The sequence below is a fragment of the Rhinichthys klamathensis genome, unplaced genomic scaffold (genome assembly GCF_029890125.1).
Source record: "Rhinichthys klamathensis goyatoka isolate OS25496 unplaced genomic scaffold, OSU_Roscu_1.1 h1tg000161l_1, whole genome shotgun sequence".
Classification (NCBI taxonomy): domain Eukaryota; kingdom Metazoa; phylum Chordata; class Actinopteri; order Cypriniformes; family Leuciscidae; genus Rhinichthys; species Rhinichthys klamathensis.
Window position 1 is genome coordinate 714,690 of NW_026606695.1, and position 72,089 is coordinate 786,778.

The following is a 72,089-nucleotide window of genomic DNA, read 5'->3' on the forward strand; positions in this document are numbered from 1 at the left end:
ACGCGCCCTCCTTATGCGCGAGCAGGAGCCGCCACGAGCGATGGCGATGAGGAAGAAGATCGGCGAGGAAGAAGATCGGCGAAGCAGGCGAGCCGTCACGCAACCACGGCGATCGGCGAAGCGCTGATCTGATGATCCGAAATGATCACGGCACCAAGTGTAACTGGTCTCTTTTCTGCGTTGTGTTTATTTGCTTGGTTGGAGAAGAACAAGACAGCATTCGGCAGTTTCGCTGATCTTTTATTCCTGATATATACACAAACACATGTAATCAGCCTCTTTAGTGAGAGTCGCCCTCGTTAAATCTCTCACTGCAATCATCAATGCAAAGAGGAAGATTCACAAAATGCATAACAGAAAACATACCTGATATATACACAAACACATGTAATTAGCCTCTTTAGTGAGAGTCGCCCTCGTTAAATCTATAAAACAAATGTGATGTACACTTATCACGTGTGCTCTCATTTCACATTAGGCCCAGATGCAAAAATATAACTTAATCGGGATGAAATGACAAAAATAACCGCACATATAGGTAAAATAATATTATACACATGAATTAGAGTGAAAATATAGACATAAAAGCAACAATTCAAATAGAGATTAATTAAGATTATCGGGAGCCCAAAATAACCTCACCTCTCACTGCAATCATCAATGCAAAGAGGAAGAGGAGGGGACAGAACAGGAAATTATATTGACTCATGACATCACATTAATTAAAGGGGAAGGTACTCATTCCACTTAGGCACTCATATCAGGACATGTAAACGAACAATTTTGTGTGAATTCTTATAAACCATACATACATTTGACAGTACACTTTATGTACCTGTTACATTTGTGCTCCAAACTTACTTTATAGCGCAAGTCGAGTGTTTTAAATTACTTTCTGTAATCTGATTTGGCTTCAGATAAAAAAATCAGATAGAAAATATATTATTTTATTGTATTCTGCACAATTTGAAAGTCTATCTCGATTAGCATTACATTATACATATAATCTATTATTATGAAAATACCTGACATGACTCGAAGAACACAGGTAAATCAAATATCATTGCAATCATGTTTATTGTCTTCAAAACATCTTTATCTGCACTTTACAGCGATCTCGGATAGCTTTGTTGTGTCAGGACTTCCTGAATGTCACATGATTATGGCTCTTCTTCATGTGATCCATATATGGACTTTACTGTGCAAACAGCGCCCCAGACTGTTAGTATGAATTGATAACACAGTACATCAGAGTATACAGCGCTCAAAATGATTACATTGACGCATTTGGGTATAAATTCAATAAATATTATTCCTGTCTATAGAAGTCTGATGCAAACCTATGAGAATCTATCAATATTTCTCCAAATCTGCACATGTTTGAGCTAAAAGCCCTGAGGGACGTTGTTTTGTCAAGCGCTGTCATGACGATCGCACGGGAGTTTTTTTCTGAATGAGACCGGCTGACGCTCATAATTCATATTAAAGGTAACGACTCATTTTTTAATTTCATAACTCCTGACACAAATTAAGACATAACTGTCACTATAAGTTTCACAGAAAACAATAGTGGTCAAATACTGAAACTTGAGTCTTATATCGTTTTAATGATGTATAGTTTGTCAAGTTAATAACATTAAATATGATAGTAACTTTGAACTATTTAAAAAAAAAAAACGCTTCAGAGCGCCCACGCACTGGTGAAGGTTAACAGGATATACTGTATATATAACGTTTTATTCTTAGTTTTATTTTAAATCAATTTTATTTCTTAAGCTATATATTACTATTATCTTATGATTATTTGATTATTTTCAAATCATTTTTAAGTATTGCAATTTGAATTACCATTGTGTATGAAATGTGCTTAATAAATAAACTTGCCTTGTCTTGTCTTGCCTTTGCAGTTGTAACTAAATAAATAAAGTAATTCAGATATTATGATGCAAATTTTAGTGCCATACTAATTAATTCTTCCATGAAAAAGGCATGTTACCTTACAGATTATTAACAATCTGTTAAGTGTCTGAACTTACCCAAAAGTCAGCTGATTTTAAAACAAAGAACTCCATAATTCAGTTGTATCTCTCCCTCTGTAATTCACTAGGCTACTGTTCAATCTCTCTTTTTCCCATAGGGTGTCAGTGACACATGCTCCTCAAGTATTTCCCTAAGGAACTATTTATACTTCATTAAGGTTCATCAGGATTGGAACTAGGCACAATTCCATAAGGAGCATCCAGAAAACCTAGACAAATGGATACATTTTAGATTCTGAGAGGGGGAAAAAACGAAAACAAAGAAGTTGAAAAGAAAGAAAAGGTTAATTAACTGACTTATGCTTGGATATTTTCTGTGCCTTGAACTTCAGAGGCAATTACATTATGTCCTGCAGTGTATTTTAAGAGGTTTGCAAAAGTGGCCAAACTCTAGTACGTGATCAAGTTTCTTTAAAACCAATTTAATAAATCAAAGTAAGCGCTTTCTGATACCATGGTGACACAAGTGAAGAAGCTGCCTGCCACACCAGGCCCTAAGAATTGTGTGCTTCTGAATGTATTTACTCCATTATCACTACAACAACAAGCTGAAGCAGTGCTAGATGACATCTGCCTGTTCTGATGTTCTCTTGGGCTCTCTTTTTCCAATAATAAAATATATCTGATATGCTCAAATGTGACCTTGGACCACAAAACCAGTCACATGGGTCAATTGTTTTTTTATTTATTTATTGAGATGTATGCATCATATGAAAGCTGAATAAAAATCAATACAGGGGGCGTAAGTCAGGACACCCCTCTGTTAAATTCCCATAGAGGCAGGCAGATTTTTATTTTTAAAGGCCAGTTATTTCATGGATCCAGGATACTATGCATCCTGATAAAGTTACCTTGGCCTTTGGAATTAAAATAGCCCCACATCAAGCAAAACATGCCCTTCACCATACCTAGAGATTGGCATGGTTTTATTTCAGTTAGCCATACATCAAACCACACATCAATTTCCATTGATGTATGGTTTGTTATGATATGATAATATTTGGCTGAGATACAACTATTTGAAAATCTGGAATCTGAGGGTTCAAAAAAATCGAAACATTGAGAAAATCGCCTTTAAAGTTGTCCATTTATGTTCGTGATTGTGCTGCATTCACTCACAAAAATAAATGTTTTATATATTTGCGGTAGGAAATTTACAAAATATCTTCATGGATACTGATCTTTACTTAATATCCTAATGATTTTTGGCATAAAAGAAAAATCGATAATTTTGACCCATACAATGTTTTGTTGGATATTGCCACAAATATACCCGTGGTACTCCTGACTGCCTTTGTGCCTTTGTGCCCTCGATGCGGACTTCGGCGAAGCCCGCACTTTCGCACCCTCCACACGAGTGACCTACCCAGGAATCATTGCGAACGCCCAATCAGATAAATGAGGGGAGGAGTTTCGTGGCTGTTTGACTTTCAGTGGCATGATGTCATCAAGCCTGTCCCAAAATACACTCTTGTATGGACTCGAGGCCAGCACTCCTTAGGTCTGCACTTCCTGACGTCACCAAGTGTGAACTCGAAGGAGGTCCACAAGGCCGGAGTGTGCCATTTGGGATCCAGCCACAGTCACGTGTGTACCTTACTTCATCTCACCGCTGATTCCTGATGGTTAGGATAATTACTCCACGTATCCCTCTGTCGTTTCAAAGAATAGTACAACAGTGAGCGCGTCAAATATAAACACCTCATCCATTGGGGGAGGAGTGCGCAGAGTCAGCGGAGGCTTGCGCTGCACTGCCAGGTGAAAGTATAAACAAGGCTTGATGTTTTCAGTCAACAACAGTTTATTCGGCAAATTTTGTGGGCATTGTTTTTGGAATGTACTTGTAATGCAGACTTTTTTAAAACATTCTAAAGGAAGAGGGAGAGGAAACTATTCAGGACTTTGTTACTGAAATACTTAAATGCATTCAAAAAAAAAAAAAAAAAAACTGTGACTGTATGGGAGGAAAAACTAAATTAGAAAAGTTTGACTCATGTGCACCAAAAATGTCTGTTTATCAAAAATGGCCTGTTTATTAAAAACAGCATTTAATCAAATGAATTTTGAAACGACATTAGGATTTTATCAAATAAATTGCTTCAGTACAGAGCTTCACAGCATAATCCAAAACAAACCACATCACTGTTATTTTGTTAAAAAGAAAGTGGTGCAATACAGGACCTCATAGTATAAATGGAAATTTGTACAAAAGAACTGTTGTAGCAATTGAAAAAAAAACTAGTGGAATAGCTTGAACACATAGCTGTGTGTGTCCATCTCTTCAAACGGGCAGGTGAATATGGCCCACATCTGTTTTTTTTTTGTTTTTTGTTTTTTTAAATGTTTTGCTCACATGTGACTGAAGGGGAATTGGGGTCTCGCCTGGGAGCCCAATCACCTCCATGTGGTTACAGAATGAGCCAATAAATATTAGCTAGTGAGATTTGCATGCCAAGTCATACCGCACATTACCTGTTTGTACCCAACACATGGGAAGAGACCAGCTCTGCAGATGTACTGGTCCGTCCAGCATGCTTGTCGTGCAGAAGTGGTCAGAACTGGCGCTGGGCAAGAAGTCCTGCTAGCAACTCGAGGTAATTGATATGCCACTGCAGTCGAGGTCCTGTCCAGGAACCCAAGGCAGCATGCCCGTTGCATACAGCACCCCAGCCGTTGGTGGAGGCATCTGTCGTGACAACAGCATGCCTAGACACTTGTTCTAGGGGGACACCAGCCCGTAGAAAGGCAAGGTCCGACCACGGGCTGAATGTTTGGTGACAGCTCGGTGTGATGGCCATCTCGGGACTCGGCTGTGTAGCCAGTGCTGAAGCGGTCTCGTATGCATCAATCCGAGCGGCGTAATCACAGCTGCAGATGCCATATGTCTCAGGAGCCTCTGAAATTGCTTCAGTTTAACCGCTGTGTTCTGCTTGAACGTATTCAGGCAGTTCAGCACCGACTGTGCTCGCGCGCTGGTGTGGCTCCTAAGCTCTGTACGAGTGGGACCAAAGGGATAACAGAGGGGCCTAACCCGGGAGGCGGTGAGTGTGGTGCACTTACCTGGCTCCTTGGGTTCTTTGAGGGACTGGACAGGGAGGTGTGAGGAGGCAGTGCGTCCTCAAAACGCATACTCCCCACCCAGGATGCATGAAGGTGTGGCCAAGAGTGAGAAAGCAAAGTGTCGCTCACTGTCAGCACAGAGCCAGTATGGCCCAGAGCGAGGTGGCGGGGATAAGGGCACCGCAATTGCACGCTCCACCTGTGGAATGTCTGGCGGCCCCACCATGGAGAGTAGTGAGAGTGAAGGAGGAAGTAGAGTGGCTTCAGGCAGTGAAAGGTGCCTTCCACGACTTCTGAACCTCCTCTTGCACCTCCGGGAAGAAAGGGAGCGGCACGCGTACCCAGGAAGCAATCATCCAACCATGAATGAGAGCTCGGGACACGGTGGAGTGTTCCACTCAAACCCGACGGAAATACATCTCGAAAAAGACGCTGACCGCCCGTGCTTGCTCTTTTAGGGAACAGCTCTTTTAACCGAAAGCTGAATGCAAACTCAGCTGGAATGCACCTTTACTTCGGCAGAGATCCCACGACTAGCTGCAGGCAAAGAAGCAATTCAAATTGAGATGTTGAAGTATTTTTCAGGATAACAGTTAAAATTGGTGTTATTTGCTCTTAGAAATCTCTCTTTCAGTAGAGGTAAATTGGAAAGACCGAAAGGGAGCAATGCCAGTCCTATTTATACCTGTATGTCTGGGTGGGTGTGACTCGGCATGAATTCTCACTGGCCAATGTTCATTGGCGCATTCATGCATGTTTTGCAATGCGACCTCAGTCTGAACAGTCATATCGGAATTCATGCGACTTTTACGTCTCTCTAGAGCAACATTCGTCACAACTCTGCACTCATGGGAGGTCACTTCAAAGACTGTACACCCCCGAAATTATCAAGACAGTTGCGAAGGGTAGTCAGTGGAAGGACAGTGATTAGTGAGTAAGTATTACAGTGACAGCTCTATATACAAGCAAAACATGAGGGCTCGTATCATAAATGTTTAAAAACTCTGCTCTCTTTTTTCGTATCCTCTTCTTTGTTTTTTATATTGCCTGTGCATAAATTTGGTTTCGCTGGCTTCGGTGTCAGATCACACAATAAATAAACTATCACTTACTTTAATGTCCTCTGTGTTTACTTCCGTATAACAGCTTGCTGCCTGACGTCTTTTTATCGTTCTTTTGCGCATGCGGGTCAGTCCAGGACCATGATCCATTCACACTGGAAGTTGATATTGACCACATTTTAAAACAACAAAAATTTGATCTGAGCAATAAATCAGAATTGAGCACTGTGAATTTAGCCTTAGAGCCATGTATGCTACATCTGCAACCCTTGGAAATCTCTCACTCAAGCCCTTTTTTTTGTTGGATGTGTGTCCCGATGCTTTGAGAGGGCCAGGTGGAATGCTTCATGGAGATGGTCAAGCACCTCCCTGGATTCTCATCTGTCTCTGTCTCATGATCGGAATTGACATCAAAACCACTTGACAGTATGAGCCTTCTCCTTCTCCTCCGGCAGGTGGAGGTTGTTTGTGACTGTCTGGGGTGATGAATCATCTAGCAACAAGAACTCTTTGTGGTAAATGACATGTTCTGCATTGCACTTAACAGCCTCAAACTTGCTTTGAGGGGAGAGCGGGCCAGCAGTCTATCCTTTAAAATGAGGATGCTCACATGTTTTTTTTTCTTTTTTTTTCTTTTTCTAGCAGGTTTCTTGAAGACAAAACTCAGCCAGATCAGCAGTAATGTAGCCTCAGTGAATTCAGTTACTGACAGTAGACATGGTAGAGGCAGGTCATATACACACAGTTGGTCATTCACCTTTCTCGTGCTTTTAGGCGGTAGGATGCATTATTTGTGACCACTGCCACAGTACAGATCCCAGTATTGCCTGGAAAAAAAAAGTTTAGTAGTTTACTATGGGATAATTTTTGTGCCTTTAATATTGAACGTAACTTTTCAAGAAACGAATGAGAATATAAATCGACACTGAATAAAATGTCTTTGAAACCAGAAAAAAATATTCACTGACAAATATTTTAGCTGTGTTTTTAATACACTGCATGTTTTGCTAACTGTTTTCTCCTCTTTCTTTCGCTGATCTGTACTTACAAAAGTTTCCAGAGTTTTCGTTTATGCTCCCGGAGTTTTTGTTCGCCATTCTGGCACATTTCCTTCGTGGGGGCGGGCCTAGCAGCGGTGTGTTCTCATTGGCTACTGAGTTTTTGATTGACAGATTATTGACCTGGAAGTGAAGTGAATAGAGATTGGCATGGGGTACTTTCCATAAGATCATCTCTCACTGCAAATCAAACCAGCTATTAGGCTAACTGAAATAAAACCATGCCAATCTCTAGGTATGGTGAAGGGCATGTTTTGCTTGATGTGGGGCTATTTTAATTCCAAAGGCCAAGGGAACTTTATCAGGATGCATAGTATCCTGGATCCATGAAATAACTGGCCTTTAAAAATAAAAATCTGCCTGCCTCTATGGGAATTTAACATAGGGGTGTCCTGACTTACGCCCCCTGTATTTTAAGGAATAGCATTTATTTATGTACGATACATTATTCATTCACAAAGAAAATTGGTGTCCTTAAAGGTTGGATTTTTCCTCATTTTTTTTAATTAAGGCATTAAGATCAATTTCTAAAAAGATGATTTTTTATTCCTCTTTTTAGTCAACTTTAGCATGGGTGTATTCACTTATGATAAGCACTGTATATTGTAGCCCATGTTTATATGACAGGTGCACATTGAATGGTTAAAACAATTTAAATTATTAGTATTTTTATTATCTGTTGTTTTACTTCAGAAGACATTGATTCATCCACTGGGTTTATATGAATAACCCATCACAGTCACAGTGTGTGGGTTTTAAAGGGTCAACTTTTAAATACCCATTAATTTGCATTACTGTATGGACTCACAGATGGATTCTCTTCATTCATGTTTATCTGAAGAAAGAAAGTCATATGCATCTGGGATGTAATGAGGGTGGATAAAAGATGAGAGAATTATTATTTTTGGGTGGACTATCCCCTTAACATTCATATGCTGTCGTTATGCTAATCCGAGATCAGCATAGATTTATAAGAATAAAGTGCAACCTATTGTGTACTTGTGAATTGTGTCTGTCTTAATCTAACACTCCAAATAAATTAAAATATTTGCATAATATCAGGTGTCTAAAGATCAAGATCCTAGTCATTCAAAACAATATGTGTTATGTGTCTGAAGAAAGTAAGATTCCTGTCTGATGGGGACAGTGGATCTCTGGTAATACACCACTCCATCCTCTGGGTCAGCATCAGAATTTTGCTATAGAAAAGTTGCTCAACTCCCTGCAAATGAGAAGTTTTACTAGTCCAACAATACAAACTGTACATAACAAATTGAAGACTTAAACGATTCATTTCAAACAAATTAATTAATCTATCAATTGTTTGAAAAGGATTAAGGCTACTAAATAAAAGTTGCTAAAAATGTCACACATGATGAGAATTCGGTAACACTTTATTTTGATGGTCCCTTTTGAACATTCTGTTGACTATAAGTAACTTTGTAACTACATGTCAACTAACGCCCGTTTCACACATACTCCGTTTGCAGTGCGTATGCGGTGCGTATTTTTTTCCGTACCCATGTTAACAGGTTAGAGCTTTCACACTGCACGCGGGTACGGTCCGTCGATCCGTTCCAGTTGCGGTGCGTATACAGCAGTGCAGAGATCGTTTCCGCACCGAGTCTATTTTTGCTGTGCTGCAAACGCTGAATTAAAGTGACAGCGCACGGTTCGTGGTCAAAATGAACACAGACTGACCTGAATATGTAGTAATTTCACCATAAATCCATTTAATTCAATAAAATGTAGTAATCTCACCATAAATGTATTTAATTAAATAAAATGTAACCATAAATGCATTAAATTAAATACTACTATTTTTCATAGTCATCTTACTTTAAGACCGGGATAAAGCAAGGAAAGCTACAATTTACTTCAACAAGGCCACATAATGAACGACACTCGTCTCATTCGTTGAGGTGGAAAAACAAGTTCTTTGTGACATGCAAGATTTATTGTATTAAGATTTAAATTATGCAAAAGAAAAGGTATGAGTCTGCTGTTTTTGTCAATTTTAAGTTTTAATTTAAAATGTTTGCAATTTTAATATAAGTACATGGTTAAATATGTTACCACTTGCTTGAGCAACTTAATATATAATCTATATAAAAGTAATGCATTGAATAATACGTTGTTTAAAATGTGTTTAAACGTGAATACGTCTATTAAAGAGTGTATATGTGTAGCTTACAAAGAGAATCGCACTGGAGGCAAAGACTTTTTTTAAATAAAAGTTGCTGATGACTTGATTTGATTGATGATTTTTTGAAATACAAATAGTGAGTAAATGTGTTTGTGGTACAGCTGCGGATCAGTTGCGCACTGCAAACACACGCAGCATATGTGAAAGCACTATAGCGCGTGCTGCTCCTGTACCGCATACACACCGCAACACGCACCGCATACGCACTGCACACGGAGTATGTGTGAAACGGGCGTAACTCTCATTAGAGTATTAGTAGACTGTCTGCTTAATATCTGCTAACTCTTTATTGTGTTGGTCCTCCAACAGACTTTCTACTGACTAAAAGTAACTTCGCAAGTACATGTCAACTTATTCTAACCCTAACCTTACCAGTCTACTAATAGTCTACTAACACCCTAAAGAGAGTTAGTAGACATGTAGGTGCAACGTTACTTATAGTCAACAGAATGTGTTAAAGGGACCATCAAAATAAAGTGAGATTGAGAATTCTATTATTAATTACTGAACCTCCTTATGTTCTTAGGTTTTGCACCTATGAAAAAGCAAACGTGATGCAATCGAAGAAAGACTGTGCAATTGTATGCATAGAGGTTGTGTAATTATTCGGCTAAATAAAGACAACACTGCTATATAATGGTGTGGGCTCTCAATGAGCTCTAAAATACCTCTCCACCTTTCTTACTAAAAAAATAAGTCTCAAGCATCTCCATTATACTGATAACGACGGTTGATGATGATGATGATGATGATATTATTCGTCTGAGCTATAGTAACTCATCTCAACAATGTAGTGTAGCAGCAGATAAATACAGAAAAACAAAAAACAAAAAAAAAAACTCCTAACTTTATATCACTAAAATAAAATAGGAAGCCGCTTACAGACGCTCACATCCACAAATGTAAACACAACACTGATGTCTTCACTTCCAGGTCAAGAATATGTCAATCAAAAACTCAGTAGCCAATGAGAACACACCACTGTTAGCCCCGCCCCGAAAAGAGAAATGTGCAAGAATGGCAAACGAAAACTCAGGGAGTGTAAAAGAAAACTTCAGAAGCGTAAATGAAAACTTTGGAAGCGCATTTGTAAGTACAGATCAGCTAAAGAAAGAGGAGAAAACAGTTAGCAAAACATGCAGTTTATTAAAAACACAGTCAAATTTCGCCTGGGATAAATTTTTTTCGGTTTCACAGACATTTTATTCAGTATCCATTGATATTTTCATTCGTTTCTTGAAAAATTACGTTGAATATTAAAGGCACAAAAATAATCCCATAGTATTCCATGAAAAATAATTTTGTGAGAAATTAGTGGTAACCTGCAATGCAATCCAAGAAAAAATTACAATTAATGGCACAAATCTCATCATTTTTTTATACTATACAAAATATAATATCCAACGATGCATCCGGTGATAACTTTTGCATACAAACATATTAAAAGATAATATTCCAGCTTAATATATTGGTACTATTACAATATTACTTTAATATTAATTTAATTTATGATTTAGATAGTTTGACTCACTCACCCAATGTTTAAACTGCAATCTCAGTGGTGCAATCAAGTGGAACAGAAAGTTTCTTCCCAAGGATCCTGTGGAGGACTGTTTCTACAGTATATTTGTTTTGATGAAGGCTGATTTAGTCAGAGGTGCTTTGCTTTTGCAATGCTTAACTAGAAACAGACATAACTTCAGACTCAAGTGTGCAAACTCAACAATCATACGCCTTGCAGTGTGCTTACTTTGATAAGCTCTTAGTGTATAACCTTTTTTTTAAAGTGGATTTTAAGTGGTCATCTCAGGTATTCTTTCCACAGTGTGTTGGCAGAACTTACTGTCCAGATTCCTAGTAATCAATACTGCTCTTCTATGAATTTAGAAGTTAGTGCCAATTTTCTGAGTTTTTAACTGACTTAGTCATCTCAGATGGCCACTCCAAATTTTAATTTTTTTTTGGAATGTAGTCACTTAACAAACCCACACAATCCCCTGACAAAAACAAAAACGGGAAATAAAAGTTTCTCTGCTCATCCTTTTATTTGACAATTAAATGAAACCATAGCAGAGAACTGGTATTTCATATGTTCACACTTACAAATAGTCAGAGAGTAAAAGAGTATGCGTAATTGGCGTGCTGTCCGGGGGAGGGCTCTGAGCTCGGAATGTGCCCCGAACCCAGAGTACTCCTCCGTATCCCTGGCTGGGATAGGAACCAGCCGAGAGTGAGGAGTCAGGGTGTAGGAGGAATGCAGAAAAAAAAAAAACTGTCAAGGACCATAGGTGAGTAAGCTATATATATGGACTCCCCTTGTGCTGATTGGGTAGATCATTTGATCATCCTCCCAAACTTTGCTAACATAATTTAGAATGGCTTTTGATTAATTTCATCCAAAATTTGTGCATTTTTATCAATTACAATAACTGCATTCAGTGATACCAATCTGAGTTATTAAGAAGGTTGGGTCTCTGGCGCTCACAAAGAATACGAAAACCTACCCGAACTGAATAGTTTTTGGCACGTAATTGTATATGCTTAGACAGCATATCATCAAAAATGGAAATGGATATCCAATCTCATCCTCGCCCTTAGATGAACTCTGTTTATCCTGCAAAGGCTGCGCAAACCAAGCTCAGCTGTAAACAGAGACATTGCCAGAGAACTATATTTTTCATCGAACTTTTGGCACTGATTGGGCGGCTCTCCACAAATGGTGCAACTGGGGGCTGTATTAGAGCAAGCTGGTGTAACAGACACACACATGAATAATTGAACATTGTGGGCCTTCTCTGATAGTGCTTGATTCATCTGCTGCCTCAGACCGGGATGAGGTAGTGCCAATTATTTTAAAACCATTGACCATTCTTTCGCTGGGAAAAGTCCTCCCCCAGCCTCTCCCTCCACTATCATCTCTGTTCTGTTTTTGCTGTTCCACGCTCAGGCTCTCTCCGGGCTCACTGCAGTATTGATCACACCACGAAAGCCTTGCTAACAGACCCTAGGCCCAGTGTTAAGGCTAACAAGGTGAGAAATGATAATGGAAGAGAACGGAGGCACGATGCGTGAGGGGGTCCATTCTGACCTCAGCCCGCTATTAGTATTCTCTATATAAGATCATCCAATTTATTGTTCTTCTGGGGATTCGGGAGAAAGACCTTTCTCTCTTCATCCCAGCTTAACTTCAATGTTTAGCTCATCCTTTTCCTCACAATGCCACACTCTTTTTATTTCTGCAAAGGATGTGAGATGATGAAAATATGTAACCGCTCAGTAATCCCTAGCATTTGACTATGGAAGGGTTAAAGACAATGGTATGAAGATGGGCAGCATCAGGAGATTTGTGGATAGACCGACTTCGATGAATGCAAAGATTTATATTCAGGCTTTCTACGAGCACATATTTATTCACTTGGCATCCGTAGAGCTGATCCGACCCACTGTCTTAAAGGGATTAGATCAGCGGCAAGGTGAACAAGAGGTCGCTTATTGTTGACAGCTAATCAAGAACACAGCGATCAAATGTGTATCAAAAATAAGAGAGGAGCCCAATAAATTCCTAGCACCTTATACTATTGTATTATTATTGTTCAAGGTTTTATTTTGCACTTGTTTTAAATGTTTTAAGTACTAGTTTGTATTCCACACACACACACTTTCCACAGGAGGGGGCACTATGACAAATTTAGTGTCAATTAATAAATAATTAAAAAGAAAAAATAACAAAACAAATATGTTTTCAAATGTGTCCCTGGACCACAAAACCAGTCACATGGGTCAATTTTATGAAATTGATATTTATACATCATCTGAAAGCTGAATAATTAAGCTTTCCATTGATGTATTGTTTGTTAGGATAGGATAATATTTGGCCTATATACAACTATTTGAAAATCTGAGGGTGCAAAAAAATCGAAACATTAAGAATATTGCCTTTACATTTGTCCATTTATGTTCGCGATTGTGCTGCATTCACTCATTCAAATAAATGTTTTATACATGTACGGTAGGAAATTAAAAAATTTATCTTCATGGAACATGATATTTACTTAATATCCTAGTGATTTTTGGCATAAAAGAAAAATCAATCATTTTGACCAATACAATGTTTTGTTGGCTATTGCCACAGATATGCCTGTGCTACTTGTGACTGGTTTTGTGAACCAGGTCCACAAATAAGCCTTAATTTTAGATAATAGAAGCAGAAGCCTGTGGGACCTTCAAGTGATGATGTGTCTCATTGGATGGATTAAACAGATGCATTCTCTGCAGGGTTGTTATTGGCTTTTCATCTGAAAATACTTAAGGCCAAAAAGACAGCAGATAGCACAAAGTTTTAACCTTGTGGCTTGGCTTTCAGAATAGTGAATTTAAAGTTGGTGTTAGTGTTGTGCCAAGTAAGAAATCATGTAAATGTTTGCTGACACAGTAAAGTAAGTTCAAAATCAAACCTTAAAACTCAGTTAAAGCAACTGGTTCTGCAAACACATTCATCTTGAGATCTTTATGACCACAAATTAACACATTTGTTGGCATAGCCCAGATATATACATTTATTGCCCACGATTAATGTTTATTTAGATGTTATCACATTGCCAAATGTGCCAAAAGAAAGTGAATGCCAAAAGAAAGTGAAAGTAAGTTGAGAATGATAATCAATCACAATGGAATTAAAAATAAAAACTATTGGAGAGATGCCATATTTTTCATTTGGGGATATTTACAGTACAGCAGTTGACAATCTTGAAGATGGATTAAGCACAGAACGGAGGAGACTAGAAGAATCTGCCAATAATCCATCAAGTCATCCAACAAATAAATGAGTACAGTGAGCCTGTCCTCACTCTCTATGAAAAGGGAATCTTTCAAAAGATTGAACCATTTTGTCCAGTGAAACTCAATGGCTTCTTTGGCCTTACTCCACCAGAGGAGATGAACTCATTGTGTATTGTCATGAAACATTAATTAGTAGGTTTCAGGCTAATGAGATTAATATCATGAGGGAGACGTTCTTTAATGCAAGAGGAAACCCTCACTGTGAAAGGGCACAATTGCCCTGTCATTACAATATGACAAGATGTGAAGGGAACTTGGTTTTTGCACTCTTTATCAAGCAATGGTTAGAAATAAAAGTGGATGAAAGAAAGTTAAATACATGCACAAACGGGCTTAAAGACACCTGGGTATTGGCACGACAAGTCTGAAAGGAGTTAAAATGACTGTAAACCTCTTCGGAAATCCCCCGAAGAAATCAATTACAACATCCCAGACCCATATTCCACAAATGTCCACAATACACACACAGACACAAACTCACGTTTCCAACTCAGAGTAAACAAGGTTAAAACTATGGCTGATACATTAAGTGAGAACATGAGACCAGTATAGAAAAGAAAGACACTCAAAGACTGCTCTTGGCTACAGAATAATCTTTGACTCTGATGGTTGCTATGGTTATCATATCTCACCTGACTGACCTAAAATGGTATGAAAAAGTGAGGCAAGAAATAAGGTGTCTTGTGAAATGGACATAAACGCATTCCACAGCCAGAATTACAATTGATTTTTACCCCTCGTAAAATTCAATTATCAGAGTATACGATCAATATGGGTATAATTGTTCCTGTCTCTGATACCAGCATATCAAGGGCCAGTTCATCTTGTTGCTCTCTTCCATCTTATTTGATTGTGTGATAATTGTTGCACTAATAGAATTTAATTTTAGACCAAAGCAGTGCTGCTCGGCAAGGTAGTGAATCATCCATATGCAATTAGGGGATAACCTGATTTTATCAATTTTTGTCCTAAATTTGTTAATGGCAAATTAGATTTTAGCATAATTACAATTTAATCAAGATTAACCAATCTAAAACAAGTATTCAGGCCTAAAAGTGCTAGCAATGTAAACATCCTTCAAGTTCTAAAAAACCTTGTGCCATTCTATTGATGCTGTATAAGATGCTGGTTTGTAGCATGAACAAGATGAAATCAGTCTTTGCATTTAACAATCAGATTCCAAACAGCTCTAGTCAGACTCACGTTGGCGGCAGGGTGCCCAATTCAGCGTGTTGAATTGGAGAGAGAGAGAGAGAGATCGCTCTGGGGTGAGTTTCCCAAAAACATCTATGGTCGCAAGTTCCATTGAATTTTGTTGGTATCGAATGAACTTGCGAACATATTTGGCTTTTGGGAAACACACCCCAGATTGGCTGTTCAGTTTAGTGAACGAGTTAGTGCATGAGAATAAAAATGAAAGCAAGCAAAGAAGTCAAGACAGCTGTACAGCTGTTCTTATTTACGTCATCTTACCTGGGCATTCCAATGCGCAAATATGTTCATTAGCACCTGGAATGAAGAAATTTATCAGCATGGTTGATATTCAAAATGGCATACGGTTTGTATATTTGCAGTCCTAGTTTCGATTTCCCTTTTTTGAATGACGGACATAGACTATTGATATCTGCTGATTTAGTAGCTTTCGCACTTGGGGGACCTTTTCATAGTTCCTAGAATTAATGGCGAAAGTACCCACTTTTTGGCGTGTTCGCACCGCAGGAACTGGGAACAAATTAATTTCTAGGAATGTCTTTTGGGGGGACTAACTTAGCTTTTACTTCAGAGTAGTAGACTTCTATCCCAGCACAATAAAAGTGATGTAAGTGTATTGACTGATCGAAGACAAGCCATACGAAACATCCCCCGCAAATTTTTATAAACCGTGCACACATGCAGAAAGGTAATCTTAACTGCATTTACCTGTCGTGTTCTTTTCTCAACCTCGATGATATGTAGCACTGCACATTGTCGTAAGAGATTTCGGCTCTTAGCCCTCCATTTTGCTCACTCCATCACATAACTTATACATCTACATTCCATCTCTGTTATAACGAATCCCACGGCTCCGATCACGGCATCCTCCATTCTCCAGATGTGGAATGCTGTGCCTAAATGATGTTGCTGTCGGCCGGCTTACATCACTTTAGAGATCCTACTGGCAGTGCGAATGGAACCAGGAAAAAGGCCCTAGGGGAACATTTAGTTCTCTGAGAACCGCACTTGTGGCTAGTTCCTATAACTAAGTTCCTGTGCGAAAGCTCCTATAGACAGTTATTTCCTTGCACACTTGCAGGCACAGAACACACATGCTAGTTGGCAGTCACCTGTAGTCATTTTAGTGTGTTCTAGCACAGCTTTTTGGCCCAGACACAGCCAACGCAAGGTGACAACAGAGTCATGTCTTGATATCGGCTTGGTGTGTCACGGACAGGAGATTTCAAACTTTATGATAAAGTGCACAGACCCCAAAATATTAGGGAGAGAATAGGAGAGAAATATCTCTAGGAATGAGGTTTCCCCTTGCAAGAAACCCCCTTCCTAAAAATAAAATGCACATTTAAATAAAGACCCAATTCATGCTGTGAAAAATACATTTTCTGAAAAAGTTTTGGCTTCAATTGAGCTTCTATTTAAACTGTTATTAAGACATTATATTTTTTTTCTGTTAAATATATAAATCTGAAGAACTATTCATAGAAAAATAGAAATAAATAAATGGGTTTAATCTGATTTCCGACCAGTCTTTAGAAAGCAGAATGAAATAGTAATATTGTCAAAATCTGTACATCCAGTTTATTTTATTATCATTTTACTTTTTTTTTTTTTTTTTTTTTTTGCACACTATTTTTTCCTTTAAACTTTTCCACCCCCTAGTAGCCTACTCCCTAGACCACAGTCTAAAAACCCATGAACCGAAAAATCCCACTATTTATTAGTGGCATACTCTCCACAATTTCAACCCAGCAGAACTCTTCTTAAACCCAGAGTAACTGAGCATTAAAAATTAATGCATTTTCCCTACTCCCTTCTCTTGAAAACACATTAAATAACACTTAACCGTCCGATTAAACTAAATGATTAAACAGTAACATGCTGGGAAATGGAAATCCTCCTGCCCAGTGTCTATAGAACAGTACCAATTTTTTTTTTTTTTTTTTTTTTTTTTTAAAACAGCTTGACTATATACACTCACCGGCCACTTTATTAGGTACACCTGTCCAACTGCTCGTTAACACTTAATTTCTAAGCAGCCAATCACATGGCGGCAACTCAGTGCATTTAGGCATGTAGACATGGTCAAGACAATCTCCTGCAGTTCAAACCGAGCATCAGTATGGGGAAGAAAGTTGATTTGAGTGACTTTGAACGTGGCATGATTGTTGGTGCCAGAAGGGCTGGTCTGAGTATTTCAGAAACTGCTAATCTACTGGGATTTTCACGCACAACCATCTCTAGGGTTTACAGAGAATGGTCCGAAAAAGAAAAAACATCCAGTGAGCGGCAGTTCTGTGGGCGGAAATGCCTTGTTGATGCCTGAGGTCAGAGGAGAATGGCCAGACTGGTTCGAGCTGATAGAAGGGCAACAGTGACTGAAATAACCACTCGTTACAACCGAGGTATGCAGCAAAGCATTTGTGAAGCCACAACACGCACAACCTTGAGGCGGATGGGCTACAACAGCAGAAGACTCCACCGGGTACCACTCATCTCCACTACAAATAGGAAAAAGAGGCTACAATTTGCAAGAGCTCACCAAAATTGAACAGTTGAAGACTGGAAAAATGTTGCCTGGTCTGATGAGTCTCGATTTCTGTTGAGACATTCAGATGTTAGAGTCAGAATTTGGCGTAAACAGAATGAGAACATGGAACCATCATGCCTTGTTACCACTGTGCAGGCTGGTGGTGGTGGTGTAATGGTGTGGGGGATGTTTTCCTGGCACACTTTAGGCCCCTTAGTGCCAATTGGGCATCGTTTAAATGCCACGGCCTACCTGAGCATTGTTTCTGACCATGTCCATCCCTTTATGGCCACCATGTACCCATCCTCTGATGGCTACTTCCACCATGTCACAAAGCTCTAATCATTTCAAATTGGTTTCTTGAACATGACAATGAGTTCACTGTACTAAAATGGCCTCCACAGTCACCAGATCTCAACCCAATAGAGCATCTTTGGGATGTGGTGGAACGGGAGATTCGCATCATGGATGTGCAGCCGACAAATCTGCGGCAACTGTGTGATGCCATCATGTCAATATGGACCAAACTCCCTGAGGAATGCTTCAAGCACCTTGTTGAATCTATGCCACGAAGAATTGAGGCAGTTCTGAAGGCAAAAGGGGGTCCAACCCGTTACTAGCATGGGGTACCTAATAAAGTGGCCGGTGAGTGTATTTTGTTTACAATATTTAAGTTAAGACACTTGTACTACAGTCTGCTTATTTAGAGGTTAAATCAGGGCATTGCCACAAAACTATATCTGGCTTATAAAATAAATTAACCTCTGGAGGCTATTTTCTGCCACATCACTCTAAAAACAAAACCCTCCTCTTTCCTAGCTGGGTTGAGAGTAAAGAGAGGTTTTTTTTTTGGTTGGAGATGCCATGGTGTGTTTATCACAGAGCTTGCATTGCGGTGCTAAATAAAACATACACACGCTACCAAAGGCAACGCAGGCCCCTGTGCTTTGCTCTAAACCGTGGGTGGGCTTTTAATCCTCCTTAACATGTTATGACAACAATGTAAATTGAAAAAAAATAAAAAGGTGAATTTGAAGTTACATTAATTAAATTAATAGGATCACTATATAATTATATATCATATCCAGAGGTGTCAAAAGTATTCACATTCGTTACTCAAGTAGAAGTATAGATACTAGGGTTTAAAAAGAGTTGAAGTATCAACTCAAGCTTTTTACTCAAGTAAAAGTGTAAAAGTGACTGGTTTCAAAACTACTTAATTCCAACATACTCTCTTGATTCAGCTACATGCAAAGCATGCTGGGAACAAACAAGCACCGCCCAGTTTCAGTTAATACAACACAAATCATTCATGTAATCCCAACAAAAACAGATTAAGTACACTTCAATTTGACATATTTATGTGATTGTCTTCCTCCAGTGTAAAGCATTTAGTTTCCCCATGTTCATAGTCTAGTGTAATGTTAATATTAGTTCATTCTTTGTCACCCATCTCTCATTGGATTATCTACATGAACCCCTAACAATAAGCAGTTCCTCTTATGTTTTAAAACAAACTTTACTCAATTATAAGTTAGTTACACATAATATTACCGCCCCTTAATCTACACATTTCCACCCACGGCGCCTCAGAACACTCACGACAAAAGTATAACCAGTTCTAACACAATGGCAAACGTTCGAGCAAAGCATGCAAACTGTTCTGTTGTTGGCTGCACAGACGAGCACAGAACACTATTTAGAGTCCCAGCCTCAGTTGAGACAAGAGATCAGTGGATTCATTTTATTTTCAATGGAAATTACGGTGGCCGAGAAGTGCAAAACAAACCACAATTCCGAAAACAAAAAATTATAAATGCAATGGAAGGACTAAAAACAAATTAAAAAGTTAGAAAACACAACGACAAATCTGAAAACAAAATAAGAAATCAGAAAACACAACAACAAATTTGAAAACCGATTAACAAGTCAGAAAACACAACGACAAGTCAGACAAAACGGAAAAGGTAGGTATATGTGGTGAAATGTTTGGAATACTGACCGCTGATTGGACGAGACATCTGTCAATCAAGACTTGCAGAAAGTACAGCAGACTGCGGCAGGAGAAAGTCGATTAATCAAGCCAATTCAACATTTGCGTGCGTGATTACACACTCCACCCCGCAGCGTGGGTTTAAACACAGAAGTGGACGTACGCACCAGTTGCTTTTTCGCTGAGGAGCCGTTCAGCCCCCGGAGTCAGCGGTGGTCCAGCAGTAGTGGCGAAGGGACTACGTCCTCTGTTCTCTCCTTCGGGGAACGGTGGGTTGCATACGAAACCAGGACATGCACACACAAGACAGGAGCACTGCTCAACACTAGGGCTGCGTTCCAGTCCAAAATTGTCATGCCCTTCACTTGCTAACTTCCCTCCGTCTTGTTCACTCGGATGTACGTCATTGCTTACGTTGCACGAGTGCCCACTACTGGCGGAAACTGCAATTGGCTGAATTGGAACGTCCTAAGCCCTTGATCACTTGGAATCAGCCATGGAGTTGATTTATCATTTACTTTTTTTTTTTTCCTTTAAGAATTTGTTTAATGCAGCATCCAAATGTATATAGGTGTGTTTGGGTTGTTTTAAATTAAATATATATATAATTTATATATCAGAGTTGTTTGTGGTGGTGGTGGTGATTAGACAAGATCTGCGGTGACGTCACAATCGTGTTGCATTGTGGTATATGGAGCTGCCTGAAGTGTACATATGAAGTAGACTCGCTCCCTCGGACAAAATCGAGGGAACAAGTGTCTGTCCATATAAACTTCCCTTGTCCACTTCACGAGTTGGAACGCACTTCAAAATGGCGGCAGGGATTCCCCCGAGGGGAAGTGCTTAGGGAAGTTCGCAAGTGCGTGTCTAAAAGTGGACTGGAACGCAGCCCAAGTGTGAAGAAATCACTGAGCTTCAGAAGCATCACTGCTCAACACCTGAGTGTGATGAAAATCACTGAGCTTGAGAGGGAGCCAAGCGACAATGAATCGCATAGCCGCTTTTTTAGAAGGCTCACTGGGGAACGCATTTCTGCTGGGCCCCGGGGCTAGCTGAGAGCCAGTGTCTGTCCAAGGGTTGTCCGCTCGGACAGAAAAATACAACTGGCTGAGGAACGAATCCGGAGAGTTAAATAGATGCAACTGTGCGGCCCCGAAGTGGTCCCTGCCCAGCTGGACCACCAGGGGATGGAGTCTCCACTCTCCCTGGCCATAGACTGTCATGAGGCTCGTCGGCGGCACAATTGAGCAGACCGGAAGAATAGTGGAATGAAGCGATCTCAGAAGCTTTACAACCTCACCCTAAGTCTCTCCGTAAAGGTGCACTCCGCTACTGGTCATTTCTGAGATTTTGGATGATTGAGATTTTGTTTTGTTATTGTATCCGAACTTTGTGTAAAGGATCGGCCCTCTTCTGAACGGAGGTGAGGAGCAGCAGCACATTTGCATTTAAAGGGACACACAAAAACTGAGCGTTTTTGCTCACACCCAAAAAGGGGCAAATTTGACAAGCTATAATAAATTATCTTGGGGATATTTTGAGCTGAAAATTTACATAAACATTCTGGGGACACCATTGATTTATATTACAGCTTGCGAAAAGGGGCATAATATTTCACCTTTAACTGTTTTTAGACTTTTGTTTATCATCATTACAAATGAATTGTTTGTGTTTTGAAGATGAACAAAAATCTTAAAGGGTTTGGAATGACATGAGTATTGTCACAGACAGAGGCTAATGTTCTTGTCAGCAATTGGGTTTGATATTATGGTGATCCAATTAATCTATAAAACCAACACATTTAGCAAGAAATCATGATAAATAGCTTACTTTTATTTATCAGCTTGCTGCCACAAAACTATCTGTATAATAATCGTATTTAATGATTTAAATAATAAGCCATTTAAAGGTGACTATCGTCTTAATAATTTCTACCAAATTACAAAGTTTTGTAGAAATGCACTAGATCATCTTTTATTTGATTGTCTAATGAATTAATAAACATCACCCACGCACAGGTACAATGGGGTTAATTGAAGGGTGTGTGTGCCGAATCCGATAATTTTTCTTTGGTTTATTATTATTCTTGTTCCTTTGGGATAGCGGATTCCGAAATATTTTTTTGTTTACCCGTGTCTGCTCTGGAGAGAATATAGGCTACCATAGAGTTTGGAGGACTATGCTTAACTGCTTTCTGGAAAACGCTTTAAAGAGGCATTTGGATCGTCTAAAAGAAACAGATGGAGTTTGCCTGTGGAGATCATTGATTCAGGTCGCACGTCATTGAGGTAGGTCTATGCTTTATTTATCATCTTGGCTAAGTTTGTGATGATCTTTTCTGTTTTCACTGCCAACATGCACAAAAGCAACAGGACTGCAACCTGTGTGTTTTCCCACTAACGTTACAGTTAAAGGGGAACTTGGCAACTATCTCAACTTAATAAAACCATTCAGAAATCATTTGGATGGTTAAATAACCTGTTCTGGTGAGAATGGTGACTTTCCCCGCTCCCCCCAGTGTTCCCAGGCGGAAAACCAACCTTGCAACATGGGGACTTACGTCCTGGTAAGTTGGAAATAGGAAGTCTCGTGAGAAGCGAGAACGAGAGAGAAACACAAACTGCTTTATGGCAATTCGACATTAACACACACGACATGATAGGGGAGAGCGGGGCACAACCTAACGCATTTTGGTTTTGGCTCAATTATTAAAAAGATTATTAAGTTAGATTCAACTTTTTTTTACAAAAGCAACATACACATCTCTGCTACAAATGAACACTTAAAGTTTTTTTCTAGGACCTACCATTTTCGTACTGTTGCACTAAAAGTGACAGAAGTGCAAATGTTACAATTTACCCCATATGCGGGGTTAATTGTAACAGACAGAGGGGTTAGTTGTAACACTTGTGTGTAACACACATAATTCAGTACTATTTTATTTGTGTAATTTGATATTGTTTGTGCATCTGTATAGATAGATATCCATACATCCATCCCTCATCCAATCATCCTTCTATTATGGATCAATATCATGGATAGAGACATAGAAAAGGGCAGCACAGTTTTGCAATAAATAAATAAATACAATCATCAAATATTGTAATTGCAATTGAATTATATTTGTGTGTGGCAGTTGTATGTAAAATTATTATTAATAACAGTAATAATAATACAAATGAGCTTAAAATCAAAATTTAAAGGGTTTATTGCATTAAAAACAGGCCATATTTTTAATAAATAAACAAGTGATCAATGCATAGTAAACTAAATTTTAAACATTTTAAATTCCAACATTGTTTGTGAAAGTCCAACAAAGTTAAATATATAAATAAATACTCAAACCTGAAAAGTTGTGTGGCTCCCTGTTTTCATTTGATTATCATTGTACACTTGGCGGCTTAGTTGTAACACTGTGCTACAACTAACCCCGCTGTGTAAAGCATATTTTAAGCCTAGCTAACAGTTGCTAGGAGTTGCTGACATGTTTCAAAACGGTGCTATGTTTTAGCAAACAAGACAGTGATTAAGGCAATATAAAGTTAGATTTGAAAACGTACACACCCAACTCAGAAACCGAAAAAAACCTATGATGAAAAAATTTACTTGCATGGTGTCAAAACACTCTATGTCCAGTATCTTCACGAAATATTATCAAAACTTTCCACAAATTCGCGGGAGACCGTCTTCTGGCAGCGAGAGAAAAAGAGCGGAAACACAACCTGCTTGATCCTGACTAACTATGTAAAAGGTCCGCGTTACATTTAACCCCGCGTTAGGTTGTGCCCGCGCTCCCCTACTGTGTATGATGTATTACCCACTTTGGTAGACCTAGCTCCACACGATAAAGTTGGCCGGCTCAGATAACAACAAATGCACATGAGCAGCGGTAGAAAGGGGGAGGAGGGTGCAGCATGTGAGTTTTTTTTACGACAGTGTTGTGAAATATAAGCCGAACAGACAACAAAAGTGAAAATCAGTGAAGAAATGGCTAGAGTTTCCAAGTTCCCCTTTGAAAGTATTGGTTTCAGTTCTGTTCCAACCCGTTTTAAACAGTGAAAGTTCTGTGAAAGTTTGGTTTTGTTCTAATACTTTCCGTTATATTTAATACTTTTGCAATTTAAGTAATATCACCAGCTGTAGAGACAAGGCCACAAACATATTATATTTTACACAACAGATAATTAAATAGCAAGTTAAGCAGCTTATTTTAGACATTATATTGCCAGTTACTTTGTTTGTTTTTTTTTCTCCGCAAATGAAAATAATTCAAAGCAAAGTCTAAGCAGAATCAGCCAATAAGTCTCAATTCAGAGGATGCATACTTCGAAGCACACGGATTGCGCAGTAATGTTTGTACTGGACTTTTTTGAAAGCTACTGTATTTAACTGTCTGAAACCCAAACATGGATCACAACTTGTCTAAATATGTTCACCTTCCGTTTATGTACATAATAAAGACTATAAACTGAGAAAAATTGCATCCTAGTATGTCAACATTTGAACTGCTTCAAAGTTTTTTTTGTTTTGTTGTTTGTATCATTAGATATTGGAGTAAGCTGAAACCCAAAACTTGCAGTGTGCAATGAATTCAGGGCTAGGCTGCTAAAGATCTATTGGTTGTACCCGGGAAATGAAGGACCCATTTCAAGGCCGCATTTGAAGGAGCCTTTGAATTGGGCAACCTTCGTTGTACTGCTGTGAAGCAATCAACCTTTGAAGGATGCAGCTACAGTAGCGATGTTTTGTTTATCAATGTATTCGAACGAATCTGTTGAATGCATAATTTAATGGCTCACTTGATTCAATACTACTAGCCTACTATTTCTGCAACATTGTTAAATGGCAGTCTTATTCTATTCTGAATTCAGCCCGTTGTTTCGTTCCTTAATGAATCATTGTTTTGAATGGATCGGCTGAATGAATGATTCAATGACTACCTCATAAAGAGTTTTTGCCGCCTACTGGCGTACGATTTAACCAGCAGAAAGAACAGGATACACTATTGATGCATAATGTAGAATATGCAGCAGAATATGGAAAACACTTAATGTGCAATTTAGTGTTTTGTATTCATATTCTGGGCTAATCTGCTTGCCTTTTTTATGTCTCATCAATACGTTGTATACTGAGTCTTACAGTTGAAAAACGTATATTAAATTGCTTACAGTCTAAAGACCAATTTGGACACTAATTGTTTTTCATGTAGAAATCTGTAAAAATAATTTTGAAATAAATAATGCAGCCGAGCTCTTATTTACTTGAGGTAAACATAAAGCTGCTTGTTTATATTTGTAATGCATATACTATTTTAAAATAGTTTTGCATTGGCTACCTTTAACAGCCCATTTCAAATGTTTGATTGCTTTTCTTCTTTCCACTCGCTGAGGTGCAGCGGTGATGAAATATTGTTCTTGTAAATACTTTCCAGCATTTCAGTAATAAAAGTGCACATCTTTAAAATCCATACAAAATTTAGCAAAAGTGCAGCGGTTATCGTACAGTGCTCTGCAGTGATCAAAAAAGATATAAACAGAATTTTGAATTGATCTCTTCTAAACTCAGAGATGTGGATTCAAACGGCAATTAAATTAGCACACAATCTTTGTGTTTGTCAATAAAACCCCTGAAAGCACATTATCTGCTTTACACTCAGTTTGCAATTGTAAAATAACGTTTTGCAAAATGTTAGACCGTTTTCTATGTGTCATTTAGAACTAACAGCTCTTGTTTCACCTCATACCACTCTACAGATAAAGCGTTGTGGAAATTCGGTTTGCGTACCTACCCCGAAGTGATAAAATAAAATAACATTCTGTATCAAAATTTATAAGCAAGACAAGTAGTTTGTTTAGGCATGGTTTGTAGGGAATTACAAACCTGCACACATATATTCAAACGCACATAACTATAGAATCAATTCTTAATGTGCATGTGAACGCCATCAGCGTTTATCACAGGTTCGCGTTTAAAGTCTATTTAGAGAGAACGGTGTCATCTTAGCGGCCCCTAATTTAATAACAAATGATCATTTCGACGGAAGTGAATCAATCAAAACTAACTTTAGCTGGAAAATAACATTATTCAAGAACCGCTATAAAACCAAACCAATCTCTGTTAACTTAAATTATATGTTTATCTCTGTAAAGCTGCTTTGAAACAATCTACATTGTTAAAAGCGCTATATAAATGAGGATGACTTGACTGACTTGACTTGTTTCAATTGGAAAACACTGCCATTTAAATGCCACAATCATTTACTGATTACCTACTACACCCAATGTGTGAAAACACGTATACATTTACACATACAGCAGGTATACAAAACTCTGTTTTGAGAAAAACAAATCCATTATTTTTACCCCCTTGCATCTGTTTTTGTAAATATATACTGAATAAAATATGCAAGTCAAGTCACCTTTATTTCTGTAGTGCTTTATACAGCAACACATTTTCAAAGCAGCTTCACAATAGTAACACTGCTGCAAATCAGCTCTAACAAGCAAAATAGTGTCATTATACAGCTCAAGTTAGTTCAGTGTAGATTCAGTTCAATAACTGTAAAGTTATCAGTTGTGCATACATGCTGTATATACAATGCATTATGTGTGAGTGATATGACAAACTCATGTACACTCCACTGTACCCTGAAGAAGCACGATTATTGTTTTACGTTTGTCATATCAATGTGTAGTTTGGCGTGTATTGTATTTACTGTAGCTAATCATTTAATGGGTTTGTATGTAGAAAAGGAGCTATAGTTTCAGTAATTGTGTACAAGGAAAAAAAAACGTATATAAGCTACATTGTTATTTTTTGGAACATTGCAGTGCTTATTGTAACCAATTTATCCGTGTGCAACAGCCTTCATGTTACACATGAATGTTTTTTTTTTTTATGTGCCCGTGTAATCTTTAATCAAAATAACTTACCATCACATGAGATTGCTGTAATTAGCAAGTGACAGCGATCCAATCAATACCCAATGGACAAAATCAATTCCCCTCCAACATTTTCTTGATACTAATTTTTTTCTTTAAGCAATTCCACTCACGTCACGATGGGGAAGAAAAATGATCCTTTTCATGTTTCTTTTAAGCGTTTTAAAATGTCCCAATTCACACTTCGCCAGGAGTTTGATTGACAGGTGATCTGACCAATCATAATCTGACATAATCTGACAAAGCAGTCAGGAGAGTTAGTAGATTAATGTCGGTGGACTTGAACTTGAAAAACGGTGTGTACTGACGTCTTTCCGCTGTTGAAACAACATTCCTTCTAATGTTCATTCATGTTTATTTGATGCTATAAATGAACAAGAAGGAAGAGATGATCGGTTCACGAGCAGCTTTAACTGAGGTGCTACAGCGATCTGTCACCAAACATTAAAGAGACACAAAACGGTATTTGTTTAAATTAAAAAAATATATATTTAAAAAAAAGACAAAATTTGAAAGTTGAGACTTTGTTTCATATCAAAAGTAACCTGCTCTGTCCTGTCTGTCAGCTCGTTGTCAGTGTCCTCTCTGCTCCGCGTATTTTTCACTGCGTGAGAACCTGATGTGTGGCGTGAGAGCGCCATGGCTGTTTGGACGTGGCAACAGTAAGTAAAGAGAGCAGGGCCCGGTTCCCCAAAACGTTCTTATCGCTAAGTAGTTCTTAACCTATTCCTTAACCTCTCTCTTAACTTTATGGCACGATTCCCAACACACTCGTACACTAAGTATATCTTCTGTAAGTCACACTTTCGTAAGGTTGGTCTGGACCGTAAGCTCTTTCTTAGCGTTGTTTGAGCTCAAGACGCTAGTCGCCGCCACTGTGCAGCAGTCTTTAGAAATCAGCGTAGCGCAGTACAAGTCAAACTATGGTATTGTTGTGCTTTCTCGTGTTTGGTTAGATTCAGTGTCCGTGGAGGCGTGAAGAGAAGCACACAACAAAGAGAGTCCGTTTCAGGAACTTTACTTTACTTATCAAGACACAACTTTACATCAACGGGGGTTTTATGCTCTTGCCCAGCGCTGATGGGTTAATATACAACCATCCGCACTGGAGCCTGCGAGCATACTGACGCTAAACGTAAACAAGCAGTGAACTAATCCCTACGTAATGACGTAACCACATCTGATTGGCTAATAAGAACGTATACATGTATACATGTACGTATACATGTGAAATGACTGTAACAAACAATGTATTTACTTAACTAACACTATAACACCACCCCCCTTTTTTAGCTCTGCAGAGTCCCTTCTGCACCTCTTGAGGGTGAACAGTTAACTTTTTGTTGTCTTCTATTTTCTTCGTTAGTCCATATAACGACTTGGGGCTCGAACAAGTCGCCCCCTTTTTGTCTTCGTCCCCTCTTTTCCACAGGGATTAGGGTCACAGTTAGAGTCCGTTACAAGAAGGGTCCGAGGATGACGGGTTTGGTGCTTCTGCCCCTGTGGCAACAGGTACCTGAGCAGTTATTGTAACCAGGGAGCCTTTCTCGATGCAGGTGTATTTGTGTCGCAGACGCTGCATCCAGGCAGGTATGTGGTCACTTAGATAGGGTTGTAAGCGATCATGATGCAGTACTTTCTAACTTCGTCTGTCCCTGACTCGGTAGAGCACTGGTCCAAGGCGTGCTGTGACGACCAATGGCCCTTGCCATGGGGGTTGGAGTTTTGGACTGTAGCCCTTTCTCCTGCCACTGACCCTCACTGACACAAGATCACCTACTTGATAGGACTTCTCTCTGGCTCGTAAGTCATAGACCTTTTTCTGGCGAGTCTGAGCGGAGCGCAAGTTCTGGCGCGCTACCTGATGAGCCTGCTGCAGATTAGCTTGCAGTTCTTGGACAAACTCAGGTGTACCTTTAGCTTCCCTGGTAACCTCAGCCATCCTTAGCCAGATGTCATGTGGCTGGAAAACATCTCGCCCCAGCATCAGCTGATTTGGTGTGAAACCTGTCGCTGAATCCACAGTGCTCCTGTATGCTGCAGTGAGTAAGTGAAGATGTTCATCCCAATTCCACTGACTTTGGTCCACATAACACCGTATCATCTGCAAGAGCGTTCTATTGAATCTTTCCACTTGCCCGTTCGAAGCCGGATGATATGGTGTGGTCCGGGTCTTGGTTACTTGTAACAGGCGACAAACCTCCTTGAACAGCGAACTCTCAAAGTTCCGTCCTTGGTCAGTGTGAATCTCAAGGGGAGCCCCAAAACGTGAGATGAAGTCAAACACCAACCTCTTTGCTGTTGTCTCAGCTCCTTGTTCGGGGACAGGGAATGCCTCTACCCAGCGAGTAAACTGGTCAATTATAACGAGGATGTACCTGTTGCCTGACTTGGATTCTGGAAATGGTCCTAGGATATCAAGGTGGAGTCGGTCCATAGGTGCTCCAGCCTGGTAGCTCTGGAGCTTGGCCCTCCCCATGGGACTGGTTGTCCTACAGGAACTACACTGTAGGCACTTCTTGACGAAGTATATTGTACCATTGGTAACGCCTGCGGAGTCGCATAAGCGTCTTTTCCTCGCCTGCATGACCCGCTTGTGCTGGATTGTAACAGGATTGGAGAATCTCATTCTTCAGGGAAACAGGAACAAGTAAGCGCAGAGATGACATACCTCCATTTAAATCATCCCACCGGTAATAGAGGACCCCATCTCGCATCTCTACTTGAGACCAACACAGCCAGTACTTGCGAACTGCTGGGCTCTGCATCATGACCTCTTCCTTAGCAGGCAAAGAACCATCAGACATCCATTTATGGAGAACTGAAAGGTCTGGGTCAGCTAACTGTTCTTCCCTGAGACTTTCGGGACTCAGCGGTTGCAGCCAGTTTGAGGAAGGACCTACGTTGTCATCACCTACTTCATTAACATCACTGGGAGTGTTAGTGCAACTTCCCTCATTCTGACGGTCAAGAGAGTGTGTGCGTCTTACCGCCAAGGGAATGACATCATCGACATCTTCCTCGAATCTGGCCCATTGATGGTGGAGCTTTCGGCAGAAGCGACAGCCCTTGCATGGCAAGCTATCTAGCTCTCTTCCTGCTTGATAACAGTCACAAGGTTCTTCATTCAGAGTCATTCGGGACAGAGCATCAGCGTTGGAATGATATGTACCTGACCTCAATGACAAAATTGTACTGACTGAGTTCTTCAAGCCACCTAGCCAGTTGGCCTTCTGGTCTCTTAAACCTGTATAGCCACGTTAGACTGCTGTGATCCGACCTGAGTAAGAAGTTAGACCCCAGCAAATAGTGGCGGAACTGTCTTGTGAACCTGACAACTGCTAGGAGTTCCTTACGTGTGACACAGTACCTCTGGTGAGCTGGTGTGAGGAGACAGCTGGCAAATGAGATAACTTTCTCTTCCCCCCACTGTAACTGTGAGAGGACTGCTCCAATGCTCTGGTTGGACGCATCAGTGTCCAGGACAAACTGTCCAGGTGTAATTGGGAACACCAAAATGGGTGCAGTTGTGAGGCTCCTTTTAAGATATTCAAAGGCCTTTTTCTGCTCCTCTTTCCAGGAGAAGGAACTCCCTTTCTTGAGTAGCATTGTCAAGGGTGTGGTGATTTCAGCAAACTTGGCAACAAACCTCCTGTAATAGTTGCACAGACCGAGGAAAGACTAGAGTTCCTGGATGCTGGTTGGGGTCTTCCAGTTCCTAACGTCATTAATGAGGGCTGGATTGGTCTTAATTCCTTCGCCACTCACGACGTGACCAAGAAACAGGACCTCGTCTCTTAGCAGGTGGTATTTTGAGGGTTTCAGCTTTAGTCCATATTCCTGCAACCTCTGAAAAACCTCTGCGAGGCGCTCCATACACTGTTCCACATCTTCACCAAAAATTATTATGTCATCAAGGTATATCAGTAAAGTGTCCCACTGCAACCCTCATAGAACCAGCTCCATGACCCTCTGGAATGTGCTGGGTGCGTTACACAAACCAAATGGTATTCTGGTGTACTCATATAGTCCATACCTCGTCACAAAAGCAGTCTTGGATCTGTCTTTTTTATTCATTTCAATCTGCCAATATCCTGACTGAAGGTCAAGTGTTGATAATGTCTTTGCACCACCCAGCACATCCAGGCATTCCTCTATTTTTGGTAGGGGATATGCATCCTTTATGGTAAGATCATTAAGCTGGCGATAATCCACGCACCAGCGGATGCCCCTCCTCCCCACACTGGAAACATGGCCAGATAGAAGTTCTGGTGGGGCTGGTATTTTGCTGTCTGTATCTGCTTGACTTGAAAGAGGTCTGAGCTGCACGTCCTCTTTCTGACTGAACTGCCATACTGGAATTTATTTGTTGAGTGGGTCTTACGGTAGAAGGAAGAGCAACAGAAGAGGAAGGAGGCAGGCGAGCTATGGCTAATTGGAGCTTATCAACTGGAGCAAACATAACCAGGCTGTGACTGCACTCTATGTGACTGCAAGGCCGGTGCCTCCTCATCAGAGTCCATGTCTTGATCAGCCCAGGATACTCGACGTGTCCTCCCCTTCAGATCAAAGTCTCGTCCGAGTGTGGCTTTGAAATTGTGTTCATAAGATGATACTAGCCGTTGTGCCTCATCCAGTGATACAGGGTCACGGTTCATAACCTCGTATGCCACTTTCTGGTTGCGCAGCCCTTTGAGAAAAGCATCAGCAGCAATTTGCTCCCTGAGCTCAGTGTCAACTCCAGGATAAGCTAAAATGACCAGCCTGTGAACCTCCTCGGCAAACTCTGAAACAGTTTCTTTAGACTGGCGCAGTTCTCCAAGTCTCCTCCGTGCTGTGGTGGGAGGTTCTTTCTGGCCAAATCGGAAAGCCAGCTGTTCTTTCAGAAGAAAGTAATCTTCACGTATGTGTTCGGGTAATGAGCACAGATATCTGACAGCAGCTCCCCGTAGACATTCATGGAGCTTATCCACTCTCTCTACTGTACTCCATCTGTAAATGACAGCTCTGCGCTCAAAAGGAATGATGAAGGAGTCCCAGTCATCCTTACCATCGTAAGTGTCAAGTTTAGCTTTAGGTCCATCTGAAGCTCTACCACGAGGGGTTGTGAGGTGATGGGTGGGTGCTGCAGCAGTTAAAGGTGTGTGCATGTTTTGACCCAAGTTGAAAGAGCCATTAAAATGGCTGGGTCCCTGTGCACGGCTTCTAGGGCCAGGTGTGGAGGAAGTTGGACTAATTGGGCTCCGTACGTGTCTATCAATGACCGCGAGCTCAGCAGCAAAAAGCTGTTCAGCATCTGAAGGCCCTGTAGCATCTCCATCTGTCATAAGGGTTCTATCAGGGGTAGCTGCAAGTGAGGAAGAGTCGTCATGTTGGTGGGGACCACGTGTTACCTTACTGGCATGGGGCTGCTGCGTAAGGGCAAACAAACTAGCCTCTGTTGCTTCCAATCTTTGGAGCAGAGGTGAAATGGCATGTTGGAGTTGCTTATTTTGTTGTGACAGTACAGCCTGTAGCCATTGTGGGGGGTCTGGAGCAGCTGATGCTCCGAGGTGGACCTCTGGCTCACTCACATCCATGTTGTATTACAATTTAGCTTTCATTTTTTTTTATTTTATTTTTTTTTACTCACTGATGATACCAAGTTTCTGTAGTTTGCAGAGGCTCAGCTTTATGCAGAAGCTTATATTCCATGAATGTTTTTTTTTTTTTTTTTTTTGATCCAGTATAGTTCTAATACTGAAATTTTGTGGTTTGTGAACTTCAATATAGATTTGCAGAGCTGTTTAGTAGTATCTGTGAAAGTTGGCAGGCAGCCAACAGCAGCGCTAGCTTTGGCAGACTGCCAGCGCCACGCCTCTCCGATGGGGGAAGGGAAACTCCGTGCAGCACTAATTTTCGTGAGTTTATGGTCAATGCGACGACCAAACGTGGTCAAAAAGTCTTTAATACTACTTCACAACAGCTTTCGGCAGTGATTATAATGTCCATCGATTCACAAAGGATGTCCCAGCAGTTCACAACACTCACAATTCGCTGATGACTGTCAATCACTCTCGGCTTCTGACACCACTTGTTGTGCTTTCTCGTGTTTGGTTGGATTCAGTGTCCGTGGAGGCGTGAAGAGAAGCACACAACAAAGAGAGTCCGTTTCAGGAACTTTACTTTACTTATCAAGACACAACTTTACATCAACGGGGGTTTTATGCTCTTGCCCAGCGCTGATGGGTTAATATACAACCATCCGCACCGGAGCCTGCGAGCATACTGACGCTAAACGTAAACAAGCAGTGAACTAATCCCTACGTAATGACGTAACCACATCTGATTGGCTAATAAGAACACATTACGTATACATGTGAAATAACTGTAACAAACAATGCATTTACTTAACTAACACTATAACAGTATGTTGACAATGTTGTGGCTCAACAATGATTTTATGTTATGGACATTTTAAGACTAATAATAAAATATGTTCGCAATGGATACAGGCCTATTTATGAAGTTGACTTTATTTGGTATCAGAACTAATATGGTGGTAATTAGCCTAGGCTATTTCGTAATGTAATTAAAGCTTTTAAATTGGCAATCACTTTTGATAATTAAAATCTGGCAAACAATTTGGCTCTAAATGGCTAAGATCTATAAATGGGTAAGCATGGTGGTGTCCAGTAAGGGACCAACTATGGCAGCGATCCAACGTGTCCTTGTATTGAATCAAAGACGGAGCCGGCCGCGGAGCCGTTTAGTCGATGTCAATTTTTTTATTCGGCAAAACTTAAGCCCTTTTGACATTTTGCCTGACGTGGCTATATTAAAAAAGTTTCGCCTCCCAAGACAACTCATTATGGAGCTGCTGGACCATCAGACCTGCGCTTGCCAGGCTAACGCGGCGGAATTTTGCTTTAAGCCCTGAAGCCTTTAACCAATGGCAATCAATACCGCATTAAACAGAAGTAACTGCAGCTGCTTGCCAATCAATTCTGATTGTAAAGTGCAATAATATAAAAGTACATATTTTTTAGAAGTCGTTAAACCCATGCCAAGAAGCGGCACAAGTGGCACAACGGGATAAGGAGAGTGGATGATTAGCGAGGGATACCCGGTTCGCCCACCCGTCACAACATATTGTGTGAACATATTACTGACAATTTGATAATTTAATTAATAGTCTATATTTTACTGATAACTTAAACTATGTTAACATACATGTTACTCGAATAATTTGAGGAATGTTTCATTTGCATAGAACGTGTTGTCTGTCTTAACGCCGTAATGCACCTTCGTGTGAAGTGGAAAATCGATTCCTGAGCAATCGATGCCAACTAATTCAGCACCTTCACTTGGGACAGCGCCTTTGTAACGTCAAACGTAAGAGGCAGCCTGTTAAGAAGCTTCCTAAGGGACACTTCAGGGAACACACTTAGGAACATAAACAACTTTGGTAAGATATATCTTTCGAGTCTTCTTAGCGCGCTAAGAGTGAGCGTTATCGGAGAACCGGGCCCTGGTCTTTGCGAATGGTAATTTTTTTTTTTTTTACAATTTTCATTGTCCCATAAACGCATTTGTCCAAAGTCATGACTTTTATGTGTCTCAAATCAACTCCTTAGGAGGTTTGAGTGATCAGATTGTTATTCATCCTAAATGTGTCATGTAGCCTAGGCTACCAGTACGTCTTTTACGTTATGAAAAACACATGACGTGACCAAGTGACATCTAATGACTTGCGTAGCGGACTATTTTTAAGATTTCTTAAATTAGCTTAAACATGGAAACCAAATTTGCCATTTAGTCGTGGTGTAACTAACTACTTTCCTGTTGTTAACATGTAGCTATTGGTAGATGTGATTAGTCTCCTTTCTCTCTCATCCAGCTTGGAGGGAGGATCTATGGGATACATAAAGCCTTTGAAATGTTTCTACACCCATCTGCTGACTTGTACCATTCCTCAACTTTATCTCTAATTTATTTGATATCGCCTCTCTGCCTGTTGTGGATTATTTGCTTTGAAATGTACGTTAAAGTAGTGAAATCTTCAAGAAACATCTGCTTTTATTTTGAGCTAAAAAAAAAGAAGCACATCATATCAAAGGTGGAAGCTGTTTACTTGTATGATCATTAATTTGAATGATTATATTTATACTTATACATTTTAACTAAGGGCCTGTACAAGTACAGTCTTGGCCATTGAACACATGCACACAACAGAAATTAAATGCATTAGACTGTTCCAACTCTGAAAAATGCCAAAGCTCACTGCGCTTATTCTCCACTTTGTTTAATTGGATATTGCATTCAATTTGGTACTAAAACAAAAAGTAGAGTTCCTCAAATCAGGCCCTGGAGGGCCACTGTCCTGCAGAGTTTAGTTCAGACCCTGATTAAACTCACTTACCTGCATTTTTTTAGTAACTCTCTCAGAAGACCTTGATTTAGCCTGTTCATGTGTTTTTGATTAGAGTTGGAACTAATCTCTACAGGGCAGTGACCTTTTAGGACCGAATTTGAGGAACCCTGGCATCAAGTATTACCTGTATTGGGGCAGAGATGAGTATGTGTTTTGTAAAGCATTTTCAACTAGGCCTAGTCTTTATTTTTACTAGTCTTAATTGTTGTGTCTGTTATAGGGACTAATGATCAGACATTTAGAAGTGCGAATGTAGTGATGTGTAAAACATCACAATCAGTAAATGAGCTATGGGTAAATGTAGCTCCGCTACAGTATATTATGTTTTATAGTATGTTCTGCTTCTGTATCGCAGTATTATTTAGCCGGTCCTTACTTATGGGGCCATTTGTTTTTTGCATATGCTTAGTTACCAACAAGAACAAATTCTTAAAGATAACTCATTTAGCAAGTACAATTATTGGTATCCCTACCCCCAATTTATCGGATAGTATCTCGACATTCACGTTGCGAAAGGAACAAAAAATCTTAAATGACTCAGAACACCCACTTTACAAATATTTTATCCTTCTGACTTCTGGCCGCAGGTATAGGTTACCGATGTGTAGGAAGGCCAAGTTTAGTAAGAGTTTTGTTCCTGTATCTATACGAGCTCTAAATACATAGGAAATCGGCCTTTGATACGTCAGGTATGTTCTCTTGTTGTTGTTTTTTGTAGATGTTTATATGTTCATGTTCTTAATATGTTATACATGTGTGTTTGTATTATGTACGCATCTATGGTGGAAACAAATTTCCTCTCGAGGACAAATAAAATCATCATTATATAGGCTACTGTAGCGGAGCGATAGGTCATTTACTGATTGTGATGTTTTACACATATCACAAATCACAAATCACTACACAAAGTATTGAAATAAAAATGTCAAATCATCTCGGTAAAAACTTTACTTGCATTAAAAAAGGCTAATGAGACAAGTTTGCAAAATGCACTGTGGTTGTATTATTCTCCCATCGTTTGTAACTGCATTCTCAAGAGTCATTCTAAAGTCACCATGAAATCAAAATGGACCATTCTTGTTTTTTTTATGGAATATTGCGGTGTTTATAATAAATTTATCTGTGCACATTTATTTTTATTATTCATGTGCCCTCATAATCTTTAATCAAAATAACTTCCCCTCCTATTTACAACGAGATCTCTTCTCTTCTTTGATGACCTGTTTCTCAGCTTGAGGTCGGGGCAACCTATCACTCCATCGATGCTATTACATGTGATCCATCGCAACTTTGGTTTCATATGTACAGAGGTGGAAAGTAACTAATTACAAATACTTTCGTTACACGTTTTAAAATAACTTATTTTTTTTTGTGATTTCAGGTCCTGAGGAAAGCAGATGATCATGGCAAACAAGGTATGGGAAGAATTAACTTAAAAAAAAATAGTAATGACGAGTCTTCTGATTTCATGTGATTGCACTAAAAGTGTGCACAAGGTTTGGTTTTGCTACAGTAAGACCACGATTGTGTTAGATTCCACCCATCTATTGTTTTTTTGTTGTTTAGATTTAGAAACATGGCTTTTCCTATCACTGCTATCTTTATGACACACATCTCTACCTTTCATTCCAGCCAGATGATCTGACGGTTGCTGCTCGCATCTCGGCCTAGCTGATGGAACATTCTTGCTGGATAAATGACCTTCACCTTCAACTCAACCTTGCCAAGACAGAACTGCTTTATGGTTTCAGTCAAACCATACTTGCTGTGATCCTGCTGATTTTCCTTACACCATTAGGAGGATCAGGCCCTTCCTATCGGAGCTACACACCTCCTGGTCTAAGCTCTTGCTCTATCCAGACTGGATATTGTAATGCTCTCTGGACAGGCCTTCCAGCATCAGTCAAACCTCTGCAACTGATCCAGATGCTGCAGCAAGAGTGCTCTTTAAAGGTTGCCCTATACATAAACTGTAGATCTATGTGTCCTCCAGAAGCTTGTGTTCTGCAAATGAACGGCGCCTTCTGGTGCCATCATCCCAAAGAGACACAAAAACACTTTCTTCAATGACCTTTACCTGGACTGTTTCCAGCTGGTGGAATGACCAGCGCAACTCAACACATTTTCAAGAAACTGCTAAAGATCCACCTTTTTCATAAACACTTGCCCCAATAATACTAAATCTTTGTTTTAAAAAAAAAAACTTGCTATGTGTACTGTGCTAGACTAACTGGGACTTGTCTCTGCACTTGTTGCTTCTATCGTTATCTTAATTGGTAAATCACTTTGGATTAAATGTAATTGTAAATGTTAAAAAAAAGGTTATATTAGACTATAAAGGTATACAGCAATTGCCTTTTAATGTGGATAATTTTACATGTTCTAAATGATATACTAAGCTTCTATTTCCAATGAATCACTTATCTTGATGTTCAGTGTTTGTTCAGTTACTAATACTGTAAATGTGCAGGTATTCTGTACTCAAACATTTAGTTAATTAACAGAAAGTGACTGTAAATTTGTTATTATTAAGTACTTAAATAGAGATTGGTCAAAGTTGTGAAATTGGATCTGTACAAATAAAATAAAAAATAAAACTAAATTTACAAACATTTGTATTTTAATTTATGCATTTTTATACATTTCATTGTTATTTAACACAGAAAAACTATATATTAAAAGATAATTACTGTAGATAGACAGCATTATTATATAAAATAACTTTATAAAAAACCCTAAATTTACAGTTTAACCTGAAAGTTAAATGTCTTTTTAATCTAATTTGACATCATTTATCCGTTTTTCCACGGTTTAACAAGCCATTATCAACAGTAATATACTGTAATTTAATCAATTTTGACTGTAAAGTAAATTCTGTATTTTTACGGTTTTTCCATGTAATTTTGTGAAACGGTTATTTGCTGTAATTTAACGGAAACCGTCTGGAAACTTTGCTGCCAGAGATTTGCCGATTTTTTACGGGATTTTTTTTTACAGTGTGTGGTACTTTTACTTGAGTAGAATAAAAATAAAGTATTCAACTTTGCTACATTTATTTTTCACCAAAAGTACAAAGGACTTTGATAAAGGTGCCGACGGAGCAACAGGGCGAGCTGACATTTTACAGACACATTTCAAACTACCTTGGTGGAGCCCTGCGCTTCAGCCAATAACAGACAGATCTGAAGTGCTTCAGCCAATAACTGACCGGTCTGACTCGGGTGCAAAACCAATCAAAACTTCCAGTTCGGCTGGGGGGCAGGGACTTCAAACCGCGCTTTGACGTTCAATCACTGCCGCTCGTGTTTTGAATCAGTATCGCTAACGTTTCAATATTTTAGTGAATGTAAGTGAGCTATGGTCATATTCTGATTTAAAATTTTAATTATGGCAACTCCTGCAATGGGTCATCCCATTGATAATACCAGAGCACTGAGCAGTTGAAGTAAATAAACTCGGCTGATGGATGCAGTTATTGCATTGACGGAGCAAGAAGAATGCAAGTGTCTTAAAAACATGGACACAGTTCAACTGAATGGTAAAGCTCTCTCTCTTTAACTATACAATTAAACTACATGTACAAAGCAAACTTTGTACAAAGCTGAACAATATTTTATTTTTATTTTTTTACTGGCACTTGTTTATTCATACTGTTGTAGACTAGATCTCACTTTTTTTATCGGACCTCTCACTTAACCTTCTTTGCTTTCAATTATGAAATGATTCAAATTATCTTACCTGGGCTTACTTTTCAAAATTAGTAATACAACAAATGCTCTTGACAACAGGGAATGCTAGTATGTTTGCTTAGCATACCGTCAAACACTACAATATATGAGTTTAATATCATGTTTTACTCCAAAATCACAATACATGTCAGTCGTATTTGAAACTACTTCTGTGGTTTCGAATTTAATAAAATAATATATTCTCACTCTATCATACAGGCTATGTTGATTAGCATTGCATTAAAGGGTTAGTTCACCCAAAAATGAAAATTAGCCCATGATTTACTCCCCCTCAAGTCCTCCTAGGTGTACAAGACATTCTTCTTTCAGACAAATTAAATCGGAGTTATATTAAAAACTGGCCTGGCTCTTCCAAGCTTTATAATGGGAGTGAATGGCTGGAAAAAATGTAAAACCCCAAAAAGTGCATCCATTCATGATACTCCACACAGCTCCAGTGGGTTAATAAAGGCCTTCGGAAGCGAAGCCATGTGTTTTTGTAAGAAAAATACCCATATTTATAACTTTATAACTAGCTTCCGCCAGACGACCGTACGCATTCTACGCAAATTGACTTGTGCCCACAACAGTAACCCGTGACACATGTATGACTTAGGATGTAGAAGTATCGTAAGCTTAGACGGCTCTCGCGGTTTAAACAAATATATCGAAAGCATATAGCCGTCTGTTCATTACGTTGTGCGTCGGGTCAGAGGTTACTCTTCCACCGTAAATCGATGCGTACGGCCGTCTGGCGGAAGCTAGTAGTTTGTATAGTTTATTAAGTTTTAAATATAGGTATTTTCCTTACACAAACGCATAGCTTCACTTCAGAAGGCCTTTATTAACCCCCTGGAGTAAAAGTAGATCACTTTTATCATGGATGGATACACTTTTTTGGGCTTCAAATTTTCTCCAGCCATTATAAAGCTTGGAAGAGCCAGGACATTTTTTAATATAACTCTGATTGTATTTGTCTGAATGTCATATACACCTAGAATGACTTGAGAGTGAGTAAATCAAAGGCTAATTTTCATTTTTGGGTGAACTATCCCTTTAAAGACATACATCATGAAAATACCTGAGATAGCTTGATGAACACAGATATGTTATCGCTATCATGTGTTTGTCTTCGTGTTTAATCAGTCAAAACGTCTCTATTTGCATGTTATTGTATCCATATAAGGCATTTCCTGAAACGTCATAAGTTTAATACTGTCAATTTAGGCAAGAATTAATGACTTGGTGCGGAAAAGTAGTTGCAGAGGTCTTGTGAAGTTCATGGTCGTCTGTCATGTCCTCGTATCTTCACGCAATCCTTCACTTTCTTTAATGATGAAGAAAACCGCTCATTGGATTCGCTGGTACAGTAGTGTCACAGCAATTTCAGATAACCTCAACAAATGAAAATATGCTAAACTTTTCGCAGACGGGAAAAATGCTTGTCAACCGAACACTTCTATTTGTGTGTGACAAGTCCCGTGTACTGAACCCAATAAATTTGATGCTGTGCAAAAAAAAAAAAAAATCTAAATCCAAACCTTATCACTGAGCTGGTAAATAAGATATATGTTTTTTTGTCACACATTGATAAAATGTAAAAGTCCAAACTTACTGGCAAGGTGACATTTGGTTGTGGAGCCGAACAACACAAAACATCAATTATTATTGATCTTATCTCAAATATAGCAAATTGTATAAAGACCAAGAATATTAGAAACTAATATACATAGAAATAACATTCTGAGATGCAAACAATAATCTTTATGAATAAATCATTGTTAACTTTTGGAGATAACAATAACAATGCTTGCCAAATTCAATCCAATTATGCAAGAACATGGAGATTCTAGAAATGGCAAACTTTTATTTGCTTTTTTACTTTTTCGTTTTCTTCTTTATTATATTATTATTATTATTTGGGTTTGTAGTGGAGTGTATAGCATCTAAAACTTAGTAGTTGAGAGAGAAGAAAGTTTATGACAGCATGTTTGGCTAGAATGCATTATAATGTGACATTATGTACAGCAACATTGTGATTGGTCACAGTACATTTTGCTTGCTGAAAAAAAAAAAAGTGTCTCTTTACTGAAAAGGCTATACTGCCGAAGCTACTGTCAAATGACCAGATTGCTTCTTTGTGATAACTGATAACCCTTCACTTGGATCTTTAATAAAGATAAAATGTTTATTTTGAATTACACACACCTTGTTACTATTTTACTCTAGCCTGGTGGAGACTATTCTGGTTTATAACAATGTGATCAAGTTGAGAAACCATGTATCAAATCAATGAAAGTGATTATTAGCTTGTTCTGATCAGTGGCTGATCATTTGAATTTTGTTGATAATGGGAACTAAACAATATTTTGCTGTGTGTTTTTGTGCTGGTACTTTGGCTGGTTTAAGCCTGTCACACACAGCTGACTCTTATGAAACTATGGCATATGAAACACTTCATATTCTGTGCAGTGGTTAGCTCACAGCAGCAAGTTTTGTTGCAATATTTGTCAAATATTTGTTTACCTTTTATAATGGCAATTCATTTCTAACCATATTGAATTTTTGCATCAACTTGTTATATCTAATAAATAAATTCAATCAGAATAATAAGATTATGTTACCAAATTAATTTCAATCAGTATAAACAAAATCCATATTTGCACTACAGAGGTGACAGTGCAATTCATATGATTTGTTCAAATGGCTGATTTATTTGGTCATTGAATCATTCATTAGACTGATTCGTTCAAAACACGGATTCATTCATAAATGAAGCATCGTTATGTATTGCTAGGACATTTTTCGTATTTTCGTTGACAAAATAAAGTAAAAGCAGACAAAAATGAATAAAATGTAACAACTTATTGTCTGAGCTGTTTTATGTACTATTGACATATGTAATCATGCTGATGTTCATGAAAAATATCAAATATTTTGTGTGATATTTCTTTACTATATAATGTGGTACAGTACTAGTAGTGAAAAATATAAGTGCAGGTACTCTCTTGTTCATTGGCTGGCATATGTAAATCATCACATTTGAAATATATTTTATAAAAAATTTAAACGTATTTTTCAGCCAATCTTATGGTCTTTGAAAATAAACCAGTTGCTCTAGGGGCAAAAATACATAATTTGATCCCTTGACCAACAGTCGGGCCACTCATGGTTACTGCACATGTGTATTCTATGCGCAAGCACATATAACCTCCCTCCCCCCTTGACACCTGTCAGAATAATGTTAACTTATGTTTTTCCTTTTCAGTTCAGATAAACCATATAAATCTCAAATATTTCAACGGAGTATCTTGCTTTATTCATATTCATTAGGAGTTTCTTAAATAACCAAACTTTAACAACATAAAGGCAGATCCCTTGAGTGCAGCCGGTGAAGCTTTGAAGTGATCAAGAATATTCCAATGTGCAAATAAGCTTTCCTTCGTCCTTCGATGCATCCTAAAGGGGGTGGAGCTAAGACGTGAGGGAATGAATAGGACCGGAAACAAGGATGCCTAAATAAGAAATGAGAAGCACCACTAGACTCCCATTTCATGGTAAGGACAATGTAGGCACAATATGGGCTTGAGGTATGGGCCTTATGGGTTTGTCCATGGGTTCCATCATAGTCCTATCTAAATAAGCCCCAGTATGGGATCGAAATAGGTTTGACCTTATTTTGATTCTTTTTTCTTACAATTGATGTTACACTAAGGAAGAAAAGATGTTGCTACTTCCGCTTCAAGATTAAAAGCAAACTTTGAAGTAAACAACATCTTTGAACTATTCCAGGGCTAACCCAAAATAGCTACTCCACAACCTCTGCTCCACACCCAATCGCCCATAGTGCTTTTTCAATGGGACCTCAGCATGCAATGCATTGAATGGAAACCACATGCATTATTGAGAACAAAACACGGCACATGCATCCATATCTTCAGCATTGTGGAAACAGGGGTTGAAGAATTGGTGAACTGTGCACAAAAATGGCAAGCAGGCATCTCGGCGCATGCAATTTCACAGTTCCTAAAAATAAATAAATAGTTAAATAAACAACTCGGTGTAAAAAAAAAAAAAAAAGAAGCTGGGTTGGAAGTGAAAAGCACATGAAAATTTTATAGGGAGAGCATTATTCTGCTGTGGTTAGCTGGTTTTAAATTCGTGGAGCGGGATTGTTTTGCAGAAGTGTGGGGCCAAATAAATGTGCGTGTGTGTGTGTGCGTGCTTTCTGTCCACTGATCCCTTGTTATTGCAAGTAAAATCTGTCTGTCTGTCCGTCCGTCCGAAGGAGAGTGGCATTACAGCACAGAGACACTCATACATACTTCAAAGGCCCTGGAAGCATGTGGTAAATTGCCTTGTTCAAGGGCACAATGATAGTTCCCTGATTTGATTTGAACCATGGCCTTCCTGTCAGGGGCGCAAGGCTCTTACAGCAGAGCCTCTTGGCACCTTTAAGTATCCTTTTCAAATGTACCAAATAAACCCATATACTGTATCTCTAGCGGATAGCCCTTACTGTTGAAATGTTGCACCTGTGTAACAAACACCAGTTCATAGAAATAATTAGATGTCAGATATATGCTTATCCAGAAACAAATAGCTTACCACGCTATCTATGATGCAAAAATGAAGCTGCAGTGTGTTAGCTTTACCTCGGATGTATATAAGTCCTGTGGGTCTAAGCCCAAAAAATAATTTGAGACTGAATGTAAATCTGCCTCCTCCAGTCCCTAGTGCAGAAGGTCTAGACTCAAACCTCAGAGACTAGTAAATCAGGGAGAAGGGCTCAAATCTGAGGAGAGATGAACACATCTTCACCAGGGTCAGCCTGGTAACCCATAACATGACTGTGAACAACTCACACTTGCATTAGATACGCTGGGGAGAAAGAGAGAGCGTGTTTTCCCATTACAGTCCTCTGGCTTATGTTAGTGGCTGTCTTTTTTGCTGATGAAATGTTTGTATAACAGCGAATCCAATTTACTGCCGCAAGACTGCCTTCAATTTTAGTGCACAAAATAGCTTATATTCGTAATTGCAGGACTGAAGTAGTATTTTTCTATTTAATATTTCTTATTCGCTATCTACTAACATGTTAAAAGATGTAGCGGGATTTTAAATCTCAGTATATAATTTTGAAATATATTGTTCCGTTTGTGGTTTACAGTACTTTTTACACTACAGACCTACATTATGGATCAGCAGGATTAAGTTTTAGGATTAATTATTGATTTTCTGGGAAGTGAAAACCACTGTGAGTAATTTTACATTCGTTTATAGTCAATCCTTTGTCAAAGATTGAAGACATTTTCTCATTTCTTCATCTAGTTTGGGTCACTTAATTATTAATAGAACCTAAATTGCTCTGGGGAAGTTTCTTGAAGGATGCATGTTTACAAGGTTGCTCAGTTTTGAGCACACAAGGGAGGGTTGAAAAGACTTTCTGATGCACCATGGAAGCACATTTTTATTAAGGAAGATTAACAATTATTTGTTTAGGGCTGATCTCAAATTGTTCTAGACCAAAAAGTGTCCACTTGAAAATGTACAATTGATGACAAGACCTTTCAAGGTCTTCAAACCATTCTAACCAGTCCATGAAATCAACACATAAAAGGTGGTGAAACAATTTTATATTAAACCCTGCCATAGCTGTAAAATTTTTGAGCGATAGCCAGCGCTAAAAAGGTACAGGAGTCAAGGTTCATATGGCATAGAGAGACTCATAACTGACCTATGGCAGATCCATCATAATCAGCTCTCTCCCTCTGTCTCTCTCCCTCTTGCTCTCTCTCTCTGTTTGTGTCAGAGAAGAGACTTAGTAGGACTAGTTAGAAATTAGTTAATGCATTACCAACAGTAACAATGTAAATAAATGTAGATTTCCAGTAACTAGTGTTCACATTATTAATATCACTGTTATTACACTATTACACTATACAAATGACTGACCTGGATGTATTTTTTAATTGGCCTGTGTAATTCTCCCAGTGTTTATATACAAATTAAAATCGTCTTGATTAATTAAATTAGTGATTTTGTTTTTCATGATCGTTTCCTAGACAAAAAAATCAGGCTCCACTCCACAATTCTAATTGATGATCTGAAGTAATGTTTCATCAGACAGAATGGCTTGCCCTCAGCCATAAGGAGCAATGCATCATAAATTCTCAGAGGCAACAGACGCTTTTGGCTTAATACACCCATAAATAACACATGAAAATCATTTAGAAGAAAAGAGAAAAGGGAAAGCGAGAGGAAGTGACAAAAGTTAAGAAGCAATTACATTTTTCTTTGCAAGATTGCATATTCACACTTGGCAATTGTATTAAAGAAAATAGTGAATTGAAAATGAGGCTTGCCATGGAAAATGCCTCATATTTTCATTAAAAAAATAGCTATGTTGTTTTAAAACGACCTCAAAGCTCAGAGATCCACAACTCAAAAAGGAAATCTCACGGATTATTCTGGAAATAAAAGCTGCATCAGCAAACAGCAGGAAGGCAGGTATCAGAATGCATGAGGCTCTCCTGGCTTCACTTTACATACAAATTGCTGTCAAAATAAAATTGCCTATTTTAAATCCGAAAATATAGGAAGAACAAAATAAACGGCCACAATTGTCCAGTGAGGCAGAAAAAAAAGGAGAGGTTTGAACGAAGGATGAAACGAGATGTCTGCATCGCATTGTAGGCTATAGTTCTGACATTCCCACTTGGCTCAGAGGTCTACTCTGTGATCAACTTGTTTTACTATAGTGGGTTTATCTTCAAATGTTGGTGTGGCAGGAAAGTGAAGTGATGGTAAAAAGGTGGAACTAACTATTCCACCCTGGGAATCCATGCAGCTTCTCTACTATTCATAATGTGACCAGTCTTTGTTTAGCTCTGCGTTGTGTTGGTAGATGAACGAGACCAGGCAACAAACAATTACTCAGGCCAGATTTTATTCTGCATGAATAAAAAGAAAGATGAGAACAAGCTTGAGTCATTTACCGCGAACTGAAACACATTTTACACTTTTGACATCTTTATAAACATGTATTTCAGTTTCTCATATAATCAAATCGTGTTTGTTCAACAGATTTCATAAAAAAATAAAGCATTCTACATAAATTCAAAACAATATCAATGGAAGCATGAAAGAGGACATACCAGCATGAATAAAAAGAAAGATCAGAACAAGCTCGAGTCTGTGGCCTTCTCTCACAATTCAGCCTGTCAGTGAAAGGCATTATTAGCCAACAGAACTTGCACACTCATACTTAATGAATTCTCTCCGAAAATACATGTTATAACTCATCACATTATTCACACAAACTTCATACATGTTTGAATAAGATTAAAGTGCATTTTAGAACAAAATTACATGTTGTATTACAGTAAAAAAAAACTCATATCAAACTTTTTAGACAGAGCATCAGTAAAACTCATCTCTCTTCATTCGCATTTACCGCGAACTGAAGGAGAGCAACTGGAACCGGAACATGAGTCGTACAGGAACCACGCACCGTATTCAACAATACTGCAAAATGACCACATAAATATGACATCTCAATTAATAGAAATCAAAATTAGAAGAATAAATTAAATGAAATATAAAAAAAAATTAATTCCAGAATAGAAAATAATGAAAGAAATATAACAAATGATAATAACAAAGGGAGAGATTTTGAGTGAAATTAATAAATAAATATAACACCTGTTACAATTGGAAATGTATTGTATCGTTTGTTGGAGATAGTCCTGTCAAGTCGTATTTATTTGTATGCCACGTTTCATAATGCACAGTTTTATAGCAGTATTACTAATGTTGATAATATCTCATGTTATGTTATAATATATTCATGCCTTATAATCGCATACTTATATTAAAGCTGTGTGATAATATAGTTTACATTTTGCAACAATACAAACAATCAAGTTGAGATTTGCCATCTCGCTTTACACGAGTATATGCAGAGAACATTGGATATACTTATTTATCCAACCTTATACAGGATAATGCACGTGCCTGTGGCCTGTGGCACCATGTCACAAAGCTCGAATCATTTCAAATTGGTTTCTTGAACATGACAATGAGTTCACTGTGCTAAAATGGCCCCCACAGTCACCAGATCTCAACCCAATAGAGCATCTTTGTGATGTGGTGGAATGGGAGCTTAGTGCCCTGGATGTGCATCCCACAAATCTCCATCAACTGCAAGATGCTATCCTATCAATATGGGCCAACATTTCTAAAGAATGCTTTCAGCACCTTGTTGAATCAATGCCACGTAGAATTAAGGCAGTTCTGAAGGCGAAAGGGGGTCAAACACAGTATTAGTAGGGCGTTCCTAATAATCCTTTAGGTGAGTGTATAAAGAGCTGTGCGATGATATAGTTTACGTTAGTGAAAAAGTGGCTTAAATACAGACCAGAGAGCAGCTATGGTAAATCGCATCAACGTAGTGAAAAAAAAGAAACAAAAAGAAACTAAACAGAAAGAGGCCAATACCTGTAAACAAAACTGCAACAATTTTAAATGATAGGTTGAAGCAAAGGGCACATTAAATGCAATGACAGGTACAAAAAGCAAACCCCATAAATTAAAGAAATAAAACAAGTAAATTGACTCAAACCACAAGCAAGAAATACAAAGAAAAACGAGACTCAGCAAAGAAGTGAAAATAAAGCAAAGCAAAACAAAATAGAAGTGGAATGACTGGAAGCAGAGTGACTTAAGTGAGAAAAACAAAATGTTCAAAATGCTACAGACAGACACACAATGTTTTCAGTGCAAGGAAGAAAGATAGCAGCGTTCTCAGGGGGTAACACAAGTACAGCCATATAGCCCTGGCATCATAAAGCACAATCTGGCATGCAGATCAGCCTACTTTAAATGAATCGGTTTGTTTCTTAAGTCTAAAACCTAACACCTTTTCACTGATTGGTGCTCCAATCACTTTTTACAACATATCAAATCAGCCAGGATGATAATATAGTTAACGCAAACTATAGCTGGATTACGCAACCCAGGCTCATTGGGAAAAGCGTGCCTGTGGCAACAAAATTATATTATGCTGCTTCTTGCACGTTTCGTGACACTTTCAAAGTGAAATGTCTAGTGAGTGGCACTAAAAGATTGTTCAGTTTTATCTGAAACAGTTGAACGTGAATCTGACAACATTATATTATATAGATTGTTGTACGTATTGCGACAGTTTTGGAATGTAATGTCTGGTAAGTGAAGCTAAACGTTTAATGCTCTATTGTTTAAAAATAACGTAACAACTACCAACATTTGCTTATGCAACCATGGCGTTTTAATTTGCTTCTGCAAGTCTTTTAGCTCTTTTATCATGACGTGTTTCACGGGACTCATACCTGAGCGCATCACATACCAAGTCTGCTTTGTCAGAAAAGCCACACATACGGAGCTAGTGATACAGATGACAATGTATTAGTTTACAAATCATGCACTATGGTTAAAATATCCTGCGGTTATAAAATAGTATTGTGCATTTTTAATCAATATTTTGCTACTGTAATCATTATTTGTGTGAGCATGAATACAAGTTTTTGGTATTTCACTGCCACTACTGTTCATTGAAGCTGGAAACTGGTTGAAGTGAATTGTTTGTGTAATTTTGCAAAAAATGTAGGTAGAGGTATGTTTTTACAATGAGCCTAGGTTGGGATTACAAAGCAAATCATGGATTGCTGAGTTGTAACACGACTTTTGGACCCTGACAATGTCTGGTGGAAGGGTTGGTTGTTGAACAGTGGCACATGTCCATGTAGTGTGTACACAACATTTTAAAAGTTTGAGGGAAGTACTTTTTTTTTTTTTTTTAAATAAAGAAATTAATACTTTCAGCAAGGGTGCATCAAAGTGATAAAAAAAATTACTAAATATGTATAAATTGTTACAAAAAAATATTTTTACCTTTTAAATTCATTCATAATCCATGGTTTCTACAAAAATATTAAGCAGCACAACCGTTTTCAACATTGGAAATAACAATCCATGTTTCTTGAGCACCAAATCATCATATATATACTGATTTCTGAATGATCATGTGATATTGAAGACTGGAGTAAGCTGCTGAAAATTCAGCTTTGCCCTCACATGAATACATTCTATTTTAAAACATAACATTATTAAAATTATTATTAGATCATTTTAAAACATAACATTATTAATATTATTATTAGATCATTTTAAAACATAACATTATTACAATTATTATTAGATAAAATGAATACCTAGTTCTGGCATGAAACTCTAGATGGTGCAGGCTGATAGCTCTTTAACTCATTTGGTAGCGATCACTTCATTATCTACATTGCACAGCTGATTGGTCGTTGTTGCATCAGCGGCCAATGAGCTTCGCGACTCAACATTCAAACAAATACCGTTTGAAAAATAAAACGGTAATTTCTTCATTTTTCAATGATGTCATCATTGTGCAGTATATCTGCCAATGCAGCAGCTTGTTTTACCAATCAACATCATGTGTATTGTTTATTTCTCCCATTACCCTGTGCAACTGTGTTGGGTACAAAAGTTGCTTTACAAATGTATAGCAATAGACATCTTTCAGCTGTTGCCCACAGCTTTATTGTCATTGGCTATCCAACCTGAAAATGATCTGTTTGGATATTTGCATTGAAGAGGGCTCTTCCCTTTTCTCTTATTTCCTGCTTTGTTGGGGGGTTAATTCATGTATGTTACATGTGCAGCAGCAGCGGCATGACTTACATGCTCACAGCAATGTCTGTGAATTTATTGGCAGTAGCAAGTCTCTGTATTTGCTCTGCAGCAGCAGCATAGCAGATCTATTTCGCCAAAACCAATTATATTAACATTGCCATATCCATTACCATGGCAATCTCTATTACCTGAAGATTAAAATTTCATCTTTTAATATTATTTCATTATTAAATATTATGTATCTGTATTATTATTATTCTTTATTAATATTCATAATCAGTTGTATTATCTTATGAAGTTTCAAAAGCATGAGTTTGAATGCATGAGGGAACTATGGATAGCATGGATCCATGAGATGATCATATGTCAGACAGGGGGAAGCTATATTTCGCTAAGGGGTGAGTACAATGTAACATGTTCCACTGATGTAAGTGTATCACAGATGTAAACAACAAGGATAGTTCTTAATATGGAAGTGAATTGTGACATGTTAAACATAACGTGTACGTATGACATATACGTTCTAATTTTAAGAAGCTCAGAGCAACATGTTTTGTTACCTTACAAGGAAGCTGTAAGACTCTCTGTGATGTATAAAAGCTCAATCTTACTGTACTACCTCAGAGAAACACGGAAACGCATAGACCTGGCATGAATATAACATCTTCTCAAAGTTTCTCTCCTGACATATAAGAATAAAAATCTTTCTTGGCAAGATAACTGGTGTCCGGTCCCGTAAATCAAATAATAACGGGGAAACAAAAGAGGCTTTAATTCCAAGTCTACAACCATACCAATCTCCTGAGAGTTGTCATGACAGAAATATAAACTTTTTGAAAATATTTCACGATATTAAGTTTTTACTGTAATTTTTGATCAAATAAATGCAGCCTTGGTGAGCATAAAATATTTTAAAGGTGCAGTGTCTAATATTGACAGCTAGCAGTTGAAATGGGTACTGCAGATTGGGTTGCCAGATTGAGGACATGCAACAAGAGCAAGCACAATTAACGATGGAAGGCGATGAGACCTACACACTGTAAGTTAATGAGTTGATGGATCCATGTTTTAATATGCTCCCGTTCATAGAGATTTTTTAGATGGATGCCAGGGATTTCTAGGTCGGGTAGAAACTGTGATCTCTGACCCAGTTTGTTTGCTGTCTTCCATGGCTGCAATACGCTGTGTTTTTGGCACAGTTGCGACCCGGGTTGTCGAAATACTATTGGGTAAATTGGCAGTGGGTGGAATCACACCGACACGGAACTGACATTTCAAAGTAAAATAACTGGCTGTAGCATTGTTTTTCAGAGAAATGAGTATGTGAACTTAGCATGTTTCCTAAATATCTGCAAACATACTTTGGTATTTTATGCTTTATTACAGTAAAAAAAAAAAATCACATACAGCACCTTTAATCCTTAAATGCATGAATGTTTCAAAATTACATATTCGGGATTGACTCGTATCTAGCCTATTTCTAACACGGATGGATCTCTACCTGTCACAATAATATAAAACTCTCCTGATATTAGAGTAAAATTACAAAAGAAGAAATAAAAAGCATACATTGTTACCTTTTGGAGCTTGGAAGCGTTCCGTTTGAACATATGTTTTACACCTTCATCACTGTCCTAGTCAGATCTCATTTTCCATTCAGCATCTGGCTCATATTCACAATCTCAAACATTGTCAACTTTTTTTTAATCAATATTTTGATCACTGACAGCTTCCTCAACAGATCCACCATCAAGTGACAGTGACACTAATATTTGATTGTGTTCAGTTTGCTCATGCAGTAAATTGCTGAGCCATTTCAAGTTTTGCTGATGATACTTCGTATTCTTTTGTTTTCTGTCTATTCCGTAACTATGAGTGAAACGTGAATCATTGTGAATCAGACAATGAGCTGAATGGCACTTATTCAGTCATCAAAGATTAAATTATTGTTGTACAGAAAAAAAAAATACTTGCACTGTTACACACCTCGGGTCGTAAGCAAACCTATACAATAAAAAAAAAAAAAAAAAAAAGAATGGGTAAACAGGCTTTTATTTTATTAAATATGACTACTAAGGTGGTTGATCTCTAACTTGAACTGAATGAATGAGGAGAAGGGTAGTGAATGATGTTCTGTGTCACTAAAGACCAGAGGTATGTGTTTAAAGGTTAAACATTTAAAAATAAAAATCTTACCAACACAAAACATTTGAACTGTGTATCTTCCCTAGTATTCACAAAAGGATGGTTCTAATAGGCTAACGATAATCTGCAAGCAAAAAAGAGCGTATAATCAGACACAGCCTATCCTGCTACATTAGAATGGCTTCAGACAGTGTTGAGACGTGGTGTCAATGTTGACACAGCGGGTCAGTGTTGCTCATCCCTGTGAAATCTGGATGGGTTCCCTCCCACTGCCCATTGACACTGACAAAGGCTGTGAAAAATGTTCCTGTATGTAGCTGAATCACAAGCTCCAATGGTCAGGGCAATTTTGATGCATTTCAAGGAGAGTGTACTTAACACTTGATCACTCTGGTGGAGGTTAATGACACTCCGTACATCCAAATCTGACGAATGATGGCTTGACCTTTCCAGAGGGCAAAAGGTCAAGGCTGAGTGTGTGTTGTGCCAGCCTTTGCTAAGGAGCCATTAGATGATCTCGCTGTCTTTCTGTTCATCTTAAGACGGATGAATAGCATAATGTCATTTTTACATGGATAATGGGAGCTAATTGCTGTGATATTGCTGTCCTGTGGCATAGTGACGTATTTTGAACTTTTAATGGGCAGTCTGAGCAGTAGAACAGTCTCTGTTTCACTGGCATGCTCTTTCGTTCAGAAGACTTTCCTTTTGGGGTCTTGCAGACTTAAATCCAAACACATCGTGGTCCTAACAGTATCTGCATGATAAAGTTGTCTCTAGTTGAATATGAGTATATGGTGCTACAAGTCTCTGGATTATGAAGTTATTCTTTGAGGCATTGAGGTTATATTATTGACATTAAGGTTTAATTTGTTAACATAAGTTAATGCATTAGGTTTCATGAACTAACCATGAACAGTACCTCATACTGTGTTTATTAATCTAGATATGTTGTTTTTTAAAATGTATGCAGGTAATATAAATGAACATTAATGTGTTAGCACTGAATAAAAGTACACTACTGTTCAAATGTTTGAGGTCAGACTTTTTTTAAAGAAATTAATACTTTTATTCAGCAAGGACACATTAAATTGGTAAAAAAAAAGTGACAGTTAAACATTTTATAATATTACAAAATATTTCTATTTCAGATATATGCTGTTCTTTTCAACTTTTCTATTCGTCAAAAAATCCAAAAAAAAATGCATCACGGTTTCCACAAAAATATTAATATTAAGATGAGCATTGAATGATTTTTGATGGATCATGTGACACTGAAGACTGGAGTAATGGCTGCTGAAAATTAAGCTTTTGCCATCACGGGAATAAATTACATTTAAAAATATATTAAAATGGAAAATGTTTTAAATTATAATATTTCCCAATATTACTGTATTTTTTATCAAATAACTACTGTGCCTTGGTGAGCACAAGTTTTATAAATGTACCTAAAAATGTTAATTGTTAGTTCATGATGCATAATACTTAATGCATTATATATTGTAAATTGTTATTGAAACACAAAAGTTATGAAAAAAAAAAAAATCACAAGGGACCAGGCAAAAACCTTTTTTCTTTCTACTACGTAATTGATCGTTCGCAAAAGCCACGCCCCCTAGTTATTGTTGCTACGCCCGTCAAACAAATGGTCAAACACGACCAGCGCCACAGATTGCCATGACGGGAAGATGTGCGTCAGTGACCTTTTTTGGAGCAATACCTCCGCGATATCCTCCAGATCGAGGCAAAAGGGGTTACAGTATGCAGTGGAGGGATATATTCAAAATATAAAAATACGCAATGAAGGAGACACGACTACTATCGAGGCTAATAATGCTCTCAAGCTCTCAAACCGGTCTCAAGCGAAATCTGAGAAACCCCATGACCTGTAACGTTAGCAGCTACCTCAAATGCAACCAGCACAGCCTTGAAGAAGATTCTATAAGCTGTTTGGAGTTAGAAATATATAACTCGCGCTGCATATTTAGTAATTTTGCCTCAGATACAGGATTATTTGCTTTAACAAGCAGGTTGTTCATTACCACGGCAACCGCTTGCGTGTCATGCTGAATGCGATTTTCGTGTTTAAAAAGTAACTATACATGATAGACGGAAAGATGCAGATAACCATACATTATTTCTATTCGTTACGATATTGATATGAACTGATGTTGTCAAGTAAGCTTCATGCGTTCCCCGTTCACTGCTAGTGACTGCTGCTCATTTCCCCCCGAAAATATCATGACATGTTAACAACAACACTTTAGAAAACGTACTTCCTTTGTGGATCCTCTTGATCTGCTTTCTCCACGTGTCTTTGACTAATCTCATTGTCTCAGTCTAACGCACGCTGCACGCGAGTTAACCATGTTCGACACATTTAACTGGGAGTGGGGCCGTCCACACTGTTTTATCCATTGTAGGGACAGCGCACGTTGTGTTTTCGGCTTTTGAAACGGAAAGAACACAACTCCTCCAGACAATCTCTCGGGGTACCTAGTGTCCGACTTACAAACGCCGTGGGCGCACCGCTTCACCATCTTGCTTGGAGTCAATGTTTGACGGACCTGCTCACATAGTAACGGTTGCTATGATGTGTGATTGGACAATAGCCGTTTTGGGGGAGGGGCCTGCGAACGGTCAATTGTGGCTGGTAGGTGTAATATGATGCCTAGGAAAGACGTTGGATGTATAGCAATAGACCTTGATATTCATTTTAATTTGATCCATTAGAACATGCAGCAGGCATTACTCTCGAAGGCAGCCTGCATTTGTGATGGAATTCATAGAAGACATACCTTATGATAAGTGAGGGCTCACACATCTAAACAAATATTGATTGAAATTAATTGCTGAAAGGATCCAGTTACCAGCCGGCAGGTGAAAAGGATGAATACAGAAAAGTAAAGAAGGACATTTATCAAGGGCATTAGGAAGCAAGAGCCTGGTTTTCAGCTGAGGCCAGAGCACTTTGATAAATTGGCACCCGGGCTCATTTGGCCCGGGAATAAGAGAGCGACGCAAGCATATTTTAAACCATTAAGGGCTAAAGTTAGCCTCCATCTACCTGCCATCAATCATATGCCTCAAGCCCGTTAGCTTGGGCTAAAGATTCACTGTTGCTGAGGTGCTGCAAAGGCCTGCAGAACAAATGTGTCATTTTCATTTGATGATCAGTGTTGCTCCTACATGGGCCTGCTAAAATGGGAGAGCAGAGGAGTGAAATAATGTTAATTTAAGCCTGCGCTTACAGACAGGCCAAAGCTAAAAGATAACTATTGTGTTTGGAGGAAACGATGCACAAAGACAGAACAACGTCTGTGTGCATTGCTTGCAAAAAGTTTAGATAGTCCTATTGACAACTTTGTTTGCAAACGTCAAGTCATATTAGGGCTACACAATTAATCAAAAATAAAACCGAAATCACAATATGGCTTAGTGAGATTAGCAAATTGCAAAGGCTGTGATTTAATTCAATTGATATATGCGCTGCATGTTTCAGAGGGAAACACGACTGTTCTTTTACACATGAGCAGCTCATGATCTGGTGATTGTGGTGTCTCAGAGCAGCTCAGTTTGTGGTAAATGCTACTCCTCTGCTAGTGTAGTGACGGGGACACTATACAGTTAAAGAGCACCGTCCTTCGGATGAGATGTTAAACCGAGGCCCTGACTCTCTGTGGTCACGAAAGAGTAGGGGTGTAACCCCGGCATCCTGGCCAAATTTGCCCAGTGGCCTCTGTCTATCATGGCCCCCTAATCATCCCCATATATACAGGTCCTTCTCAAAAAAATTAGCATATTGTGATAAAGTTCATTATTTTCCATAATGTAATGATAAAAATTAAACTTTCATATATTTTAGATTCATTGCACACCAACTGAAATATTTCAGGTCTTTTATTGTTTTAATACTGATGATTTTGGCATACGGCTCATGAAAACCCAAAATTCCTGTCTCAAAAAATTAGCATATTTCATCTGACCAATTAAAGTAACAACAGGTAGTTTTTTGCTCTCGGGCTCCCCCTACAGTTGGGAAACAGTATTGTCCTCTACTACTGTCGTAAACTCTGTCATCCTACATGCACGTGCAATTGTTGACAACCAGGATAGCCCTGAACACTGTAGGAGGAGGTCACATGCAGGTGTTCTGCTTGCGTCGCGTGTGAAATGTCTTCATCCCAGGTACAGTGGCATATATTTCAGCATGTCATATGAATATAATTTCATGGGTTTTATTTTTTTTCTAACGACAAATGATCGCGATGCTCTCGTTTACAAGCCAGCGTCATTATAGTAGCCTAGTCTATTGGTTACCGTTTTACTGGATCTATATGATACTTCAATGCAATGTTTGAGTGGTTGATAATAACCATATATCGTCAATATTATAATATCAAGCTACCATAAATGAATCTGCAAATTTTACAAATCGATTTGCATTATAGCTTGAGGCAAGACAAATAAACAAATATCACAGACATGTTAGGTATCCTAAAATATGATTTTATTAATAATCTTCCTCCTTTCTTTGTACATGTTGAGTAGACTACACTTTTTAGGTCAAACATTTGCTATTTGCATTTCATCGATTGCAAAGTTCAAATCAGAACGAGAATACTAGCGATAGCTATCCATCAAAAACTAGAATATCGTTTACTAGCTACCAGATTGATAATTCGCTACTACTCTAGCGAATTAGAGAGGTTAGAGAGAGGCATTCTTTTTTCGATGGGGGTTCGATGCTCCCTGCACACGCAAGGTCTCTCGCTCGCTTTCTCTCTCTGCCGTCCGCGCGCGTTGGAGCTCTGTCTCGCGTGCGCGCTCGCTCTAGGTTCCGGGAGATTTGAACTAATTTGCGGTATAACTTGTCGATCACGAGTGGCTCAACAGGTAGATCTATAGATAAACTCATCTTTCAGGGATTTGACCGACCGGGTTGACAATTTAGCGTGAGAAACCGGGGGTGTGGCGTACGTGTGAGCGTGTGAAACCAATCAAATGCGGGTGTCTCACGGCCAATGCGTGAGAGTTGGCAGCTCTGCAATGTTGATCCTCGTTCTGCCTTTAACGCGATCACTTTCTCTTTTTCTCTTTTTGCTTTGCTCCGATAAAACCTTTGCTTTCTTGTTTTTCTGTGCTGCTTCGGCCATGACTATAACATTTGGCTCGCAAGTCCGATTTTAAGGAAGTGGGGGTGGTGGTGGAAGTGACGTATATGCCGTAAAGCAGTCGAATTTTGTAGTTCTCTTTGTTCGCCGGTTACTACCCGAAACCCGAAGTTTAAAAGTACGATTAAAAACGCTACAGACCCCGTCAGGCTATGGCAGACGTGTCATTCAACCTATTGTAAGTCGATGTACCATCACAAGAGACTTGGAAATATATTATGAAGGTTGAAAAGTTACCTGTTGTTACTTTAAAGAAGTGTTTTTAATACAAAAAAAAAAGTCAACCTTCAAATAATTATGTTCAGTTATGCACTCAATAGTCAATACTTGGTCGGGAATCCTTTTGCAGGAATGACTGCTTCAATGCGGCGTGGCATGGAGGCAATCAGCCTGTGGCACTGCTGAGGTGTTATGGAGGCCCAGGATGCTTCGATAGCGGCCTTAAGCTCATCCAGAGTGTTGGGTCTTGCGTCTCTCAACTTTCTCTTCACAATATCCCACAGATTCTCTATGGGGTTCAGGTCAGGAGAGTTGGCAGGCCAATTGAGCACAGTAATACCATGGTCAGTAAACCATTTACCAGTGGTTTTGGCATTGTGAGCAGGTGCCAGGTCGTGCTGAAAAATGAAATCTTCATCTCCATAAAGCTTTTCAGCAGATGGAAGCATGAAGTGCTCCAAAATCTCCTGATAGCAAGCTGCATTGACCCTGCCCTTGATAAAACACAGTGCACCAACACCAGCAGCTGACATGGCACCCCAGACCATCACTGACTGTGGGTACTTGACACTGGACTTCAGGCATTTTGGCATTTCCTTATCCCCAGTCTTCCTCCAGACTCTGGCACCTTGATTTCCGAATGACATGCAAAACTGAGCAACAGTCCAGTGCTGCTTCTCTGTAGCCCAGGTCAGGCGCAAAAGTGGCTTGACCTGGGGAATGCGGCACCTGTAGCCCATTTTCTGCACACGCCTGTGCACGGTGGCTCTGGATGTTTCTACTCCAGACTCAGTCCACTGCTTCCGCAGTTTTTTGACACACTTTTTCCTTCCCACAGACTTCCCACTGAGGTGCCTTGATACAGCACTCTGGGAACAGCCTATTTGTTCAGAAATTTCTTTCTGTTTCTTACCCTCTTGCTTGAGGGTGTCAATGATGGCCTTCTGGACAGCAGTCAGGTCGGCAGTCTTACCCATGATTGCGGTTTTGAGTAATGAAACAGGCTGGGAGTTTTTAAAAGCCTCAGGAATCTTTTGCAGGTGTTTAGAGTTAATTAGTTGATTCAGATGATTAGGTTAATAGCTCGTTTAGAGACCCTTTTCATGATATGCTATTTTTTTGAGACAGGAATTTTGGGTTTTCATGAGCTGTATGCCAAAATCATCAGTATTAAAACAATAAAAGACCTGAAATATTTCAGTTGGTGTGCAATGAATCTAAAATATATGAAAGTTTAATTTTTATCATTACATTATGGAAAATAATTAACTTTATCACAATATGCTAATTTTTTGAGAAGGACCTGTATATACCAATTGGCTTCATCACTATGTCTCCTCTCCACCAGTAAGCTGGTGTGTGGTGGGCATTCTGGCGCAATATGGCTGCCGTCGCATCATCCAGGTGGATGCTGCACATTGGTGGTGGTTGAGGAGATTCCCCCTTCCATGTAAAGCGCTTTGAGTACCCAGAAAAGCGCTATATAAATGTAACGAATTATTTATTATTTAATTTTTATAATTTTATATGAACTAAGATCAGCATGTGCTCTAAGGTTTGGTTGCTTATAACATGCATTTGGGAACATAACTGGCACCAGCAATCTTCCCAAATTCTTCTCAATCAATATTTTATAGTCATAGTTCTGTTATAATTACAAAATGTTTGGCCAAGTTGTGCAGCCCTATACAAACAAACAGAAGAACACTTAAAGACCCCCTGTGGTGAAAATCACGTTTTGAATGTTGTTTACATATATGTCTATGTCTGAGATGGTGGATGAGAACATGGTTTGTGTAACATTAACAACACATTATTAGCTGTTTGATAATGTAGTCAAGTCAAATTACTGTTATGTGTCCGTCGTTGTAGAGAGCAATACTGACTTGTAGATGACCATGTGTAATTCACACTTCTGCTGCTTTTTTCAGAATCAGTTTCTGGTTCAAACATATTATATGGCTGAATTAAACAAATATTTGCACTTGCCATTGTGCAGCTTTTTCTACAGTTGACTGAGTGGATCAGGTATTCTGAGCTGGTGTGATTGAGCGGAGGCAGTGATCAATTTGAATTTTCATGGATCCGCATGTACTAAGGTTTTATAGCAAGGGTTTATAGTTGGGTTTATAGTTATGTTTCAAGCTATTTCAAGCATTTTCACACAAAAAAAATTACGTTTAAATGTCATTTTGATTATTAATTTGATTTGATTAGTTTTAAGGGATACAATTATGGTTACTGTTAAAAATTCTGTTGTAGCAAATTTCGTTGTTATAGGAAGATGGAGCTATTCGTAAAACTATTCATATGAATCGAGTGGTATAGTCCACATTTTTCTGAAGAGACACGACCGTTTTTTTTTTATGATGAACAGATTCTTTTTTTATTCACATTGATCAGCTCAAACTTGCGCAAATGAGCTTCCAAACGAAAGCTCTCAGATTTCATCAAAAAGTGTTCCGAAGATGAACAAAGTATACAGGTTTGGAACGACATGAGGGTGAGTAATGACAGAATTTTCATCTTTGGGTTTTATTTTAAGGGCAAAGTTGAGATATTAAAATTGACAAGTATTTCAGAAAATGCAACTGAAAAGTCAGTCAACCACCAAAGGCTTCTGCCAGAACATAATATATCGGTTTATAGGAGAGGATGCAGCATGCGTGTTATTTGGTAGAAAATTGTGTAAATATGTTGATGTTCATCCTGGAATCCTGTCTGGTGCTGACTTTCCATATGTCACTTTTTTTTTTTGTTTGTTATCAGGCAACCTTGAGGTCAAATAGGATGATAAAGCAGGGAACAAAGATGACCGCATAATTGCTTGAGATTTATGTCTGTTCTGAAGCCTTCTACGAAATTGTGTTATTCGTACTTCTCTCATTTAAAGCTGGTAATGGCTAGGAACAAAAGTTGCATTCATTTATTTAGGTAGTAAATGCAGCACAACACAAAACGACAAGCAATTTGTTGCTCCACAACCCTACATATCACTAACAGATATATGTTCTCTGCTTTTAGGTTTTGAAAATGAATGAATGAATGAATGAATGAATGAAACGTTGGGAAAAGGGCACTTAATATATTATAAAAAGAATATAAGGTTGGCCACATGGAATCTCCCTAGAAAATCATGAGGGGTAAAATTTACATAAACTATTTGACATTTTTACCTCCAAATGGTATTTACTTAAGATGGATGAAATTGCTTTTGTTTGACCAGAAAATTGCTGTGGTTTGAAGCGTAATGTCAGAGGAGGACAGTAGTTGCTTTTCTGAAACAAAGCAGAAAGGTAATGACCAAAGTATAAATTGGGACATTTTCTACTTTGTTTTTAAATATAATAGAATATGATAAACAACTCGTTGCACTTCTGGCTAGAAAGCAACAGTTTATTTTGCATCACGGCATGTTGTGTGTTTTGAATACACTACTTTGTTTTAATGAAGTATTTCGCACAAACATGAATATTAATCTGGCCAGCAGACCTTTTCAAGCTTAAAGGATGCAAAAGCACCATACAATGTCAAAGGAGTAGTCAGAAAGTATGCACTAGACTATATTTCAAGTCTTCAGAAGCCATATGATAACGTTGTGTTAGAAACAGACCGAATGATTTCATTATGTGATATCTGATATGTGAACAAAGAGTTCATAAGAGAACATAAGAGTTCAATAATGAAATGATAATTTGTTTGATTTCAACTATAGTGCACAAAATGTATAGACCAATCTTTGTTTGTTTGTTAGTTCTTGTATTTAGTGCTTGAAAGCTTCAGTCCAATTCAATGGGAAAGAGTGACTGTCACAGTCTGGATTTCTCCTTTTGTAAAGCCTGCATTTTATCCTTTCCATGAAAGAAAATAATACAAGTTTGGAATGGGATTAGTGTAAGTAAATCTCCTTAAAGTTAAGTTAAAACAATAAAAATGGCTATCCTTAATAGACATGGCAAGGAATCATAAAACAGTTCATAAAGAGCGTTAGGAGAAAGAGATGGATATCCTATAAAATAAATGATTACTGCCATGTATGGCTTGATTGTCACTTGGGTTAGACATTAATGATTATTGACTGGTTGAAATGGAGCTGTCAAAAACTCAATTGCCTTAAATTACTGTGCCCTTCTTTGATATCAGTGGATAAAAGTGGATAAAAACAATGCATCTGTGGCCTCAGGCTGGACAAGTTTTGATGAAATGAAAAAATTACTTTTTTTTTGTTGCCCCACAAACTTGATATAAAGTATATAAGGAGAGAGACTTTGGGGATGGTGGTTAATTTAAACATTCTTTGAATTGTGACCTCGACCTGTTCCTTCTAAGTTCTCGCTGATAAAATAGTTTCCATCCACCTGTTAAATCATAGGTCAAAACTTTCCACGTATAACAAGAGTGATTTGTAATATGGCTTCCTCATTTGTTTCTACCATAACTCTTAATTCAGGTGTATATCTTTTTTGAAAGTTTTTTTTGAAAATCTAATCAGGTTGAGTTCATAATACTACTGGAATATCTATTGTCTCTCAAAACAGTACCTTTCAGCAATCAAAAATATCTTTAGCAAAAATTAAGATGTATAATGCATTTAATTTGCATGCTTTCACTGATTAAAAAGCATCATAAAAGGTTTGTGATGACTATTGCTAACGTATAATTTTGGCATACTCCCCTCAAGTTTATTGTAGAATAAGTATCACAGAATGAGCAACTCACGTTTTTCGTGAGTTGCGTAATACATTACCTATCATGAACTAACCATGAGCAATACATTTGTTACTGTATTTGTTATTCTTTCGTTAGTTAATAAAAATACAGCTATTCAATGTTTGTTCATGTTACTTCACAGTGCATACCTAATGTTAACAAATATAACTTGATTTTAATAATCTATTAGTCAATGTTGAAATTAACATTAACTAAGATTTAACAAATGCTCAAGAAGTAGTTCATTATTAGTTCATGTTAACTAATGTAGTTAACTAATGATTTATTGAACAGGGTAATCCAAAAACGTAATCCAAAGTACAGGCAAGGCCAAACACAGGCCGGCAGTCCATACAAATAAACACAACAAGGTAGGGAACACAGGCAAAAGAGTAATCCACGGAACAGGCAAGAAACCCAAAACCAAGGAGAATGCTCCGAAATGCAGTGTTACACATACAAGACTTCGCAGGGAATGAATGTGAAAACCAGGCTATTATAGGGTGAGTTAAACAAGGTAATGAGACACAGGTGGATGCAATCAGGGATGATGAGTCCAGGCAGAGAGTTATGGGAAATGTAGTTTCATTAGGGAATGACAATAGTCCAGGGTGGAGTGCCTTCTGGTGGTAATGATGGCCACTCTCACTGGTAATCGTGACAGAAACATTAGCTGCGTTTTATATGGACCCTTATAATCGGATTGACGGCTCAATCTGACTAAAAATCCTTCATGTAAACACCTTAATTGATCTGATTGAGCTCGATCGGATTGGAATTTCGATCGGATTGAAAGGGGTGGTTTATTCATTTTGTAATCCGATCGAGAGAACATGTAAACACTTGATCGGATTGAAAACTGAAACTGAAAGGACTGCGCATATGCAATGACGTTGAAAAAGCGTGATGACGCATGACACACGGAACGAGCTGTTCTTCCTGTTGAATAAAGTGTCATCTAAATGAGTGTGCCTTTATTCTAAAATTCTCATTTCACTCAGCGTCTGTGAAAAAAATCAGGACAACATTCCACCAGTCCTTGTTTCAGACTCTCATCCACAGACGACTGGTTTTGGGCGCAGGGTTTTAATGCGTGATAAATATAAGCAGCAGCAAAACGGTTCATATGCTCATTGTCTCCAAATCATGACCAGAGACGGATAAACATTAAGTCTGCTGTTTAAAACAAATAAAGAACCAATAGAGGTTCCAATTATGCGTGAATAGCAGCAGTATATGAGCATGTCAAAAAATCAATTCTGATTTGAAGCTTGTGACATAAAAATGTGCACATCAACCAGATTACTTTATTTATCATTCATGTAAACTCCGTGTTCTGATTCATCAATCGGATTGATTTTATTCCGATTGAACCAACAGGTGTCCATGTAAACGTAGCTATTGTAAAGTGTTCCCACAAATACTAATGTTAACGGTAACACTTTAGAATACTGTATCTTACTTACTGCATAACTAATAAGGAATTATCAAAGAACTAGTAGGTAATTCTTCATTAACTACTTCTTCACTGCTGTTAACTACTAAGGAAGATGTGTTAACTAATTAGTATGTAATAGAATTTTATGATTGTGTTAAGTTACAGTTAGTTAATCAATAACTAATGAATTCTGTCATACCTCCTGAAGAACTACTACTAATTATCTACTAATTAAGGTTCAATAAAAATAACTATGAAGTAACTACTAATGAACAGTCATACACAGTAGTCACTACAATAATCCAGTTTTTTTTTTTTTTTGCATTGTAGTGGTGGAAGAAGTACACAAATCAAGTGCTTGAGTAAAAGTACAGATAATATTACTCCAGTAAAATTATAATTAGGCCATTTTCAAAATTACCTTAGTAAAAGTACAAAGGTAATTCATTTTTAAAGTACTTAAAAAGTAAAAATCATATTATTATACTTAGTTCTTATACATTTTAAACTTATTTTGCACCATTCAAGTTCCGGCAATATCACGGTAGCCCACATTTTACAGTGATTTGGTGATGCAAGAGTGCAGGCATTTGCATCCTCTTCAGGAGAGTTCTCAGCGCCGCCAATTTGGTGCATTTCTTCTGCGAAATACAGGTTTGTGCACGTTTTACATTACTCTATCATTAAACTTTTAGTTTATGCAAGGCAACATACAAGGACGCGATGTCAGTTAGCCTACCTAGCTGAGTCGGTCTTTTTTGCGTGATGGAAACGCCTGATCCCTTAATAAAACAAATTATTTAATTCATAAAGATAGTAAATCTATTTACATCAGATGTTAAAATATGTTCTTAGAGCTGTGCACTGTTTGTTTATGGGCAGGTTATGGAGTCAGTCACAGCATATTTCGGCTATGAGTGAAACGCAGGCCGGCGGTCTGAAGTTAAAGCAGTTTCCCTGCTGAACACGAGCCCAGCTCCTGCAAGAGATCCAGCACCACTACCGTGGAAACGAGACCAGTTGATTACTTGAATTACTTTTAAAGGGGTCATATAATAGTACATGCACTTTTTCAAGTTGATTGTACTGAAATGTGTGTTGGCAGTGCCTGTACACAACCATCATATAATGATAAAAATCTATCCAGTGTTTTTGTTTTAATCTCCTTATATGTTTTCCCCTGCCTCAAATCGAGCCGTTCGACCGTGTGACGCCACACGGTTGGACGCCCCTCCCACGATTGTTGATTGACAGCAGCATTTCAACATCCCCGCCCTGAGCGAGCTGTCATCATAATCCGCCATTGTTGATACACTGGAGCAGAATGGCGTCTAAGCGATTGTGGTGTTCTGTTCTTGGATGTAATACGAACACAGCAGTCATTTTGATGTTCCTAAATCTGAACCGCTGAAGACACAGTGGCTGAGTTTTGTTTTCGAAGGGAATATTCCCCACGAGCAACGTCAATGCTTTCATGTTTGCGCGAATCATTTCTCAGCAGAACGCTTTATAAACGAGGGTCAGTATAAAGCTGGTTTTGCTAAGAAGCTGCTCCTGAAAAAATAATCGGTACCAACTATTCATGCCCCTGCTGCACCTCCAGAAGAAGCGAGGGTAAAATTGTATTAACCTTTATATTAATCTTTGCAAATCGCTTGCAGGCTTCACGATGAATGCGGCTAAGGTTTACACTCAGGGTACATTACGGCATGTTTTCTATGTACGACGTTCTCAATATAATTCATAATCCCACGTTTATAATGAACAACGCGTTATGGTTATTGTCAAACTGAGTACGTATACATCAATAAACGCATAGCGTTCGAACATCTCACTAAGTTACTCTACCCTGCCAGTACACAAAGATAGATCAAAGTGACACTGTTAACCAACCATTCAGAAACGTCCTGTTCGAGCCTTCATTGTCAAACTTCTTTGCGGCCGTCATCTTGTTCCGGGTGAGTCTCTGCGGTTCAAACTGATACGGCTGCACAGATGTGTCCTCAGAGACTCCCGCTGCCATTCTTTCTCCAAAATATACCCTCAACTGTTGTCAAGGCAACACTCCACGTGCGTTGTGTCAAAACCAGTCAAAATGCCAGCAGAACAGAGGGGCGGAGTGAGCAAAGCTCATTATCATTTAAAGGCATATGCACTGAAACGGCGTGCTGAAAACAGAGCTGTTTTTGACCAGGTAAAATGAGTGTTTTCTTACAATACTAATGAGAATTTTTAATTAAAGTATATTACAAACTTTTCATTTAGACCCTAAAGAATCAAATTAACTTGTATGAAAATGGCATTATATGACCCCTTTAAAGGTTTAACTTTTGATTTTAAAATGTTTGTTAAATGAGTTTAAATGTAGGCAGTATAGGCTACATGTTAAAACAAAATATCATCTGAAATAAAGGAAGATATCATGTAGCTTAAACGAGTCATTGTAGTGTATTTTACAAAGGTTTAGAATAGATGATTACGTTAATAGTGTTTTTTTTTTACAGTAAGTTTTATTTGAGTCAGAAGTATGTGGTAATTCTTTATTAATTACAAATGGGTTCCCTATATTTTCACTTTAGAATACTGTTTCAGATTATAAGTAATTCCTGAAGAATTATCTAATAATAATTTATTAATTACTAATAAGTTCCCTATATTTTCACTTTAGAACACTGTTTCAGGTTATAAGTAGCCTAATTCCTGGATAGTTATTTGATAATTCTTTATTAATTACTAATGGGTTCCCTGTATTTTCACTTTAGAATACTGTTCCAGGTTATAAACAATTCCTGAAGAATTATCTAATAATTCTTTATTAATTACTAATAAGTTTCCTATATTTTCAGTTCCCCTCAGTTGTTGCCTAAAATACATGAATTTACTAAATGGCATTCTATGCTGAGGAAAACAGACACACACAGTACTGTATAAAATATAAAAACTAATCTTATGTTCATTAGTTACTACTTAGTTATTTTTCTTGAACCTTAATTAGTAGATAATAAGTAGTAGTTCTTCAGGAGGTATGACAGAATTCATTCGTTATTGATTAACTAACTGTAACTTAACACAATCATAAAATTCTATTATATACTGATTAGTTAACACATCTTCCTAAGTAGTTAACAGCAGTGAAGAAGTAGTTAATGAAGAATTACCTACTAGTTCTTATACCTAATAATTCCTTATTAGTTATGCAGTAAGTAAGATACAGTATTCTAAAGTGTTACCATGTTAACCAGTGAATTGTAAAAGGTAATTAAGTGATTTGTGAGACAAACTATGCTAGCCTTATCTCCTGATAAGACTTCTGGATTTGACTTCTAGTTTCTTCCGATTCCTTATTCAAGAGACTGGAGTGTGTGAGCGCAAGTTTACCTTCATGTATAATGCATTTTGTGAATGCTGCTGTTTATTGGGTTATGCATGGTTCTCCCGAAACAGCCACACAGACTGCTTAACCGATACTGTGATTTTAAATGAAAATTACATTTATCTGCTCTGTTTAATTTGGCCAGAACTTTTGACAGTAGCGAAATTTCTGAATTGAAATTTAATATGTTGCATTCCCTCTCCGAACATCTCAGAGCAAAATCTGAATGAGCAAAATGCTAAACATGTTTTTTTTGTAAATATTAATGAAGTTTATAAGGAGTAATTCAGCCATTTTTAAAAGGAAAACATAACTACATAACTATTTAAATTGTGCTCCAGTTGTTTTAAGGATATGACTGTCCTTTCAACAGGTCTGAATACATGTTCCATTTTTAATAAGGATGAAGTGTTCTACAATATGACAATGCCAGATATAAACCCAGAACCTCATTTGGTTCTGGCATCTTTATTTCCTGCCACCTGACAGACATGCTTCTATATACATGTTCCCCTGTGGTTTATTTGTTTAGTTTTCAGAACTGGGATTGGTCTATGGTTTAGAAATGTGTTTCCGTCTGTTTGTTTCTTTTTCAACCTCCATTAACACTTGGCAAAAAACTGCTTTCAGAACGTTGTCCAGCACAATGTCTAGCCAACGGAGTGCTCACACTGGCCTTAAAACATCAAAAACTGGGTCTGTGTGAGTGTATACAAGACAGACTGGCAGGAAACACTGATTCGGAGTCAGAGACAAACAAGCAGAAAGAGATAAATAGAGCAAATTAAAGTATATAAATAATTTAGGAAACAAATTTTCAGTCACCAAACACGCATACCCGCACATTTTCAACTCCTGGCACATGACAACTTGATGCAACACAACAGACGGGATGGCATAATTGGGTTCGAACTGCTGAGGTCTGGCTGAGGCAACACTAGTGGGTATGACGCAGATTGACACAAGTGTTGAGAAGTTTGGAACCAAAAAAGCGTGGGCAAATCTCTTTTCAAGTCACCGTAGACATATGATTGGTTTCTAACCATGCCAACTCTCTGTGTGTTTGTTAGCATTTCAAAATAAAGCCAAAACTAACAGATGATCAAGTTGTATAGAATGTTTGACCAAATTTAAGCGTTTTGTATTCTTTTTTTCAAGACTCCTTTGAGTCTGATAGACTAGAGGAATTTATCAGTTTATACTCTTCTATCTATGGTGTTTAATTTACTACTTTATGCTTGCTTCTTTTTTCTATGTAAAATTAGAGATTTCCTGTTATTCACTACTTCTGGAATGGTGAATAGGTTCACTATATATATATATATATATATATATAATCCCAAACATGGGGCGGGTCAATGTGATGGATCACCTTTTTGAGAAGTTAGATGCCCCTGTACATAGGTTGCATTTCTCCTTGCCTACAGAATACCTTGCCCCTCATCATACCCCACTCTTTCCTTCTGAAATTTCTAATAAAGCTATATGCTTCTCTCTTAGATAAATTTCTTAGGCTACATTATGTATTTGCTAAAAATATATGACCTACAAAATTCACACTTTTATTGCCCTGCAGTAAATTAATAAGTACTTGTCTGACATAAAATGCGTGTTTGTGGGTATCCAATGAATACACCAATGCAAATTAACTTGCCTTCTTTACAAAAAAGTATTCATATTTTGTATTCTATTCATCACAATATGGATGGTTTTAAGCATTATGAATGTTACTCATGCTGCTCTTTAAAGGGGTGGTTGATTGCGATTTCACTTTTTTCATTTTAAATAGTGTGTAATGTTGCTGTTGGTGCATGAACAGTATCTGCAAAATTGCTGCGCTGAAAGTGCAACGTAAGCAGAGATATCGTCTTTTAAAAATCAGGAAGTTTAATGCCTACAAAAACGACTCGAATGGGACTAAACCGAGATACTTCCCGGGTTTTATACGTAACTCATTTTTATACGTATAAAATTATATGTAACCGCAACAGCAAACTTCAGCTGCTGTTATCAGTGTACAGTATGGTTTTAACACAGTGTATCGTTTTCTTTAGGTGTACATGTGGCAACTGAGTAAACTAAGTTTTGTGAATAGATAAACAGTTGTTCATTATATCGATAAAACAATAACTATAAAAAACGGTATTACTCAGTCATTTATTCAGTTATATTAAATGTTTAATCAGGAGAAAACCATATCTCAAAAGCTAACAAGCAGCAGTAGCATTTTCAAGTAACAGCGTATCGAAATTCTTATATTATAATAGTTGAATAGAATAGAATAATAATAATAAAAAAAATGTACCATTCAGAAACGTTTTGTAAGAGTCGTGTTTGGGGAGGTTCTGCTTGACTCTCTTCATTGCCGCTTTCTAGGTCTGATTCTGGCTCAAACTGATACGGTAGTATTTACATTATTTACATTTGACCGGAGCACATGCTACTTTGGCCCGTAAAGGTAATGGGCGTGAAGTTTCCGGACAACGTGCACTACGCAGTTTAGCCAATTACAGCACACCGGCCCAACTAACCAGTCTGAGCCCATTGCCTGCTTCTGAGGGAGTGGTTTCATAGAATCAGGTAGTCAACCGGTCGTTCAAATGACAGAGGAGAAAGCGGCTTACAATAAAGGTGAAATTTATGAAAAATAAGGCTTAAAAAAAAAAAAAAAACACGAAGACATGTTATATTGCACCCCATGAACACAATCATGCAAATAAAAAAAGCAGTAAACCAACCCTTTAACTTCTATTACAGAATTGTACTTGCCTGCTGTTGCAAATGGAAGTTTTAATGATATGATTTTCATGATTGTGGTGTCATTCTGGAATGCTGCAATGCACTTATTACAGGGACAATCCCCCTAGAACAACCTGCCACTTTTGTCCTCGGGATATGTTTTCCTGCATAGTCTGAGACTGAGAAATGGGTTGGAGATAAATCTAGACTGTGTTGTGAAGTTTCAACACTGAGCCAGTTGTACAGTCCCAGATTCTGTGAGGATATAATTAGATGAGATGCCTTAACATTGTTTAGGACATCCATATTGTATTGTACTGTTTTTGGCCTGCCATGGTGGTTGTAATGCCATATAGTGTCATGCTTTGAGAGAAGCAGTGTTCACTCCACTGGACAATATGTCCAGCTCTCAATGATAGAAAGTCCATTTTCACAGAGCTAAGGTTAATCTAGAATCCATCGGCATGGTCTCTTCCAATGGTCTCTTCCTTCCTCTTCAACAGAATAAAGAAAGGTAAAGAGAGAGAGAGAGGGGAGCAAAGAATGGCAAGATTTACCATCAGAGATTCAAAATCACCTTTTTAAAAAGGGGTCAAAGCTTAGGGACTCATCAAAAGATTGATAGAACAGTTACTTGCTTTGGTGCTGAACAAGAGTCGGGATGCGTGTAGAATACGGATATTCTTGATGGGTCCGTTTGGAGTGAGCTAAAGCTTTCGTTGAATTCTTCCAGAGTTCGGTTGTCCGCAGGACATTTTGAATGAAGTTAACTTGAAAGCAAGTTACTGAAAAGTCAGAAAGGTGTCCATCTCACAAGGGAATGAGCAAAGATGTTTTGAGCAGGGAACTCTTAAAGCCTTATCAGTCACACCTATTTTTGGTGAGGTGACCATTCAGAGGTGCGAGTTTTGAGCGGGAGAAAGTTCTTTGTTCTCCCTTTACACCTTATTTGCACGTTTATGTTGGTCGGGAAAATTTGTAGTTTTACATCAAAGTATAGTAAAAATAGTATGATACATTTTTATAGTAACATACTATACAACATTAATCAATTAAGATAGAAGAGCATAATTTCAAAACCAAACAGATGGGGTCTGCTAACATTAAAACAGTGATACATACTTATACCTATGTAGATGTGTAGACTCTAAATGCTTATATACAGGTGTAACTAAGCTAATATGGCATAGGGACATGCATAAAACACAGGGAAATAGAGGGTTGGCAAACTCCGGTCCTGGAGAGCCAGAGTCATGCAGAGTTCAGCTCCAACCCCGATGATAACTCACCTGCCTGTAGCTTTCTAGTAAGTTTGATTAGCTTGTTCAGATGTGTTTGATTAGGGTTGAAGCAAAACTCTGCAGGACTGTGGCTCTCCAGGACCAATGTTCACCACCCCTGCTATATATACAAAACTTGGGACAGTTTTATGGGGGTAAAAATGAGCCAATGTCCTTTCCTATGTGTATTGCAAGTTTTGTAGTAGTCTCTAGAACACATGTCTGGTGATGGGGGGTCACCCTCCTCTCTACTGTGCTGTCTTTGAAGCTTAAGGAGCGCTCCAGACACCATCTCCGCTAGGGTCGTCCAGGGGAGCAGAGATGTTATCGGCCTATGAAGATCATTTGTTTGCGACTCTTCCGGACTGGGCCGGTGATTTATTTTAAACAAAAGGGAAAGGGTGGTGTTTTTTTATGATGCCTAAAGCACAATCAAGCATTTTGATCACATCCATACGCTACATTATTGCACAATCTGTTTATTGTACCTTTTCTCCCAAATGGTTCCAATCACACAACTTACAATACATCATAGTATCTGAATTAAGCTTCTTAAAGGATTAACATGTTTTAGCATACATTCTGTGGAGCAGAAGTCATTGGAATAAAGGCAGAAAAAAAAAAAAAAAAAACTTCTATGGGATGAGATTCAAGACTTTGCAGCAGGATATTTTTCCATCTTGTTTTAAACTATGCTGCTGAAACTGAAGCTAGTGAAACCATTTGCAAATTCAATCAAGAGCAATAGCAACACTATAAAAATTCTACAGGGGTAGATGAGTTGCATTTGTTATTTTGATTGCTCCTTTGGGGATGTTGATGTCAGGGGTATTCTGCAAAATGTGGCAACACAGACGCTCATGGATGAGGTGTGATGTGAAAATAGGATATTATTTATTCGTTTTGACAGGATGTTATTGAGAAAGTGGAACGAGGGGAGAATAGGCTTATGGCTATTCTGTCTCCGCAGAGATCTGCGGTCTGCTGTTTCTGATGTGACAATCACTTTTGTGCATTTGAATCATTATAGAAGCATGTTAGCTTCACAAACTTTAGCTCTTTATTTCCATCCAGTTTTATGCATTGGTACATTTTTCCTATTATTATTATTATGATGATGTTTACAATGCAAGCTTATTCTTTTTTTTTTTAAATGTGTAGCACATACGCTCTATGAAGTATTAATAACCAATCATAACTTGTTATAATTGATTATAATTATTTGGATCAGTT